General features: G+C 53.4%; 2 protein-coding genes across 3 annotated transcripts; one reads left to right on the plus strand and one right to left on the minus strand.

The window, feature by feature from the left end:
* Positions 1-18944: 18944 nt before the first annotated feature.
* ADCK5 (aarF domain containing kinase 5) lies at positions 18945-30133 on the plus strand. 2 transcript variants are annotated; one of them, XM_058276190.2, is made up of 15 exons: positions 18945-19068; positions 22480-22583; positions 23459-23605; positions 27520-27595; positions 27742-27942; positions 28017-28157; positions 28241-28354; positions 28437-28568; positions 28640-28723; positions 28795-28876; positions 28941-29019; positions 29136-29227; positions 29318-29570; positions 29637-29753; positions 29821-30133. In XM_058276190.2, the coding sequence occupies exons 1-15, from the start codon at positions 19057-19059 to the stop codon at positions 29924-29926; spliced, it is 1740 nt and encodes a 579-aa protein (XP_058132173.1). In that variant the 5' UTR covers positions 18945-19056; the 3' UTR covers positions 29927-30133. The 2 variants fall into 2 exon arrangements, with proteins under 2 accessions (XP_058132173.1, XP_058132174.1); XM_058276191.1 differs by having other exon boundaries at positions 18952-19068; positions 29384-29570.
* Positions 30119-58653, minus strand: CPSF1 (cleavage and polyadenylation specific factor 1). Its single transcript, XM_058276189.2, has 38 exons — positions 58563-58653; positions 58289-58447; positions 38125-38152; positions 37905-38047; positions 37730-37810; positions 37493-37644; positions 37005-37151; positions 36631-36770; positions 36441-36551; positions 36207-36300; positions 36026-36113; positions 35834-35956; positions 35700-35751; positions 35471-35565; positions 35310-35384; positions 35162-35242; positions 34957-35043; positions 34632-34742; positions 34422-34563; positions 34166-34344; positions 33957-34093; positions 33702-33876; positions 33422-33628; positions 33250-33339; positions 33026-33169; positions 32801-32953; positions 32535-32651; positions 32376-32466; positions 32222-32306; positions 32010-32151; positions 31787-31939; positions 31228-31404; positions 31087-31153; positions 30954-31001; positions 30728-30883; positions 30532-30661; positions 30330-30468; positions 30119-30239 (listed from the first exon to the last, which is right to left on the minus strand). The coding sequence occupies exons 2-38, from the start codon at positions 58430-58432 to the stop codon at positions 30192-30194; spliced, it is 4332 nt and encodes a 1443-aa protein (XP_058132172.1). The 5' UTR covers positions 58433-58447; positions 58563-58653; the 3' UTR covers positions 30119-30191.
* Between the last annotated feature and the right edge of the window lie 2295 nt (positions 58654-60948).

The raw sequence follows: 60948 nt of genomic DNA on the forward strand, positions 1-60948 counted from the left end.
TTTTTTGTTGTTGTTGTTGTTGTAGTTGGTGTTGCAATTGTGGTTCACATATATCTGTTTTTTTCTTACCCTTACCTGTTCCCCACCCTTTGCCCACCCCCCTTTTTCTTTTTTCCTTCCTTCTTTCTTTTTTTTTTCATTTTTATTTTTTCTTTTTCTGGTTTTGCTCTCCCTCTTGTCCCTCATTTTCTACTTATTTTATTTTAACTCAATTATACAATAGGTGCTGCTGGGAACACCTCACATTTGCTGGGTTCTCTCATCCTCCACTGCCTCATTTCTAAGTGAACTGATTTAGGCTACCTACACTATCCCCTTTCGCCTACATCTTGATATCCACCATCATCTACTGTCTCTCCTATATTCCACCTCCCATCTCCCTTTCTTTGATCCACAAAGTATCTAACTCTTAATTCCTAATACCCTTGTTTTGTTTTCTGTCTGTTATCCACTCTTGAAACTATTACCTTTCTTTTCTCTTTCCCTCTCTCATGAAAACAATAGCTTTTTAGCTCATACCATATTCCTCCCATATTCAGTCAGCTACCTCATAATAGGTACTCTACCTACTGCTATAATTCTACACAATTTTACATGAATCTAACCTCCATCCTCCCAGATCTCATATTCTTGCTTTGTTAACATATATCACCAACACTACCTTACACTTTTTCCTTGCCTACACAATTACCTTTCCCCGGCACTAATACTTTCCTTTAAAGTAAATGTAACCAGCAACAAGAAATTAGAATAAGAAGAACAAAGTGACAAAGAGAAGATATAACACTTACGCAAAAACAACAGCTAATTAATCTCCAAGAGTAGACAAAGAAGCTAAGGAACTAATTAAACCCGTCAAGATAAAATGATGACCAGACAGCAACAAAAACCTACAAACCAAACCAGTAATCAGGAAAACATGGCTGAATCCAATCAACAAACTAAAAATCAGGAAGGGGAACAGAACTTCGCTCAAGCAATGAAAGATTTCAGAACATTTATCACCGACAAATTTGATGAAGTAATGAAAGAGGTTAACAACATGAAGACAACACTCGGAGGGGAAATTGCAGACATACGCAAAAAGATAACAGATATGATGGGAATGAACACCACAGTTCAAGAAATCAAAAATACACTTGCAGCAAATATCAGCAGACTAGAAGAGGCAGAGCAGAGAATTAGTGATGTGGAAGTCAGTACATCGGAAAGCAAACAGATAGTAGAAGGGGTCGATAAAAAGATAGAAAAAATCCAGCTAGGACTCAGGGACCTGAATGACAATGCAAAACGCTCAAACATACGTATTATAGGCATTCCAGAAGGAGAAGAGAAGGGAAAGGGGTCAGAAGGAGTGTTGCAGGAAATAATGGCTGAAAACTTCCCAAATCTACTGAAAGAGACAGATGTACATATCCAAGAAGCACAGTGCACTCCACTAGTCATAAACCCCAACAGGCCCACCCCAAGGCACATACTTGTCAAATTATCCAATGCTCAAGACAAAGAGAAAATCCTAAAAGCAGCAAGAGAAAAGAAAACCATCACATACAAGGGAAGCTCCGTAAGATTAAGTGCTGACTTCTCATCTGAAACCATGGAGGCAAGAAGGCAGTGGTATGATATAATCAAAGTACTAAAGGGAAAAAATTTCCAACCAAGAATACTCTATCCAGCTAAACTAGCATTCAAACATGATGGAGAGTTCAAAATATTCACAGATAAACAGAAACTGAAAGAGTATACCAAAAAGAAACCTCCCCTTCAAGAAATTCTAAAGGGAGTTCTGCAGGAAGAAAGGAAAAAACAGGACAGGCAGAGTTGGAGGAGCGTATAAGAGCAACAAAAAAAGACAAAAATAGAAGGGGAAAAAAAATACAAACAAAATATGACAAACACAAATCCAATCAAAATATGGCTAACACAAATAATTCCTTGAAAGTAATAACACTGAATGTCAATGGATTAAACTCACCTATCAAAAGATTCAGACTGGGACATTGGATAAGGAAATATGACCCATCCATATGCTGTCTACAAGAGACACATCTTAGACCCAGAGACGCAAGGAGATTGAAAGTGAATGGCTGGAAAACAATCATACAAGCAAACAATAACCAAAAAAAGGCAGAAGTAGCTATATTAATATCAGACAAAATAGACTTTAAAGGTGAAACAATTGTGAGAGACAAAGAAGGAAACTACATTTTAGTGAAAGGGAAAATCTGTCAAGAAGATCGAACAATCATAAATATTTATGCTCCTAACAAGGGTGCCTCTAAATATGTGAGGCAAACACTGGAAAAACTAAGTGAAACAATAGATGCATCTACAATTATAGTGGGGGATTTTAATACACCACTATCTACCTTGGACAGAACATCTTAAAAGAGAATCACTGAAGAAACAAAACACTTGAACAGTATATTAGAGGAGCTGGATCTAATAGACATATATAGATCATTATACCCAAACACAGCAGGATATACATTTTTCTCAAGCGCACATGGATCATTCTCCAAGATAGACCATATGCTAGGCCACAAAGAAAAGCTTAATGACTTCAGAAAGATTGAAATCATACAAAACAATATCTCTGATCACAGTGGAGTCAAGCTGGAAATTTGCAAGGGACAGATGCCCAGGTTTCACACCATGATTTGGAAATTAAACAGCACAATCTTAGAAAAACAGTGGGTCAAAGAGGAAATATCAAAAGAAATCAATGACTACCTTGAAACAAATGATAATGATAACACAACATACCAAAATTTATGGGATGCAGCAAAAGCAGTACTGAGAGGGAAATTTATAGCCATAAATTCATATATCAAAAAAGAAGAAAGAGCAAAAATTGAAGAACTAACTGCACATTTGAAGGAATTAGAAAAACAACAACAAAGTAACCCAACAGGAAGAAGAAGGAAGGAAATAACAAAGATAAGAGCAGAACTAAATGAAATGGAAAATAAGAAAGCACTTGAAAAGATAAACAAGACCAAGAGCTGGTTTTTTAAGAAGATCAACAAAATTGACAAACCTTTAGTGAGACTAACAAAGGAAAAAAGAGAGAAGATGCAAATACACAAAATAAGAAATGAGAAAGGCAATATCATCACTGACCCCACAGAAATAAAGACTATCATAAGAGGATACTTTGAAAAACTATATTCCAACAAAAATGACAACTTAGAGGAAATGGACAAATTCCTAGAAACAAGCAACCCATATTGATGAAAGAAGAAATTGATGATCTTAACAAACCAATCACAAGCAGAAAGATAGAATCAGTCATTAAAAATCTCCCAACTAAGAAGAGCCCAGGGCCAGACGGCTTCACAGGTGAATTCTACAAAACATTCTGGAAAGAACTAACACCAATCCTGCTGAAACTATTCCAAAAAATCAAAACAGAAGGAGCATTGCCGAACTCCTTCTATGATGCCAACATTACCCTAGTACCAAAGCCAAACAAAGATTCCACAAGAAAGGAAAATTACAGACCAATTTCTCTAATGAACCTAGACGCAAAAATACTTAACAAAATACTTGCTAATCGTATCCAACAACACATTAAATGAATTATACACCATGACCAAGTGGGATTTATTCCAGGTATGCAAGGATGGTTCAACATAAGAAAATCAATCAACGTAATACACCATATAAACAGATTGAAGGAAAAAAATCACATGATTATATCTATAGATGCAGAAAAAGCATTTGACAAAATACAGCACCCTTTCTTGATAAAAACACTCCAAAAGATTGGAATACAAGGAAATTTTTGAACATGATAAAGAGTATATACGAAAAACCTAAAGCCAACATTGTTTACAATGGAGAAATCCTAAAATCCTTCCCTCTAAACTCAGGAACAAGACAAGGATGCCCATTGTCTCCGCTCCTATTTAACATTGTCTTGGAAGTACTTGCTCGAGCACTGAGGCAAGAACCAGATATAAAAGGCATTCAAATTGGAAAGGAAGAAGTCAAAATTTCACTATTTGCCGATGACATGATCCTATACATAGAAAACCCTGAGAGATCTATAACAAAGCTTCTAGAACTCATAAATGAGTTTAGTAAAGTCGCAGGTTATAAGATCAATGCGCAAAAATCAGTAGCATTTCTGTACACCAATAATGAGCAAGATCAGGAGGAAATCAAGAAACAAATACTATTCACAATAGTAAATTAAAAAATCAAATACTTAGGAATAAATTTAACTAAAGAGGTAAAAAACTTATACACCAAGAACTATACAAGACTGTTCAAGGAAATCAAAGAAGACCTAAATAAATGGAAGAATATTCCTTGTTCATGGATAGGAAGACTGAATATTATTAAGATGTCTATCCTACCAAAACTGATCTACACATTCAATGCAATCCCAATAAAAATCAACACAGCCTTCTTTAAGGAACTAGAAAAACTAACTATGAAATTTATTTGGAAAGGAAAGAGACCCCGAATAGCCAAAGACATACTGAAAAAGAAAAACAAAATTGGAGGAATCACACTACCTGACTTCAAAACATACTACAAAGCTACAGTAGTGAAAACAGCATGGTATTGGCATAAGGAGAGACACACAGACCAATGGAATCGAATTGAAAGCTCAGATATAGAACCTCACATATATAGCCATATAGTATTCGATAAAGCCATCAAACCCTCTCAACTGGGAGAGAGTGGCCTATTCAACAAATGGTGCCTGGAGAACTGGATAGCCATATGTAGAAGAATGAAAGAGGATTACCATCTCACACCTTATACAAAGATCAACTCAAGATGGATCAAAGACCTAAATATAAGAGCCAAGACCATAAAAACCTTGGAAAGCAGTGTAGGGAAACATCTACAGGACCTTGTAATAGGAAATGGATTCATGAATATCACACCAAAATCATGAGCAGCAAAAGAACTAATAGATAAATGGGACTTCCTCAAAATTAAATCCTTCTGCACCTCAAAGGAGTTTGTCAAGAAAGTAAAAAGGGAGCCAACACAATGGGAGAAAATATTTGGCAACCATATATCTGATAAGAAACTTATAACTTGCATATATAAAGAACTCCTATACCTTGAAAATAAAAAGATAAACAACCCATTTAAAAAAATGGGAAAAAGATTTAAACAGACACTTCTCCAAAGAAGAAATACAAATGGCTAAAAAGCACATGAAAAAATGCTCCAAATCTCTAGCTATCAGGGAAATGCAAATCAAAACTACAATGAGATACCATCTTACTCCCATAAGATTGGCAGCTTTGAAAAAACAGAAGAATACAAATGCTGGAGAGGATGTGAAGAAAGGGGAACACTCACCCACTGCTGGTGGGAATGCAGGATCCAACCATTCTGGAGGACAGTTTGGCGGTTTCTCAAAAAACTAACCATAGATTTGCCATATGACCCAGCAATACCACTGCTGGGTATATACCCAGCAGAACTGAAAATAAGGACACAAACCGATATATGTACACCAATGTTCATAGCAGCATTGTTCACTATCGCCAAAGTTGGAATCAACCCAAATGCCCATCAACAGATGAGTGGATCAATAAAATGTGGTATATACACACAATGGAATACTACTCGGCTGTAAGAACAAATACACTATAAACACACGTGATAACATGGATGAATCTTGAGAACCTTATGTTGAGTGAAGCAACCCAGGCATTGAAGGACAAATACTACATAAACTCAATGATATGAAATAAGAAAACTGCCTCAGAGAGCTAGAGACTGAACGATAGGCTTACAAGAAATCAGGGGGTGGAGGAAGGATGTGAGCCGACGTCTACAGGGGTGGAATTTATGATGAGCTGGCGGTAAGTATGAACACAAAGAAGAGATAAAATGGGGGCAAGGGGTTGCTTTTGGGTGGGGCTTTGCGGGTTTGAGGGGGGCTGGGGATGGGCGGAGGGGTAATATTGCCCAAAAGTGGGGGGAGGGAGGGGTAGCATACGAACATAGGAGAGTGTCAGGTGTTGGTGGAGAGTAAAATGCTGAGAAAATCGTATCAAAATATAATTAAGAGGGTTGCCTGTTTAGGATGCTCAGAGGGGAAGGTCGGATGCGAGACGGGCTCCTGGGGAATGTCTGAATGCTCATTTTGCCAGAGTGAGTGGTACCATTAGGTAGAGACCCAAGTAATGAGAGTGGGGGTGGACCCACATCCTGGGGAGGACTAATGCCATCAGATAGAGGGAACTGTATCTCTCGAGAGAAAGGGTGGCTCCCAGGGCATTGGGGTAATTGAGCAAGTTAGGCCCTGAACACTGTTGCAAGTATCTCTGGACGTGGCTCCTCGGGAAATGGAGATTGGCTGTCGCTGTGGGCCCCAAGGGGAGGGGAAAATGGATGTTAAATGTGTGGAACCAAAGTAAATGTGGGGTAAGGGAGGAGTTTCACGAGAGTACACAAGGATGGATATAAAACATGTAATATTACACCATAAACATATAGGGGACGACAGACTAATAAAGTAAACCACAATGTAAAACACAGGATAACTAAAAATTTAGAAAACTGCATATCCTAAAGTATGGAACACAATGTAAGCACGGATGTCACCTTGTTTGAAAGCTATTGTCTCAGAGTCTGTACATCACTTTAAGTAAATATGATATGAATAAGTTATAAGAATATTGCTGTGGAAGGGAAAAGGTTTAATGGTAGATGTGGGGGAGTACTGTATATTGTATATATGAATTACTGTGGACTAGGGCTATTGTGAAGAGAAGTTCAATAATTAGGGGAAAAAAAAAAGAAAAAGATAGGATGTAGAATTTTTCCAAGTCAACACGTATTCAATATCTAACCTTTAAACCCATCGCTATATGCCATTTTACTAGTAAGGGAACCTGACATTATATTGGGCTTCACTGTTCAGGAAGTTTTGGATCACAGAGTGGTTCAACAATGGCAGCGGAGGAATACTGGTATAGGATACTATCGACAGGTGATATATGGCTGACAGGGAGCTGTACAGGGCATATGTCCAGGGTGCATGGTAATGTTTGGATATACTCATAGTGGCAACAATTAAAAACTACAGCTGGGGGGGTACTGAGTTCCTGGCTGGAGGTGCTCTGTCGTGGTCCCTAGGGGAACAGCGGCAATCCCCCAGGTGCAACAGTAAGGACCAGGAAGGAATGAGGGTCCAACAGGGAGAGCATGATACTAATGACTATGCTTGTGAGCCTATATGCCTGAAATAAGAACAAGGCATAGAGCAGCACTGTGCCTGGGAATTTCCTCCTGACAGCCTTCATGTTACTCAAATGTGGCCAGTCTCGAAGCCAAACTCAGCATGTAGATGCAGTGCATTCCCCCCAGCCTGGGACATGACACCCGGGGATGAGCCTCCCTGGCACTGAGGGACCACTACCAAATACCAGCTGAAGATGGAACTAGAAAATGACCTTGAATTAAAGATTCAATGCGGATCAGCAGAATATCCCTGTCTGCATATAATAACATGACCTTAAAATGCTGTTTGACCTAATGTAAGGGGGAAATGGAAAGCAGAAATGAGTTTATATGGCTACGAGTCTCTAAAAAAGAGTCTGGAGGCTGTCAGAAGGATTGCCCCTGTGCACAGCTGAGCAGAGTCTGAGAGACAGATGGAGTGGATGCAATCCCCAGGTGTTGGTTCCTTTGAGGGCTAAAGAGACCCACGGGTTCTATGGTTATGGCAGACGGGGTTCACTGCCATGTCAGATGGCCCTTCTTTGGAGCTGGTGTTTCTGCGTGATGGAACTGGACTCAGATGGGATCTCTTTTCATAAGACTTTCATCCTACTTTACTGGAATTGTAGTTGGTGTCGGGGTTTAAGATATATTTAGGGGATTTGAATCTCTGGACTGACAATAGGATAGCCAGGCCCTGAGTGCCAACAGACTCCAGCTCCTACAATCTGATTTATTGGACTCACCTCACTCAGCTAAGATGGAGTTGAAGAAGGACAACCACCACACCATGGAGCCTAAAGTGCCTACAACTCAAAGCAGGAGGATTGCATCCAGTATCCATGTGGAATCTGAGCCTCCTCCTGACATAGAGGTGCAACAGACACAACCAATCCAAGGCCCACAGAGAAAAGGTGGCATTGGAATGGGAAAAGTGGATATGGTGGCTGATGGATATGGGGAATGGCAGGAAGAGATGAGCTGTGGAGGCGCCTTTGGGACTTGGAGTTGCCCTAGATGGTGCTTCAGGGGCAATCACCGGACATTGTAAATCCTCCCAGGGACCACTGGATGGAATGTGGGAGAGTAAGGGCCATGATGTGTACCATTGACCATGAGGTGCAGAGATGTCCAGAGATGTACTTACCAAATGCAATGGATGTGTCATGATGAAGGGAGTGAGTGTTGCTGGGGGGGGAGTGGAGGGGTGGGGGTGGTGGGGTTGAATGAGACCTCATATAATTTTTTTTAATGTAATATTTTTACAAAATTGTGGGAGGAAGGGCACCCGGCTTGCCACAGTAGCAAACGGTGCGGCAAGAAGTGACACCGCCTCTGCCCACTGGGCCTAGATAAGGTGACCATGCCTGACTAGGCCTTTGCTGCTAGCGGCTGGCCGGCGCTGCCCTCCCCCTTTCTATCTCCCGCCTAGCCCAACATCCGGCCAGCTCTCACTCCCCCTTTCCCCTCCCCTATTCCAAACCTCTCAGCTAGCCCTCCCTGTATCTTACTCCTCCCTCTACCCAACCCTATATAACCAAGTGTACTTCCGTAATAAAGCAGACCTGTTCTTGCGCTCAAGCGGTCTCCGTGGTTTTTCCCCAACCACGTGTCCCCCACGCCTGGAGAACCGGTGCTCCCTCTTGGGGCACCCCCCGCCGGTGGTTTGGCAGGAGCAAGCCCCCCCGACTCTTGGGCCCGAGCGAGGACGAGACCCTCACGCTCAGCCACACAAAATCAATAAAAAATTTAAATAAATAAATAAATAAAAATAAAAAAATAATCAAGTGGGTAAGACCCACTCTGTGGCTAATGCTCAGCCTCTTTCCCCAAACACTCCTGTCATTGCCCAATGGGCTCATGAACAAAGTGGCCATGGAGTTAGGGATGGAGGTCATGCATGAACTCAGCAACATGGACTTCCCCAAGCTGACTTGGCTACAGCCACTGCTGAGTGCCCAATCTGCCAGCAGGAGAGACCCACACTCAGTCTGATATGGCACCATTCCTCGAGGTGACCAGCCTGCTACCTGGTGGCAGGCTGACTACATTGGACCACTTCCACCATGGAAGGGCAGCAATTTATTTTGACCAGAATAGACTCATACTCTGGACATGGGTTTGCATTTCCTGCATGAAATGCTTCTTCCAAAACTACCATCCGTGGACTTACTGAATGTCTTATCTACCACCATGGCATTCCACACAGCTTTGCTTCCAATCAAGGAACAACCCATTTCACAGCAAATGATGTGTGGGAAGGGGCACATGCCCATGGAATTCACTGGTCTTACCATGTTCCCCTTCACCCTGAAGCAGCTGGATTGGTAGAATGGTGGAGTGGCCTTTTGAAGACTCAATTCCCATACCAGCTAGGTGGCAATACCTTGCAGGGCTGGGGCATTGTTCTCCAGGAGGCTGTGTATACTCTAAATCAGCATCCACTCTATGGTGCTATTTCTCCCATAACCAGGATCCATGGGTCCAGGAATCAAGGGGTGGAAATGGGAGTGGCATCACCACTATTACCCCTAGTGACCCACTAGGAAAATTTTTGCTTCCTGTCCCTGCAACCTCAAACTCTGCTGGTCTACAGGTTTTAGTCCCAAAAGGAGGAGTGCTGTCACCAGGGAACACAACCATGATTCCATTGAACTGGAGGTTAAAATTGCCACCTGGCTACTTTGGGCTCCTCTTACTTCTGAATCAACAGTCAAAGAAGGTAATTACTGTACTGGCTGGGGTGATTATCCTGACTCTCAAGGGGAAATAGGACAGTATCTACATAAGGGAGGTAAAGAAGAGTTTGCCTGGAATACAGGAGATCCTTTGGGGCATCTCCTAGTACTGCCATGTCCTATGATTAAAATTGGAAAATTGCAACAATCCAATCCAAGCAGGACTAACAATGGCCCATAATTTTCAGGAATGAAAGTTTGGGTCACCCCACCAGGCAAAGAACCACGGCCAGCTGAAGTGCTTGCTGAGGGTAATGGAAACATGGAATGGGGAGTGGGAGAAGGTAGAGATAAACATGAACTTTGACCATGCGACCAGTTACAGAAACAAGGACGATAATGCTCATGAATCTTCTTCCTTGTTTCATTATGATGATGATCGTATATGTACACAACACGAATTTCTTTGTCTTCTTCCCCAAATCTTTCCCCTTATCATATAACAAGTTGTATCTGTTTCATGTCATAATATTTGAGGGTGTCAAGTTTGAGAGTGAATATTACCCCAGAACTTGCGCCCTATTCTGTATGGAATTAATGCGTTTCCGGTTGTACACAGGAGAGTTGAACATTGTTAGGCATAAATACATATATATGCATGTCTGTTATTGTTTTACACAGAGACTAAGTATGGTTTAAGATAACGTGTATGGTTGCCAAGTTGACAAGGGGTGGACTGTGATGGTTAGGCTATTGTGTCAACTCAGTCAGTTGTTCAGTCCCAGTTGTTCAGTCAAGCACGCACTGGGCTAACTGTAATACAAGGGCATTTATGGACTTTAGTCACCATTGACTTTACTGCAGTGGTAAATCATAGACAGCTGATTACAATTATATCAGTCAGGGAGATTGCCATCAGCAATGAGTGACGCTTTATGCAATCAGTTGAATGCCTTAAAAGGGGAAGTGATTCCAGCATTGAGTGAGAATTTCCCAGCTCATCTTTGGACAGGCAAAGCCTCCCAGAATTCAAGAACCTTCACTGGACTTTCATTGCAGCCCCTGGTTGCACCTGCCTGCGGAACCTGGACTTGTGCATCCCCACAGCTGTGTGGGAGACTCTTACAAAATCACATATTATCGACAGATATCTCTTGTTAATTCTGTTTCCCTAGAGAACACTGACTAATACAGATGTTAAGCATCATTAACTGGAAAACAGTCTGGCAGTTCTTAAAAATGTTAAACATAGGGCTACCTATGATCTAGCAATTCCTCTCCTAGGCACAATTCAGCAGTTTTTAGTATAGCAGAGGAATTGTGCAACCGTCACTACTATCTAATTGTAGAGGCGCATCCATCACCTTGGAGCAGTTTGGTATTGTTTATGAATTCCAAAAATAGATATTGGATTGTGTTTATAAACTGGTCTGTTCCTCTGGGCCTATTGTTTTGTATTAAAATCAGAGGTTTCACTTTTACTTGATTAAATTATGATTAGGGCTTTGATTCGACCACGTCAGTAGGACGTTGAGTCCCTGCCCCCTTTCTCACAGAGAAAATGACACAGCAAAGGAGTAGTTTAGTTGTGGGCGCTGGACCCCGTGGGAGAGAGCCAAGCTATTCGCCTGATAGTTTGTAGCTGAAGAGGCCAGAGCCCTGAACAGCTGAGAAAGCCCAGAAAGAGACGAGTCCTGGGGAGAGAGATGAGGCTTATGCTACACTACAGCTGAGAAAGGAAGGAGCTGGGACCACGGAGCCACCGGAGGAAGAGGAAGGCTGAGCCATGCGGACGTCGGCAGCCATCTTGCCCCAACACGTGGCCTCAGACTTTGGGGAGGGAAGTAATTCACGCTTTATGGCCTTGTGACTGTAAGCTTCTACCCCAAATAAATATCCTTTACAAAAGCCAACTGAGTGCTGGCATTTTGCACCAGCACCCCTTTGGCTGACTAATACAACCCCCAAAAGAAACCTACACTTTTCAGCCATCACCTCCCCATCATACCCACCCCTGCCCTAGGCAACCACTTACCTATTTTCTGTCTATAGAGTCGTCTGTTTTGTACATTTTATGTGAATGGACTCACACACTGTGTGGTCTTCCATGGCACAGTGTTTCTAAGGCTCACCGCACTGCAGTGTGGACCAGCTCATCCCTCCTTTCCGGGGCTGAAGAACGGTCATTGCCTGGAGAGGCCACGTTTTATTTATCCATTATTCAACTGTCGGACATTTGGGCTGTCTCTGCTTTTTGGCTATCATGAATAATGCTGCTATGAACAAGTAGTATTACTTGTTACTTGTTACTGGGGCATGTAATAACTCTACTTTTAACATTTTGAGTAAGAATCAGGCAATTTTCCAAAGTGGCTGCACTGGTTTTCAGTCCCACCAACAACAAACAGGAGTTCCAATTCCTCCCAGGCTATCTTCTCTACCTAAACGATCTTTGGCACTTCCCAGAGATTTGTTCTTTCAACTTATGAAAAGAGAGGCAGGAGAAGTAATTCCTTTTTCTTTTTTTTTTTCAGGAGGCACCAGGGATTGAACCCAGGACCTTGTTCATGGGACGCCGACGCTCAACCACTTGAGCTCCATCCACTCCCAGTAATTACTTCTGTTTTTGCTTTGCAAAGTTTCATGGGAAGAGTTGTCCCATTGGAAGAAGTGCTCAGGTTACATTTCTATCGGTAAAATGTTATTAATATAAACATTGTAGAAACTCAGTTTCACGGTCAGTCCGTGGGGATTTTTTCTTCATATTCTCATGTCCTTGATGTGTTCCAACCTCAAGGGAAGCACTGATCAAAACTCACAAAGTCATTTTGTAGAGTTTTTCTTTATTTATCAGAGTCCTGCTGGTGCTTTGCCCAAGGACCTTTGGCAACAACAGTAAAGTGTTATCAGCCATCAGTTTGTTATTACTTAAAATGTTAACTTGGCCTCAGCATTGCTTCCTTAACTGGAGTCCAGCACCTGCTAGGCTGGTGGCTCCACTGCAGGCAGGGCAGCCTCTCCCAGGGAGCTTTATCAAGATAGAAATATCAATACCCGCTGCAGACGGCATCACTTCATTGGTGTTCCCGGCATATTCTTGGCATTTGATGTATATTTTGCCTCAAGATTATTAATTATCACAAATTTTTCCTCTATAAGAATTATTCATCCATATTTATAAATATCATGTAATCTTTATTGTCTTCTTTGAAGGCAGGTTTAGCTATTGTCTGTAAAGACATTTGTCTGATTTTGGTAGAATGGCTTTCTTGTCTTCTTTGACCTGACACACAAACAACCAAATTCTTTGTTAGGGGAAGCAGATTTGGCTCAACTGATAGAGTGTCCACCTAACATTTGGGAGGTCCAGGGTTCAAACCTCGGGCCTCCTTGACCCGTGTGGAGCTGGCCCACGCACAGTGCTGGTGTGTGCAAGGAGTGCTGTGCCACACAGGGGTGTCCCCCGCATAGGGGAGCCCCACATGCAAGGAGTATGCCCTGCAAGGAGAGCCGCCCCGCACAAAAAAAGCGCAGCCTGCCCAAGAGTGGTGCTGCACACATAGAGAGCTGACGCAGCAAGATGAGGCAACAAAAAGAGACACAGATTCCTGGTGCTGCTGACAAGAATGTAAGTGGACACAGAGGAACACACAGCAAATAGACACAGAGAGCAGACAACCGGGGGGGGGTAGGGGAGAGAAAAAAAATTTAGTTGTGGTATTCTCAGTAGGAACCCTTGCCAGACCTTTCACATTCGAAAACTTTAGGGGTCAAGAAAACATGCCCTTTACAGCCCTGCCACCACAGCGAGACTCGATTTACTCGGACGGTTGCCTGAAGGTTCCGCGCTTGGCTTAGAGGCTGTGTCTTCAACCAAGGACGGTGCCAGAGGCCTTTGGAGAAGGGCAGCGCCAAATACTTTGAACCCCTGGCCCATCGAAGGACAGACTCTGGGCACAGGCTTTGCCTGGCATCGCTCAGCCGACTCCTGACTGTTCTGGGGATGGGCGCAGCTCTCCAGGCTCCTTAGTGGAAAGGCAGATGGCTCTGGGGCGAGCAGACCAGGAATTACCAGCGCAGGGCTGAGCCAGCCCACGAGGAAAGCATTGACGTGGTCTCCTCTCTGGACACTGTCGAGGTTCAGTGTCTCTTTCTGGGCGCACAGGAAGGCCTTCCTCTTCACTCTCAAGCGCGCTGCAGCCCACGTCCGTTGAGAGCACTCTGTTTCTGTGAACTGAATTGCAACCATTCTAAATGGCACCCGATGCTCACCCACATATTCAGAAACTCTTCCTGAGCATACTGCTTTTTTTTTTTTCAAATAAGGCTTTTCCTCCCACCTCGAAGATGGCTTCTTTGTCTGCTTATTGCTTCCACTCATTGTCTGCTCATTGTGTCTGCTCATCTTCTTTAGAAGGCACCTAGTACCTTCCTTGTGGAAGGCGGGCACCCAACCGCTTGAGCCACATCTGCTCCCTGCTATGTGTACTGCTTTGAACAATGTCCCCGCCCCAAATTCATGGAACCTCAGAATGCAGCCTTATTTGGAAGTAGGGTCTCTGCAGAGCACTCGGTTAAGGTGAGGCCATATGGGACCAGGTGGGCCCTAAACCAGACGCCATATCCTCACAAGGCGATGCACAGGGAGAACCCTGGACACAGAAGTCAGAGTGCTGCGCTGATGAGCCAAGGAACCAAGGATGGCCAGCCCCCTGCAGAGCCCAGGAAGAGCCCAGGGGCCTTCGGGGGGGTGCAGGGCCTAGCCAGGAATCCAGACTTCCAGTCCCCTGAGCTGTGAAAGAATGCATTTCTGTTGAGTTAAGCCACTGAGTTACTTTCCATGGCAATCTACATGCTTGCAGCCGTTTGTTAAGAATCAACCTTCCTTTTTTCCAGGATCTAATGGGAAAACTGGCCGCGCAGCTGAGGGCTCGCCTGGCACGTCCTGTTGAGAGCTCCTCCAGAACTGGGGCTCGGTGTCACTTGCAAGGAAGTAGGGTGACTCCACGGGCCCCAGGACAAAAGCCCCCAACGTTGTGGGTTCCCAGCCCTGTGGGTACTCCGGAGGGCCACTTCCTAGTACATCCAGGACCCAGAGAAATTCACCCAAATCACAGGTGTTGTGTTTCCCACTTGGGGATAGCAAACAATTAGAGGCATTTGAACGTCTGCTCAGATTTCTCCTGGAAACTTGGCAAAGCAAACTTTAGGTGGCCTATTCGGTGTCAACAGCTCTTGTGACGGGAGTAAATAATTAGACCTCATTTATGAGCCAACCTCATTTTATGTTCTGCGGTGATTTTTTAAAAGTTATTTTTTATCAAAAGGAGGGAAACTATGCCAATTTGGAATAAGCAAAAACTATTACCGGTGCTTCCAGTGGAAAACCACACAGCCCCGGGGACCAGGAACCCTGGCCCACCCTCTACCCCTGCTTATCCTCTGTTTGTACAACAGCCATGGCTTTGTCTACTTACACTTTTTTTTCTTTAATAGCAATTTTGGAGACCAAAGGGACTGGGAAGGTGAGGTTTTAGAAAAATGGGAGAGCTGGGAGATCAGGGATGTAAAAGAAAACAAAACAGAGTTCCTCTGACTCAGAGATTTAAAACGCAGCCAGGGGAAGCGGACTTGGCCCAGTGGTTAGGGCGTCCATCTACCACATGGGAGGACCGCGGTTGAAATCCCCGGCCTCCTTGACCCGTGTGGAGCTGGCCCATGCGCAGTGCTGGTGCGCGCAAGGAGTGCCGTGCCCCGCAGGGGTGTCCCCCACGTAGGGGAGCCCCACGCGCAAGGAGTGCACCCCGTAAGGAGAGCCGCCCAGCGCAAAAGAAAGTGCAGCCTGCCGAGAATGGCACCACACACATGGAGAGCTGACACAACAAGATGATGCAACAAAAAGAAACACAGATTCCCAGTGCCGCTGATAAGGATAGAAGCGGTCACAGAAGAACACACAGTGAATGGACACAGAGAGCAGACAATGGGGGGGGGGGGGAAGGGGAGAGAAATAAAAAATAAATCTTTAAAAGGCAGCCGGGTGGCCACTCTGGGAGTCTCAGCAGATGCACAAACTGCAGCAGTAGGCACAACCTCAAGCAGCCGCATTCCCCAAAACCTCAAGGACATCGGACACTAGAATCCAACCCCAAGGTACAGAACGCAGCGAACTGTTAGCCTGAAGGACATCACGGTGCCCCCAAACACCCTAAACATCTAGTCCAATCTTCTTCTCTTCCTGTAAAAGCCTTCGCCTGGAAGCACCACGGGTCAGTACGTGGGCTGCTCCCAGAATCCGAGCTCGCCAAATTGCAGTTCCCAGAGCCCAAGTAAACACCGCTGTGGCTTCGCAGCTCAGCTCCTTGTTCCTTCGTGACAGGAAGGTGGGCTTGGGGCGGGGGCCGGTGGGGACAGGATGGGCAGTTACCTGGGATATTGGTGCTCCCAGTTTGGGGAATCCGACTCCCCACAGCCACCCAGGAAGCGGGCGTCCGGCTCCCAGTCCATCCAGAGCGAAGCCCCGGTGTGGGACGGGGTCCCAGACCAGACTCAAGGCCCTGGGTGTGGAAACAGGTGAGATTCAATCGTGTGCTCCGGTGGTGGGAACCGTGGACCTGGCCTCCCAGCTCCCAAGAGGAAAGCGTGCCCACCCACCCCCTGCCCTTTGCCCGGCCCCCGGGGGGCACTGTCCGTCCAGCAGCGCCTTTCCACCGTGTGGCCCAGCCTGGAGCTTTCTGTGCCAGTCCAAGCACCGTCTCCTGGGAACAGCGGCCAAATGGGGCTATGGGAGAGGAAGAGCATTTGCAACTCAGAACCTTCCAGATAGCCTGGGCCTGGGACGGCAGGGCGGGAGGGGAGGGCAGCCTGCAGCTCTCCTTAAGGGGAGCCCATTCTCAGGGGGACAGGCCGTGGTGGACGCCAGGGATGTGGCCAGGAAACGAGGGCAGGAGCCCTGCCTTCCAGCCCAGTAGCAGCTCCGGCCTTGGGGGGAGATGGGCAGAGACACGTGGCCTTACCCCGTCCACCTGCGGGAGAAGCGGGAGTGAGGGCGGTGCAGGAGCTCTGACGCCGCACCCGGCCTGACCAAGCAGTGAGTGGGCGAGGGCGGCTGCAGCAGGGGTGGCAGGACCCTCGTGGCAGTGCGAGGGTCCCCTGGCTGGTGCCGGCCGGGGTGGGGTGACCAGGCCTCGCCGCCGAGGGCACATGGCAGCCACGACTTCCTGGTGTGGGACGTCGCTAGCTCCCCGAGAGCAAGGAGGGTGGCGCCTCGTGCCGGCCCCCCGGGGTCGTGGGGGGAGCGTGGAGAGGCCTTTTGCGTGGAAGGGGGCACCGGGAGGAAGCGCGGCGTGCAGGCTGCGGGGGCGCCCGTGGCCCCCACCTTCCCCGCGTGGGCACCGCCGTGGCCTCGAGACCAGGGCTCCGGGAGTGCCCAGTGGGGCGGGGGGACAGTGTGTCTGGAAGGGGAGGCCCACAGCCCAGAGGAGCCAGGTCGAGGAGTGCGGGCCCCGCCTGCGTGTCTCTAAGGAGGACCCCGCGGGCGCTGCGGGCGTGGGAGGGGCCGAGGTCTCCCTCCACGGGGTGGGGACACGGGGTGCGTTTGCCAGCGGGGTAGGAATGAGCCAGCACCGCCTGAGGGCGCGGGCAGCTGGTGAGGAGCCGAGCAGGGCGCCCACCGGCCGGAGCCGCTGCGGGCCTGGAGGGGCAGGGCGGCGCGCGGGCGGCCTGGCGCTGCGGGCCTCGGGGCTTGGGGACCCGAGCTCAAGTGGCCGCGCGGCCCACAGCGCGGTGTCTCCCCAGCCCGTCCCTCCAGACCCCCCTCCTCCCCCTCCCCCTCCGGTTCCCGCCCTCCTCTCCCCTCGCCCCCTCCTCGTGCTCCTCCACGCACTCTCTCCACGGGGCTGACGCTCTCCCGATGTCGCTTCCATCACCACTGCCGGCACCAGACCCTCCCCAGCACCGCGCACAGACCGCCCTGTAAGCGTTGACCCCGCGTTCCCCCTCGCCCGCCCTGGATAACCGGGTTTTGTCCAGGTTCTCGGCTGTGCTGCAGAAATGGACTGCAGGAGCCGCCGGCTGAGTCAGGCCACGGTTTATTCAGCCAGAAGGGAAGAGAAATGGGGAGAATAACAGAGCAGGGGTCCCGGGTAGAGGAGGGGGCGGGAGAGTGACAGGGCCGGCTCGCAGGCCGCGCTTCCCCACCGCAGATGATAAAGGCCCGGGTTTTGCGGCGTGTGGATCCACGCGGGGACACGCGAGCGCGGGCGCGGGGCGCGGGAGCGGAGCGGGACGGGCAGCGGGACGGGCAGGGGAAGGAAGAGCCGGGAGCGCGGCGCCTGCTTTTTAAGCCGTTGCTTATGCGCCTTTGCTAAGGGCAGGGGAGGGTCCCGGCCGCCCGCTGCGGTGACTGACCGCCCCCCTCGGCCCCCCAGGGAGGAAGTCCTGGGGAACGTCCCGGGCTCCGCCTGGCCCGGGAGGGAGTCTTGCTCTGAGCTGGACTTCTGCGGGCTCCAGCAGCCGCCTGGGCGCCGACGCCACGTGGGCTTCCTGCCGCCTCCGGGTGGGTCCCCTGCGCCCGCCTTCCCTCGGCGTCCCTGGTGGCCTCTGATGGACTTCCCGTCGCTATGAATTTGCTGCTTCTAGTTATTTCATGTCAGTGGCATCACACAGTACTGTCCTCCTGTGCGCATCCAGAGGGACGCGAGGGCCGGGCGTGCAGGCTTGCGGCCCCAGGCTGTGCGGTGGGCCTCCTTGGCTCCAGGCAGGGCCTTCCAGCCTCATCCCGTCCACTTCTTACTGCCGCCCTTACTGAGGCGACACAGCCGGCGAAGTTAGCAGTGCCACCGCGAAGAGTCGCCAGGGTCGACCTTGGGCGGCTCGGGACTCGAACCCGTGGCTCTCCACCGGGCCGTGTTCCAGCGCCTGGACCTAGACCGCCGGGGAGCGCCAGGGGGCGCCGCACGCCGCGGAGGCGGGCGCTGCTTGGGGCGAGGCCTCCGGCCCCGCCCACCGCCTTCGGGGCGGGGCGCGATTTGAGGCGCGCGTGCGCACTGCGCCCTGCGAGCCCCCTCTTGACGCGCTCCTGCGCAGGGGATGCTGGTCCCGGCGACACAGCGCCGGACGCGCGCGGGAGCCGGAGGGCGCGGGAGCCGCAGCGAGCGGGAGCCGGAGCGGGAGCATGTGGCGACCGGTGAGCACGGCGGGGCGGCCGGCTGACAGCGACGGTCCAGGCCGGGAGACTTCGCTGCCGCCGGCCCCGTGCCCGGCCGGGGTCCCCGGAGCCCCGCGTCCCCGTCAGGGACCCTCAGGGCTCTTGTCAGAGCCCGCCGCAGCTCTCGGAGAGACCCTCCCCCTTAGACTCCCTTAGGACCTTAGCCCCCGCCCTCCTCCCAGCCCACCAGAGATCACTTCCCAAGCCCACACCCCAAAGTCCCGGTTTCCCAGAGGCTCTCACGGCGCAAACCTGCTCGTAGACGCCTCCGGAGGTGCCCGCTCCTCGGCCCTCCCGTGCGCCCCCTTTCCAGGGCAGCCGCTTCGTCTTTCCTGGCCTCCTGGACACGGACACTCCTTTGCCCCTTCTGCTGTCCCCCATCTCGGCGTTCAGCCCCTCTCACTGCTTGAGACTCTGCCAGAACCCTGCAGTCCCTCCCCTTTTCTGGGAAGCACCCCATCTTGCCTTTCTCCCTTGAGAACCCAGAGCATTTCCTAGACACCCCCTTTTCCACCTGTCAGTTCAGATCACCCTGTGCTGGCACCTCTCCCCCTTGTTCAGAGACTCTTTCCCCCACCCCCTTCTCAGAAAGCCCCTCTGCCCTCTGCCCTTCTGCCTCGCGCTGTCGTCCTGCCCTCACCCGCACTCCTGCTTCTGGCCCTGAAATGACAGCAGCCTCCCAGTGCCACCTCTTGGTCTGTCCCTTGTCTTGCTGCATCTCTGAAGTTCAGCCTGGCTCCGCTCCACTGACCTAATTCTCACTACCCACCCAGGAATGTAGCTCTTTCCCCGTATGATTTAGACCCCAAGAGAGCACTGTTCCTTCTTAACCTGGAGTTTCCTGTAAGACTTGTATCTTCTAGTAAGTCTCTCCTTGTAAGTTGAGGTATTAAGAGTACAAATGAATTTCATTACTTTTTTTGTGACTTGCAGTGAAATACGGTTTTGGTTGTGTGATACGGTGGAAACTGCCATGAGCCGGGTTCCAGGCTCGGCCCACCATTTATAGCCACACGATCCTCCTGGGCTTCAGAGATTTCCCCTGTGGAATGTGGAATTTCAGAGACGAAAGCTGAGAAACACTGGGAAGACGAGGCACCTGGAAGCCTTGGGACCCCAGCAGGGGCTCTGGGGTTGTTGGCTTGAGGCTTAGTCCACTTGGTGTCCTGTCAAGGCCAGAGTGCTCAAGGGACCATTGCTGCCGGGGTAGGGGTCCGGGCGGGCCCACGTGGGGATTCCCGTAGTCCTGTGCTTAGCCAGTTTATTTCCATTCAGCAAGCGTTCACTGAGTGCCCGCTCTACTCCAGGCACTGTGCTAGGTCCTAGGAATACAAAAATGATTGAGATGGGCCCTTGATCACCACCTCGAGGGGAGACAGGTGTGGACAAGGTTTGTGGGGGGCTGCAGGTGAAGCAGGCATCAAGCATGAGCAGGAGCCGTGAGTGAACCGGGCCAGGGCGTCCCGGTGCCAGTGAAGGCCCGAGCGGGTTCTTTGTCCCATGAGCGTGGGATAAGGGTCCGTGGTAGGAAGCGAGGCTGCGGGGTGTGGCTGGAGCCCCAGCTGCGGCCCCAGCTCTTAGGGGTGTGTTGGGGCCACTTAAGCCGCCCGTTTTCTATCGGTTTTGACCGTTTCCACCCCTGTAGTAGTGCACCATCAGACGAACATTCTTTGAAACTCTGCAGCAAACTTTACTGCCCTTTCACTCTGCCTCTGCCTTCCTGCTCCTTGAACCAAAGCCCCTCTGTGTTTTCTACGTATAACCCGTCTCCATGCTCTGGCATATGTTGGGAATATTTCCTTACTCTTTTGAACTAAACAAACCCTTTCTCTCCCCTGCTAGATAATTTAATTCAACCCAGCAAGTACATACAAAATTGCCTCTGTGTGTGGTGGGGCAGGGTCAGTGAGAGGGCGGGAAGGGCTGGGGATCGCCGGGCAGCTCGTGGGAGGCCCATGGGAAGCCCGCGGCTCCGCGGCTGTGCTGCCCTGGGCCCTGACCTCAGCGTGCTCGGGGTCCTGAGCCACACACCCTGGAACTGTCGGAGGGCTTTGCAAGTGGCAGCTTGCTCGACGCCCGCTTCAGTCATGCAGTAGTCCCCCCTTATAGAGAGGGAAACCGAGGCACAGGGCCAGTGGTTTACCGAAGGCCACACAGCTGGTGAGTGGTAGGGCTGGAATTCCAGCCGGAAAAGCCTGGGCCCAGAGTCTGCCCCCGGATTCCTTAGCCACAGCTCTCCTGACGTTTGGGGCCCGATGGTTCTCTGCTCGGCCCCCAGCTTCCCTGGCCTCCATCACTCGGTGTCCCCCGTCCCCCTAGTTGTGACAACTGGAAATGTCTCCACACAGCGCCAGAGTCCCTGTGGGGCAGGACTGCTCTGGTGAGGCCCCAGCCCTGCCCAGCTGCCTCCTCCCTGCCTCGGACTTTCATGACGGGAGCAGGCGTTTTGCAGTTCTTGAGGGCCAGCGCTGTGGCCTTGCCGAGCAGAGATCTGTCAGCACTGCTCCTCTCTTGGGACACAGGTCACGGTCCTCCCTCCTCCACCGTGTTCACAGTCCTTGAAGTTGTCTGGTACGTTCTTGGCCTGGCGCTGCAGCGCCGATGACACTTGATTACTAAGCCCAGGCTTTTTTCCCTAAAAGCTGACGTTTTGGAAGGACTTAGGGTTTTATGGATGAGTAACTTTTAAGTCCTCGTAGTTAAACATGATTGGGCGTGCCGGTGGCACATGCCGAGGCCGCTTGCCCTGGAGGCAAGGGTCGTCCCCTCAGCTCCTTGGGCTCCTGCAGGGGCTGCTCGGCTCTCCCCCTCCGAGGTCCGACGGGTTCTAAGTCACTGACTCTCATCTGCTCTCAGAATAAGACCATTTCCTCTGTGTCTGATCTGCTGGGACGTCAGGGCCATTTTCTCTTCTCATGATTAAGCTTTCCTGACACTGCCCAGGAATGTGGATGGCCGCCCCCGGGGTCAGTGGTCAGTGAAATAGTCCAGAAGCTGCATCGTGGCACCCCGAGGCTTCGGGGGACGATTCCCGTGGTGGGTGAGGCTTCAAAGACCCGCGTCCTCGAGCCCTGTCGTGACCGTGGCCGATGCACCCAGGGCTGGGGACACTGGTGTCAGTGCAGTTACCGCCCCCGTCCCTCTCAGAGCACTCTCATCCCTGCTGGCAGGAAGGATTGTCTTCTCCCTCCCGCGCCCGACAGGCCGACGGGAGCCTGGCCTGCGCTGCGAGCCCCGGGAGCCCCGGGAGCGCCGCCGGGAGTGCTGGTGCTCTGAGGGAGGCCTCGGCAGGGCCGCGCTCCCGCTCTGGGCCAGTGCAGCGGCAGCTGTGGAGGAGGCTGGAGGCGCGCTCCTGCACGGCCGACCCCGCGCTGCTCGCTCTCTTTGCAGTTGCAGCTTTGCCGCTTCCACACTGCTCTGCTGCGGAGCCGGCGGAAGCCCTGGCAGCCCCCTGCGTCGTTCCTCAGGAGGAGCTCCAGGGTCTGGCCGGCAAGGTGCGCTCTCCACCAGCCCCGGGCCCTCGGGATGGGCGGCCCCTGTGGGCTATGCCCCACACACCTCCCCCCTCTAGGACAGGGTGCGTTCATCCACAGTCTAGGCCCTGAATGTGCTTAGCACGTATTGAGTGCTGTATTCAGCACATATCAGGCTCCAGCTGTGTTGACAGTTGAGCACGGTCTGTATCCAGCGCATGGTCTATATCCAGCGCATATCAAGCTCCTGCTGTATTCAGCATGTATCGAGAGCTCCAGCTGTGTTCAGTGCGTGTTGAGTACTAGCTGTATCCAGCACATATCAGGCTCCGGCTGTATTCTTTGTGTATCGAGAGCTCCAGCTGTGTTCAGCATGTGTTGGGTGACCGCTGTATTCAGCGTGGATTGGGCTCGGGCTGTGTTCAGCGTGTGTCAAGCACCGCCCGTACTCAGTGCCTGCTGAGCGCCTCCTGGAGGCGGCGTGTACGGAGAGCTCCCCTACTGAGCGTGGGTCGAGCTCCGTGCTCTCCTGCTTGGGACTCTTGCTTCCTGTGGGGTTACGGGGCTCAGCTTCTCACAGCCTGCCCAGGGCAGCCCAGCCCCCGAGGCGCCCCCAGCTCGGGGCCGTGTCCCCAGGTGGAGGCTGCCTGACGCCTGGGCAGCTGGAGTCTCGGGGAAAGGCGCTCGAGGACGGCATGAGCTCTCTGCGGTCTGGGCCCCAGGGTGCCAGGAGGCCAGGAGCGCGGGCGGCCGCCGCCTTGTCAGCGGAGGGGAGCGGGGTGGGCAGCGAGGCCGGAAGCCCCCTGGCCACGCCCGTGTTCTCGGCCGCTCCTGGGGGCAGGGGGAGGGGAGGAGAGAGTGACGCAGTTGCCCAGGTGGTGACCCTGCCTCCCCAGCTCGAGGCCCAGGCCCCTGTGGAGGACGGTGCTCTCAGCCACCGCGGTGGGGGTGCCCCTGCTCCTCGGGGCCCGCTACCTCACCGCAGAGGCGCCAGAGAAGCGGAGGATGCGGCTCGTGGTGGACGGCGTCGGGCGCGTCGGCAGGTCGGTGAGCTTTTCCTTCCGTGACACTTGCCCCCCAAGACCTCAGGTCGGCCCCAGCGTGACCTGGCCCACCCGTGGTCCCAGCTGGGCTGAGGCCCCTGCCCACTGGTCACTGAGGCCTCCCGGGAGGCTCGGAGGGTTTTTGCTGGGAGCTTTGATTCCGCGTCCGGTGGACCTTGGCTGCACTGGAGCGTGCTCCCTGGTGAGCTGGGCCCTGCCAGGCCCGGGGATGGCGAGGGGCTCGTTCAGCCCAGAGGGCTCAGCCCCTGGGCCTGTCCTCAGGGTAGCCGCGGCCCGCGTGTGCCGCCCTGGCCGGGAGGCCGGGTGCTCCCGCCCGCCGCTTCCTGGCCGTCCTTCGCCAGTAAAGGCCCAGAGGAGCCAGAGCCGTCTGAGCTCGGACTTCCCCTTGTGGGCTGGCCAGAGGCTAAGGGGCTTCTGTTGGCTCATCTCAAGGCGACCTGGAAGGAACCCCTTTCCATGCTCCCCCGTCTCTCCTTGCAAGACCGGTGGGGCGGAGCTGATACTCTGTCAGAGGCCTGGGGGAGCGTTTGCGCTTGGTCAGATTCCAGAAATTCTTGCAGCACAGAAGACTGTGTAGCCTGAGCCTCCTGAGAGCCAGCTCTTGGCTCTGAAACGTCAGCCAGCCAGACCCGCTAACCAGAGACCCCGAGAGACAGGGCGCACAGGTGCTCCAGCGGGGACCTGAGGGGCGAGGCGCCCGCGCCCGGGGCGATTCCCGAGGGCCTCTGCTGAGGCTTCACAAGGTCTGCAGGCATGCGAGCACGAGATTCATCCCGAGGCATCCGACCTGGGCTGCGGGCAGGTGGACAGTCGAAGGCTTCCAGCTGCCCAGTGCGAAACCCGGTCACGTGCTCCACTCCCCAGAGCCGTTCGCCCTGGTCCCCGAGCCCGGGAGGCCCTCGAGCTGCCCTGTTAGCAGGTTTGGGAGGTGTCCGCTGCGCCCGGAGTGTCGGTCCAGACTTTCCTGGCCAGCCATGGGGCCCCTGAGGGTGGAGCCTGGAGCCGCTGTGCTGGCCTCTGCCCCTCCACGGCCCTCTACGGGTGCGGGACGCACGGCCAGGGGGCGTGGGACCGTGGCGCTGCCAGACGCCGCCTACTTCTGATGAAAGCTGCAGGTCTTGTCTGCCTGGCTGCGTGCTCCGCCCCGGGCAGGCACAGCTGCTGTCAGAGGCGCAGCCGGGCGGGGCGGAAGGAGCTCGAGCCAGGCTTCCTAACAGGCTGCAGCTTGCCCTCGGCGGAGCCCTCAGTGACCAGGGAGGCTGGAGGGGCCCCTGCTGAGGCCTGGGTGCCCGTGCAAGGAGCGCACGTGCAGAGTGAAGCAGAGCCAGCTCAACCCCAGGGGGCGGCTGCTGTTCTGGTCGGGCCTGCCCGGAGGCCTGGACCCTGGCCCTCGGCCCCTCGCTCTCCAAACCCAGAACCTGGGCTGTAGTGAGGGTCTCCCAGCCTCGGACGGGTGCCTGGGCTGCCCAGGCCAGGTCAGGCTCTGCCAGGAACGTGTCCCCAGATCCCGCAGCTCCGCATGCAGGCCGTGCGCAGAGACTGCGTCTGGCTCTGAGCCTCCCTTTGGTGGCTTCTGTGCACAGGTGCGTGGTGAGCTGGTAGAGCGCAGGGGCTACCTGCGCAGGTGGAGGAGCTGGTGTGGGGAGCAGCAGGGCGGGGCAAGCACGTGGGCGTGGGCGGGCCTGCGCAGGTGGCTGCCCCCACCCCCACCCCGCTGCGGCTGTGGCAGCGCCTGGGCGGGTTTTCTCTTGCCTCAGGCACGGCCAGACCTGAGAGCCCCCCAGGGCAGGCCACACGCCCCTGCTTTAAAGATGAAGGCCTCCTGCCCCTCAAGCAGATGTCTGTGGTATTTTTTTCGCATCTTGTATTAGCCAAAAGGGGTGCTGATGCAAAGTACCAGGACTCTGCTGGCTTTTATAAAGAGTATTTATTTGAGGTAGGCGCTTGCAGTTACCAGGCCCTAAAGAGCACGTTACTTCCCTCACCAAAGTCATTTGCCACGTGTTGGAGCAAGATGGCTGGTGACATCTGCACAGTTCAGGCTTCCTTCTCTTCAGGCTCCGTCCCAGCTTCTTCTAATACCAGCTATGGGCCGGCATAGGGCTTCTCAGCTGCTCTGTTCTCCTCATCCCTCTTTTAAATGTAGTTTTTAATTTTTTTAGGAGGTACCAGGGGTTGAACCCTGGACCTCATACATGGGAAGCAGGAGCTCAACCACTTGCATTGCACCCACTCCCTGCTGTCCCTCTCAGGCACCCCCTCTCCCGGCCCAGCTTCTCCCATCTCAGCTGTGGGCCCGAGGACTCGTCTTTCCGGCCCAGCTGCTCTGGCCTCTTCACAAGGCCAGCTGTGGCCTCTCAGGCCCCCTCTCTCCAGGCCCAGGATCACGTTCTCTCCCCTGCCTGGCTGTGGAGCTCTCTAGACCCCTGCATCTTCTTCTGTTTTCTCGAGTGACCATCCCCTTATAGTCCATGAAGGGGGCAGGGATTCAAACTAGTCACCCTAGTGATGTGAAATCAAAGCCCTAATCTCGATTTAATAGAGTGAAAGCGAAACCTCTGAATTTAAGTCAATCCAAGGGCTATCACACCCAGAGGAACCAGACCAGTTGACAAGCATAATATCTCTTCTCGGAATTCATAAATATCAGACTGCCACACATCTTGAATTCTTATTACAAAAGTATTTAGATTACTATAAATAAATAAAAGGTCATAATAGAGAAGTGAAAAATGTAAAAGCTCACTGAAATCTTAAACCAAAAATGAAAATTCAGGAAGCTTTTGCCACGGTCATGGGTGGAGCATCGTGGTGCTTTCAACGAAACCTGATGCAGGGGCGCCTTGGGATCGCCTGCCCTGCACCCCCCCCCGCACCCCTCCCCCGCCCTGCACCCCCTCCCCCACCGTCCCTTCACCCCGCCTGGGGGAGGCAGGCATTCCCCGTCCCAGTGCCCACCCTTCTAGGAACCTGAGCCCACTGGGGCTGGAGCGCAGGCTCCGCTGCCTCTGTTTGGTGCTGGCGGCCTCGGGGCTTGCACAGGGCACGCATGTCCGTGGGCGCCTGCCCGGGCCTCGGGAGCGTGTCGTGGGGCCGTGGCAGCTTCTTGAAGGAAGGGGCGGCCTCAGGTCCCCTTGAGGTGCCCACGCCAAGCGTGTCCTGCGCGTGGCTCCCCGCAGTGGAGCGTTTCCCTCGAGGTGGCTTCAAGCGCGTGGGCTGGGGGCGGCTGCGCCCTGCCCGTGGAAGACAAGGCGCACCGCGGCCCAGCGGGCCTGAGCCGGGGAGGCGGGAGAGCGCTGTGCTCTGCGGACACCCGCCCTCCCCCGGGCCCTGCCGCTTCCTAAGACTCGAGCCTCGGCCTGTGGGGCCTGCGAGTGTGTGCGTCGCCCGCCCCCGCCGCGCTCGGCCCTGGCCGGGCAGACAGGCCGACACTGCACCTTAGGAGCCTGCCCTGCTGCATCCTGATCCCGGCGCCCTCCCCGGACTTTGACCTCCTCCCCCCTCTGCCTCTGGTCCCTCGGCCCTGCCTGTGACCACGCAGCAGCCCGGGGCGCCGGCCTCCCCTTGCTCTTCCCCTGCCCCCGCCGTGGGTTCCCCACTGCCCGTGGGTCTCACCATCTCCGCCCGTTCTGCCGCTCGTGGCTCCCTCCCACCCAGTGGCACCGGCAGTGGCATGACCAGGGGGTGCAGCCCCCAGGGCCCAGCCCTCAATCCCCCCAGGGCCCAGGACCCTTGGCTGCCCTAGGGAGACTTCTCACCCAAGTGGGGCCAGGGCCAGCTCTGCGACCGTGTACACCGAGGGCGTGGGGGGGAGGACGGGGGGCGAGGTACCAGCCCTGAGCGGCAGGGGCCAGGCGGTGCCTGCTGCCAGGGCCTAAGCAGCCTCTCCCCAGGTCCCTGGGCATTGGCCTGCTGATCTCCCTGGACTACTGGTGGTGCAGCCACATCGTCTTGCGTGGAGAGGACGAGGTTTGTCCTCCAGCCCTGGGCACAAGCTCGGGCTGCCAGGGTCTGCCCCTCCGCGGGGAGGACGCCTCCTGGAGGCGGGCCAGGTAGGGTGGGAGGGAGGCGGTCAGCCTGGCCACCCCAATGCCTTCCCTCCATGCTGCGGCCAGAACAGCCTGCGGTACTCGGAGGTGATGTCTGCGTGTCACCAGCGCGCGGCCGACGCCCTGGTGGCTGGGGCCATCAGCAACGGGGGCCTCTACATCAAGCTGGGCCAGGGGCTGTGCTCCTTCAACCACCTGCTGCCCCCCGAGTATATCAGCACGCTGCGCGTGCTGGAGGACAGGGCCCTCACACGCGGCTCCCAGGAGGTGAGGCGGGGTGGGGGGGCGTGGCCCCCGCTGGGGGGCGTGGCCAGGCGGCTGGACCTGAGCCTCCTGCACAGGTGGATGAGCTGTTCCTCGAGGACTTCCAGACCCCGGCCCACCAGCTCTTCCAGGAGTTTGACTACGAGCCGATGGCTGCTGCCAGCCTGGCGCAGGTGCACAAGGCACGGCTGCACGATGGCACCCAGGTGGCCGTGAAGGTGAGAGGGCCCCTGGGCGCGTTGCGGGGCCGCTGTGGGCCGGGCGGGCGCCCCAGCCCTCGCTGCCCACTCGCCTGGTCCAGGTCCAGTACATCGACCTGAGGGACAGGTTTGATGGGGACATCCGCACCCTGGAGTTCCTGCTGCGCATCGTCGAGCTCATGCACCCCAGCTTCGGCTTCAGCTGGGTCCTCCAGGTAGCCGGCGCCGGTCCCAGGGCCCCCGACTGCGCACGTGCGCTGTGGCCGGCCCTGAGCCCGACTGCCCCCGTGGACCCAGGACCTGAAGGGCACCCTGGTGCAAGAGCTGGACTTCGAGAACGAGGGCCGCAACGCCGAGCGCTGCGCTCGGGAGCTGAGGCACTTCCGCCACGTCGTGGTCCCCCGCGTGCACTGGGACAAGTGCAGCAAGGTGGGCGGGGCCAGGCCCCGGGGAGGGCGGCAGCTCGGGCCTGCTGAGCCAGCCCCTGCTCTCTTCCCCAGCGCGTGCTCACCGCCGACTTCTGCGACGGCTGCAAGGTCAACGACGCAGAGGGCATCCGGAGCCGGGGGCTGGCGCTGCAGGACGTGAGCGAGACGGGCCGGGTGGGGTGGCGTGGGGGCCAGCTCTGCCCACCCACAGCCTGTCACCCCCCCAGGTGGCAAAGAAGCTGATCCAGGCCTTCGCCGAGCAGATATTTTACACGGGCTTCATCCACTCCGACCCCCACCCGGGCAACGGTAGGCAAAGCCTCCGGGAGGGGGGGGCCCGGCGGGGCCGGTGCTGACGTGCCGCCACCCCCAGTGCTGGTGCGGAAAGGCCCGGACGGGAGGGCAGAGCTGGTGCTGCTGGACCACGGGCTCTACCAGTTCCTGGAGGAGACGTGAGCGCGGGCCGGGGGCGCGGGCACGGGTGGGCAGGGGCGGGCACAGGGGGGCCCCGCCCCAGCGGCCCCTCCTGCCCCAGGTGCTTGGCACTCACGCTGGCCGCTGCCCACAGGGACCGGGCCGCCCTGTGCCAGCTGTGGCGAGCGGTCATCCTGAGGGATGACGCGGCCATGAAGGCGCATGCGGCCACGCTCGGCGTGCAAGGTGAGGGACGCTGGGGAGCAGCGAGGGGCGGCGGGCGGTGGCAGCCGTGGGGCCGCGGTCTGCAGAGCTGCTGCCCACCGCCCGCCGCAGACCACCTCCTGTTCTGCGAGATGCTCATGCAGCGGCCCGTGCACCTGCGGCGGCTGTGGCACTCAGGCCTGCCGAGCCGCAAGGAGGCGGCCTACATGCAGGACATGGCACGCTCGCGCTTCGACGACGTCATGGCCGTGCTCAAGGCGCTGCCGCGGTCCATGCTGCTCGTGCTGCGCAACGTCAACACCGTGCGTGCCATCAACACCACCCTCGGCACCCCCGTCGACCGCTACTTCCTCATGGCCAAGAGGTGGGTGCCAGGGCCTGGGCGCGCGGGCTGGGGGCCGCCAGGGGCTGACCCCTGCATTCTGTGCAGCGCGGTCAGGGCCTGGAGCCGCCTGGCGGGCGCGGTGTACCGGGGTGTCTACGGCACCAGCTTCCTGCGCAAAGTCAAGGTCGTCTGGGAGATGCTCAAGTTTGAAGTGGCCCTGAGGTGAGCAGGGTTCGGGGGCCGGGGGCCTCCTGGCCGGCTCCTGCCAACCCTGACTCCCCCGCCCCAGGACGCAGACGGCCTCCATGTGGCTCATGGCCCACCTGGTGCGCGTCCTGGCTCACCTGGGCATCCTGGCCCCCACTGAGGAGCTCTACCAGTACCTGGAGACCTAGCTGCTCCCACGCCACAGCCCAGAGGTCCGCGAGAGCACCGCCAGGCGCAGCAGCTGCCCCCACGAGCCACACACGGGGCCGGCGAGCAGCCCCACAACTGGGCACCGGGGGTGCCAGTGCAAGAGTAACGGGAGGGGGCGCATGGAGGGGCTTGACCACAGCCTGGACAGACAGCCCTGCAATGACCACACATTTTTCACAAACAAATGTTTTTCTTTGTGTTTTGTACAAAAGGGGACGGGGGTGGGGGGCGGCAGCTGTGGGGCTAGAAGTGGGCAGTGACGCGGTCTGTCTCCAGCAGGTCGTCCAGGATCTGTGGGGACAGAGGGAAGAGGGGCGGACAGTGGTGGGCGGCAGCGGGGGCAGCAGAGGGGGTGGGAGGGGATGGTGCGGCCGCACTCACGATGTCCGGCGTGGTGCCGATCTTCTTGGCCAGCTCGCTGCGCTCCATGGCACTCAGGTACAGGTAGCGGTTGAGCAGCTCCCCGTCGAGCACGTTGCGCACAGCGTTCTGCAGGATGCGCCGGTCCACATGCAGCATCCTGGGGGTGGGCTGTGGTCAGGGCAGGCCAGGGCAGCGGGGGACCGGGGTGGGCAGCACTCACCGGAAGGCACGGGGGTTGAGGCCGGCGTGGTGGGGCAGCATGGTGGTCAGCGCGTTCTGCAGCATCAGCAGCCGCCGGTACGTCTTCTCCTGCATGGGCAGCAGCAGCCCGATGCCGCCGTCCAGGGTGGCTGGGGGTGTGGGCACGTGAGCTGGGCCAGGTCCACCCCACGCCCCCCGCCCTGCCCGGAACTCACCGAACCACGTGATGTGCTTGTTCTCCCAAACCACCGACTTCTTGCTGGGCCCCTCGGTGGCCCCCCGGCACGGCGTCCTCCAGAACGTGTTCACGTGGGCGCCCACGTGGAAGTCTGCCCGGCGCAGCAGGCGCATGCCCCCGAAGCTCTCCTTGGCTGTGTCGGGGGACACAGGTCAGAGCCGGTGCGTGCCCGCCCGGACAGAGGCAGGTTGGAGGCCACTCACCTTCCGGCAGGTACATGTACACCATGAGGTTGCGGTCTCGGTCGGACACTGCGGGCGAGAGGCCCAGGGGAGGGTCAGCTGCAGCCCCAGCAGTCCTGGGGCGGCCGGCCCCCGCCCCGGCGCCAGCGCTCACCCAGGAAGCCCAGCTGGGCGTTGTCCACCATGAAGTCCACGCTGTACACCTCGAGGGGCTTGGCGTCCTAGGGAGGGGCGGCAGAGGCGTCAGGGGGGCCTCGGCGGGCACAGGCCCCAGGGCGCGGGCCAGGGCGCGTACCCGGGACACGAGGCTCAGCGTCTTGCTCTCCTCCTGGTACCGCAGCAGCGAGATGCTCTTCATGACATCCGCCGCCAGGATGAAGTTCTTGACGCTGATCATCTGGTGGATGTAGAGCTGCGTGTCGATGAAGGCCATGCCCGTCAGCTCGCTGGCGCGCAGGCTCCACAGGAAGATCTGCGGGAGGCGGGCGTGAGGGCGGGGGCGGGGCGTGAGGACGGGGCGGGGCCTGTGCGGGGGCGGGGCGAGGCCGGGGCGGAGGCGGGGCGCAGGGGCGGGCGGGGGCGGGGCGCAAGGGGGCGGGGCGGGCGGGGCTGAGGTGGGCTGGGCGCAGGGGCGGGCGGGGGCTGAGGCGGGCAGGGCGCGGGGCGCGGGGGCGGGGCGCAAGGGGGCGGGGCAGGCGGGGCTGAGGTGGGCTGGGCGCAGGGGCGGGGCCTGAGGTGGGCGGGGGCGAAGCCGGTGCGGAGGCGGGGCGCAGGGGCGGGCGGGGCCTGAGGTGGGCGGGGCGGGGGCGGGGCGAAGCCGGTGCGGAGGCGGGCGGGGCCGGGGGCGTGCCCACCTTCTGGCCGATGGCCGACACCAGGTGGCCGTTGCAGTGGCACAGGGCGGTGACCGGCCCCTTCTGCTCCTTCTCGTACAGGACCTTGAACTTGTTCTTGGTCAGGGGCTGGCCGGGCTCGGGCACCACCTCAATCACGTCCATGATGAGGATCTGGGGGCCGCGGGGCGGTGACGCGGGTGCACGCACAGGGGGCCGCCCCCGCCCGCCGGCCCGGCCTTACCCGCCCCCGGCACGTGACCTCCTCCCCCTGCATGAGGCAGGTCCCCGCCGCCACGTAGCCCTTGAGGCCCGACACCGTCTCCTCGCTGCGCAGGGACACGGTCTTCATGCAGGTCACGTGCTCCCACTCCTCCAGCTCGATCCTGCGGGGCGCGGCGTCAGCACACGCAGCGGCGGCCCGCCCCCGGCCCCCGCCCCCGGCCCCTGCCGCACCTGGCGTTGGGAATGGCCTCCCAGCTGACGGGCGAGATGAGCTGGATGGAGAAGGCCTCCTGCTGCGGGTGGATGTAGCGCTCGTCTGCGGGCAGAGGGCGGCGGGGTCAGGGCCGCTCCACAGCGCCCGGCCGGGGGCGGGGCGCGCACCCACCTCTCTCGATGGTCTCGAACTCCTTCTCCTCGCCGGTCATGCGCGGGATGCGCGTGCACGGCGCGTTGGTGCTGGTGGCGACGGCGTACACCTGGGGAGGGGCTGCGTGTCACGCAGGCCGCAGGCCGGGCGCGGCCCCCACGCGTGGGCGCGGCCTACCTTGGACTCCACGTGGTAGGCCACGTAGTGCGCCGTGCAGCGCAGCGGGATCTTCCTGACGGGCCAGGGGGCGTCGTAGGACAGGTACGCGGGCAGCACGCTGATGCGCAGCTCGCCCTGCGGGGCCACGGGCGCCGTCCACGCCGCCGTCACACCCGGGCTCGCGCTCTCCTCGGCCCCCCTTCCCGGCGCTGCGCCCCGAGCGCCCCGCCCCTCCCACCTGCGGGGCTCCTCGCTGACCCTCGCGCGCTGGCCCGCGGCCCCACCTGTCTGTTGAAGTACAGAAAGCCGCGGGGGCAGTTGACGTTGTGGAAGGGGGCGAAGGAGTCGATGGGGCCGTCGATGCCCATTGGGTGCAGCCGCAGGGCCCCCCGGCCGGTCACCAGGAGCCAGTGGGGCGAGGGGCCGCAGATGAAGACCTGGGGGCCGCCCGCGTGAGCGCGCAGGCCTCAGACCCACGGCCGGCCCTGCCCGCCCGCCGGCCCACCTACCCCCGAGTAGCCGTAAATGTCCTCGAAGTAGCGGAAGCGCGCCACGCGGCCCCGCACCCCGGGCCCCTCCTCCGCGCTGCCACCCTCGGCCTTCTTCTTGGACGGCTTCGGCTTCTTCTCACGGAAGTTGATGTTGTGGGGGACCTGGGGGGGCTCCTGTGAGGGCCGGTCCTCCCGCACAGGCCCCGCCCCCGCAGCTCCCGAGCCCCGGAGGCCACCCGCACCTTCTTGAAGCGGACTTTGAGGTTGCCCTGCCCGAGCTGCGAGTCGTGGGGGAAGGCCTCGTAGAGCAGCAGCTCCTGGTCCACGTGCACCTGCGGGCGGGGCGGTCAGCGCAGGGCAGGGCGGTCAGCGCGGCGCGGGTCAGCGCGGGGCAGCCGCCGGGCGGGCGCTCACCAGCAGGTACGGCCGGCTCTGGCGGCTCCCCAGCGCCACCAGCAGCACCTCCTTGACGAGGGGCAGCTCGCCCTGGCGCGTGACCTCCTCCTTGCGCGCCTCGCCTTGCGTGGAGGGCTGCCCGAAGGAGCTGTCCACCAGCACGCGCTGCCCCACGGGGAAGTTCTTCACCAGGAACACCAGCCGCCAGTCGGGGAGCTGGTAGATCTGGGGGCGGGGACGCGGGTCAGCAGAGCCCGGGGCGGCGTGGGGGGCCCGGGGGAGGGGGCGGGGCGCGCACCTCCATGGCTCCGCTCTCCCGCACCAGCAGGCACCAGTGGGTGGGCTCAGCCCGGAAGGCGGCGGGCTCGCGGTCGGCGGGGGGCTGGCTGCTCCGCCGGGGCTCCTCCTTGCTGGGGCTGAAGAGGGAGCCCGAGTCCCCGTAGAGCATCTCCTCCTCGTCATCCACCGTGGGGCTGGTGGCGGCAGACGTGTCAGCGCCGCATGCCCGCGGCCCAGGCCCCAGCCCCCGCCCACCGGACCGACCCCTGCCCACCTGGTCTCGGAGCCCAGGCCCTCCACCTCCACGCCGCTGCGGCCCCCCAGCTCGTCGCGCGCCCCGCCCAGGCGGCTCTCGGTGGTGAACATGCCGCTGACGTCGCGGTACAGGCAGAGCGTGATGACCTTGGACTGCTGTTGGGGGAGGGGCAGGTCAGTGGGTGGGCTGGGGCCGCAAGAGGGCGGGTGGCGGTCAGAGGGGCTTACATGGTGCAGCGGGGGCTTGTGCAGCGCCAGGCGGTGGTGGCGGCCCCCGTACGAGTCACTCTTGAGCAGGAAGGTCGTGACGTGGCCCTCGGCGCTCATGACGACCACGTAGGGGTCGGCCACGGCGCAGTGTGCAATAGGGGAACCCAGGTCCACGGGAATGAAGTGCAGCTGGCTCACTGCGGGCAGGCGGGCGGGTCAGGACGGGTGTGGCGGGTGTGGGGGCGCGCGGCCCCCCCAAGCCCGGCTGGCGCACCTCCTTCCAGCAGGCGGATGCCGAGCGGTGACACTTGCACGATGTAGCGGTTGTCACCGATGTTGCCGGCAAAGACCGTGGGGCCCTGCGTGGCGAAGCCGCTGGTGTCCAGCTCCATGATCTCCTGCCCGGTCTGCAGGATCTGTGGGGGCAATGGGGTGAGGCCGCACACCCCGCACAGCCCTGCCTGGCCGCGGCGCCCGCCCTCACCATGGTGGAGTCCTCGCGGCTCAGGATCAGGAAGCCGTGCCTGCGCCCGTCCTCGTCCGCCTCGGGCACGCTGGGCTCCTGCTCGGGCCCCTCCCCCTTGGGGGTCTCCTCCTGGGAGGGCGGGAGAGATGCTAGCAGGGTGGCCTGTCCCCACAGAGGCCAAGCAGGGGCCGGGCCTCAGCCGGGGAGCCCCTTGACCTTGGCCAGGGGCGTTACTGGCCAGGCCACAGCAGGCCTGGCTGGTCACTATGAGGCAACCGTGGGTCTGCCCCAACACGGGGCGGCGACACAGGCCCCGGCCCCCACGCCAGCACCCAGGGCCCACCTCCTTGCGCACGGGCGCAATGACGGTCCACATGTCGTAGCAGCCCGGCAGCTCGAAGGTCGTCACCACCTGGGGCCGGATGCTCTTCTGCAGAGGTCGGCAGCATCACCCACCTGCCCCAGGCCACCCGCAGGCCACCCACACGCCTGCGGCCCCACAGCGCTCCTGGGGGGCGTCGGCTCCCCAGCCCCCCCACTCCACACACCTGCAGCACCGACAGGGCCCCGTTTTTCCCATAGCCAGAGCAAACCACGATCTCCAGGTCCGGCTCAGGGCTGTTCTGGAACTGCACGGGAAGGAGTGAGGGCCAGCCCTCGCCACCCCCCACCCCTGCCCGCCCCTCCCCGCAGCACCTCTTCGGAGAGGAAGGCGGGCTCGCCCATGGCCGCGTTGGCACAAGGTCCGATATTGAGGATGCTGTCGCACACCTGCAGGCAGCACAACCAGCAGGTGGGGGGGTGCCCAGCCTCACCTGGAGGGAGCAAGAGGGCAGGAAGGGGGGACCCAACCTCACCTCAAAGGAGTAGGTGGCCAGCTGCGTGCCTGACTGGGCCTCGCTTCCGTACACTTCGATCTCGTCCACCTCGTCCTGGGGCACCGTCTTACCCCCTGCAGCACACCCAGAGCCCAGCTGAGCCCAGACTGCAGCCCCAGACCACGGCCCTGCCCCTCCGCTGACCAACCCTGCCACACCCCCACCCCCTCATCTGACCAGCCCCCGATCCCCAGCCCCGGCCCCTCACCTGACCAGCCCACTGCACCGTCCACTCGCTTCTTCTTTGTGGGTGGCTCCTCCTGGGGGCAGGACGACAGTGAGCAGCTGGGCTGCCCCTGGAGAGGCTCTCACTTGGCCCTCAGCCCCAGGGGGTGTACCCACCTTGTCGGCCGCCTCACGGACAGCACTGGCCAGAGGCTCCTGGAGCTTCTCCGTGTACTTGAGCAGGAGGGAGTTGCCCAGGCGGGAGCCCAGGAACAGATACCCTGGCTCCATAGTGACCATCTGGGGGTGGGGCCAGGTCAGCACTGCAGGCCCAGAGCCAAGCCCCCCACCCACCGCACCCCCACTCACGCTGGTGGTGAGGACACTGGCAGCTGCCTTGTCGAAGTGGAAGGAGCGGACACTGCGCATGCCGTCGGTGATGAGGGTCAGCACGTAGCTGGGGGAGAGGGGACAGAGCATGGGAAAGAGTGGGGGAGGGGAGGGACCCCGGCTGGGGGAGACCGCGCGGGGTGGACCGGCGGAGGCTCACATCTCGCCGCCCTTGAGGGAGATGACCATCTTGTCATAGGAGATGAAGGCCGCCTGGGCACAGTCAAGGGTGATCTTCACGCCCTCCTGCGTGCCTGGACGGACGCACGGGAGGGGGGGGGGGCCTCAGGCCTCGCCCCACCCCCGCCTTCGGCCCCCGGCCGCTGGCCCCGCCCCTACCCCGCCCCTACCGGCCCAGGCCGCTGGCCCCGCCCCCAGCCCCCCCCCAGCTCACGGAGGGGGAAGGCGGTGGTGCCACAGGTGAGGCTGTTGAGGGCGACTCCGTACGGGGGGACGCTCTGGTTCAGGTAGAGCAGTGAGTTGACAGCAAAGATCACCACCCCACCTGGAAGGCACAGAGGGGCATGGGCGGGAGGGCCCCTCCAGCCCCTCCCCATGCCGCACACCTCCGGACCAGCCCTCACCTATGGGCTTGGGCACGGCCAGGGCCTGCGTGCAGTCGAAGGGCAGGCTAGTGAGTGACCAGATGACCGGGTGCACCTTCTGGGTGATGTTCAAGGAGATGGCCACGATGGAGCACGTGTCCTGCCGCACGGCCACCCGCCTAAGCCACACAGGGAGGGTCAGCCGGGACCCCTCCCGGCTCCAACAGCCCCCTCAGCCTCTGCGCAGGCCTGCCGCCAGGTCCTGCAGCAGGAAGGGGCGCGGGAGGGGAGAGGGCGCCGGAAGGGCGGGGCGGGGCGGGGCCAGCAGGTGGGGGCGGGGCGGGGCCGGGGCGGGGCCTGGGCCGGGGGCGGGGCCGGGGCGGGGCCGGGGGCGGGGCGGCGCGCAGGCGCACCCGGGCCAGGTCTGGTTGGGCTCGAAGAGGATGAGCAGCGTGGGCTCGTAGTAGCCGTGCAGGAACTGCAGGTCGACGATGTTGAGCAGCTTCTCGTCCAGGGCGCGCACGTCGATGATGTAGCTGGGCAGGAAGCTGGACCGCTGCCTGCGGGGGCAGTCGGTGGGGAGGGCCGGGGTGTGGCGGCGGCCCTGCGGGCGGGCGCCCGAGCAGGCCCTCCGGCAGGTGTGCTCCTGGGCCCAGGTGCGGGCAGCCGAGGGCGGAGCTTGAACTGCAGAGGCCTCAAGGCGGCAGGCAGGGACACAAGCCGAGACCCCCAGGACGGGTGGGGGGGAGGGGGCAGCAGAAGCCCGACTGGAGGACGCCAGCCTTCCAGCTGGACTGACGCTGGCACGGCCACAGCCGCTCGGGCAAACCAGGCGGGGGCGGGGGGCTCTGGGGTGAGGGGTGAGGGGGCGGGGCCTGGGCAGCACAAGCTACCCACTCACCCCTCGCCCACGAGCCCCTCGTGCTCCTCGGCCAGGCTCTCCCTGCGGAACGGCAGGACCACCAGCCGCGTGCCGTAGATGAGCATGACGGCGCAGCGCCCGTCGGGGTCCACCCGCACCCGCGGCGTGTGCACGTTCTGCACGAACCCGTCCTGCGGGGAGGCGGGCGTGAGCAGAGACCACCAGGGATACACTCAGGGACCCCCCAGGGACCCCCGGGGAGAGCCGAGGCCCTACCCGCAGCTCCGGCTCCTCGAAGTAGTGCAGGGACAGGGTCTTCAGGTCGTGGGTGCCTGGGTCGTACTCCACCACCGACAGCTGGGGCAGCCAAGACTACGGTCAGCCTGCCCGCGGCCACCGCGGCCACTGCCCCCCACAGTGCACCCACGGGCCCAGCCTGCGCCCGGCCCACCTTGGCGTCCTTGAAGCTCAGCAGCAGGGCGTCCCGCTTGGCCCCCGCCAGCTGCACGCTGGCCATGGACATGACGTTCCCGAAGAAGGAGAAGGAGGCCGCCAGCTCCAGCTTCTCCCTGTGCTCGCGGTGGGCCTGCCCCTCTGGGACAGAGGCAGTGGGTCCAGACGCTGGCCCACAGACCCCCGCCCGCCCGCCCCACCGCACGCCCCACACTCACCTGTGCTCCGGTCATTCTTGGCCACAGCCTGAGAAGAAGAACAAGAGGTGTCGTGAGGCGCCCCAGCGTGGGCTCCCCAGCAGCCCCACATCCCAGGGACACGGTCCTCACAGACAGTGGGAGAGGGCGGCCCGGCTTGCGCGCACGCCTCCCCCAGGACGTAGCCACGCTCCGGGCTCTGTCCACATCCCTTCCCGTGCCGCTGGCCCCCAGGGCAGCGCTCTCTGCACACCCCAGACCTGGCTGTGCACTCTGCTGCTCACAGCCCGGACCCTGCAGGCCACGCCGCCCTCAGCTCGGCCACAGCAGAGACCAATCGGGCAAGATGGGCTCCCAGCACAAGCCGAGGTCGGGAGAAACTGTCAGACACCAGGAACCAGCTGTTTCCGCAAAGAAGGGAGACTAAGCTCCCCGACTGCAAAAGCAGAGGCTGCCCACGCCTCGGGTGAGTGGGCAAGAGGGAGACCAGAAGCCCGGGATGGCCCCTCGCCTGTCACGGCACCGAGGCCCCTGCACTAGGTTAGGAAAACGTGTTAACCTATATGGCAGAAACTCAGGAATCTTCTGTGATGAGATAGGAAGTAAACAAGGCAATCATTTGTACTAGATTTTTAAACATGTTTAAGTGCTTAAAAATAACTGTCCGGCTCCATCAAAATTAAAAACTTTTGAGCAACAAAAGACACTATAAAGAGGGTTAAAGACACCCAGAGAATGGGAAAAATATTTGCAAAATGATATATCCAGTAAGGGTTTAATACCCAGAATATAAAGAGCTCCTACAATTCAACAATTCAAAGGCAAATAACCTGATTTTTAAAAATGGGCAGAAGATGTGACTAGACGTTTCTCCAAAGATGATATGCAGATGGCCAATAAGGACAATGACAGACGCTCAACAGCAGCAGCCCTCAGGGAAGCGCAAACGAAACCATAGCGAGGCGCTTCACACCACTAGGATACGTATGGCAGTTTGAAATTATTTTATGAATCCCAAAAAGAGAAAGACGATGTTTGGGGGCTGGTCCACTCCTGTGAGCACGAGACCTTCTTCAACTGGACCGCTTCAGTGAGACTCAGGTTGAGTCTTTGCTCTCTTGCTGGGTCTGATAAAACACGGAGTCACAGGAAGAAAGAGCTCTGCCATTTTGGACCCTGCCATGTGACAGAAAGGAGAGGCTCAACAGCTGAGGCCCGGGGAGAGCCGAGCCATACGCCTGACGCTTCCAGCTGAACCTGGGAAGAGAGTGAGTTCACGGATAAGTCGCACTGGCAGCAGGAAACCAGAGCTCATGAAAACACGCTGATCCGTTAACACTGAGCTCGCGGTGACGCACCATCACTCATGCACGTTTTCTCCACCAGGCACAGCCTTCCTGCACTGAGGACACCAGGCGGCGCTGCACACTGTGCCCAGCGACCATTTTAAAAGCAAAACCCCCCAGATAAGTGCGACGAATGTGGCACTTAATATGCTCTGAAAGGGCAACTGTTTACAGCGTGAGGGCGATGTTGCCTTCTTCCACCTCAACGGGGCACACCTATCAGGTTTTTCATCGCTGTGTACATATCAGCAAATGGTTACAAAAACACCAAAAATACTCATATGGAGGTTAAAATACATTTTAGCAAGTAGACAAATCTGCAATTACACAATCTGCATATAATGAGGATCGACTCTCTGCAAACTGAACTCAGGGATATGAAAAAGAATGCTGTCAATTTTAAAATAAATTATTAGAGGGAGCAGATGTGGCTCAAGTGGTTGAGCATCCGCCTCCCACATGGGAGGTCCCAGGTTTGATTCCCTGTGCCTCCTGAAAAAAAACAAAAAGCAAACAAGCAAAACAAATGAAAAAACTAACTCAGGGGAGTGGATATGGCTCAGTGGTTGAGTCCCAGCTTCCCATATAGGAGGTCCTGGGTTCAATCTCTGGTACCTCAAAAAATAATAAATATAATTAGAATGAATTACTGATTTTTGCAAGGTAATTGGATACATGGTCAATATACAGCAATCAATTGCTTTTTTCGAAACAGAAAATTTTAAGAGAATTTTAAGACAAGATGAGTAAAGTTAAAGGACAATCAGTAGAATATCCATATGCAATGGAAAGAACAGAAGCACATCGAAGACAAGGGAGCTCTGTCAAACGGCATCACCACCACTATGATCCCAAAAGAAGACCTCAAGATGGCATGGGGTAGGGCAGGAGGAATAAGAGCCAAAGATTTTGCAAAACTGAAGAGAAGCATCAATGCAGATTCAAGAAGGGCAGCCGTTCCCGAGCAGGATGAAAGCAAAGAAAACCACCTCTGAGCACATTAGAGTCAAACTACCAACATCGAAAGTGAAAAATCTTAAAAGCAGCCAGAGGAGAAAAGAGATACTTTCATAAAACCACAATAGCAGTGCTCCATAAATCTTGTAACATATTAATACCTAAAAGTAAAATGAATGACAACAATATAACAAAGGGCAAGAGGGGATTACTAGAGTTACACTGTTGTAAGGATTTTGCATTTTGTGGGAAGTGGCAAAAGTACTTACCAACTAGACTGTAATAAATCAAAGATTCAAACTGTAAGAAAACTAACTAGAAAACACATCAAATGTATAACTGAAAAGCTAATTGAGAAGATAAAATGAAATAATTAACCCAAAACAAAGCAGAAGAAAAAGGGAAGAATAAAGGGACAATAAACATGTCAATTTAAACCCACACCATAAACAAATAAATATAAATGGACTAAATACTGCAATTGGAAGACCAAAAATCAGGCTAATCAAAAAACAAGACCCAACTCCATGCCATTAGATCACTTTAAATATAAGGACAAGCCATATTAATTACTCAGTGTTAAATTTATATTTATAATGTTATTATTTATTTTGATTATCATTATTAAAATTAAAGGTCATCTGGCTCTAAATAAATAAATGTAAGTTTTGAAAAAGGTACCTTGTTTAAGGACTTAAAAAAAAAAAAACAACTAAGGTTAGGTTTGGGTAACTGGTAAGTTCTATTGTGTTCCAACTATGTCATGATCAGCCAAAGCAGATCTTAAGGCAAGAAGTATTAGAAATAAAAAGGAACATTTCATGGTAGAAAGGTCAATTCAACAGTAAAACCTTATTCTGAATGTCTTAACATAGCTTTGTTATCACTGACTGTGAATGGGTTAAACTCCCCAATCAAAAGATACAGGCTGACACAACTCAACAATAAAAGAGCAAGCAATCCAATTAAAAAATGGGCAAAAGATTTCAATAGAATTTCTCCGAAGAGAAAATATAAATGCCCATAAAGCACATGAGAAAATGTTCCATATCACTAGCTATTAGGAAAATGCAAATCAAAACAACAATGACATGCAATGCATAGAATGGTCATTATTTAAAACAAAACAAAACAAAACAAACAAAAAACAGTAAGTGCTGGAGAGGACACAGAAATAGGAACACTCTCACTGTTGGTAGGATTGTCAAATGGTGCAGCCTCTGTGGAAGACAGTTTGGCAGTACCTCAGGAAGATAAATATAGAACTGACAATCCCTCTACTAGGAATATATCCAGAAGAACTGAAAACTGTGACACAAACAGATTTCTGCACGTGGATGTTCATAGCGGCATTATTCAGTTGCCGAAAGGTGGAACAACCCAAGTGTCTATCAACCAATGAATGGATAAACAAAACGTGATGTACATATGATGAAATACTATGCTGCAGTAAGAAGAAATGAAATTGAGACACATATGATAACGTGGATGAATCTTAAAAGATATTATGCTGAATGAGGTAAGCCAGATAAAAAAGGACAGAAATTGCATGGTTTCATTAATATGAACTAAATACGAAGAATAAACAACTGGAGTTGAAACCTAGAGTGTAGGTTAAAGAGGTAAGAGGAGGGCTGAGGACTACTGATGCTTAGTATATGTTAAAGTTTTATTTAACTTGACTGTAAAAGTGTGGAAATGGATGGAGATGCTGTTTATACATTAGAGTGAGTAGCAGCTGGTTTATAAATAGGAATGTGGCAGGAAAGGGTAGTCTAGGGGTATAAATGTCAATTGAAAGAAAGCTGGAGAATAATCCAGGGACTGAATAACACAGTGAACCCAGAGGTGGATGAGAGTTGTGGTTGATGGTACAGATGCAAGGGTGTCCTGTGAGCTAAAGCAGACGTACATCGCTACTGCAGGGTGGTGGAAATGTGGAAAAGCATGGGAAAAATACAATTGGTGTGACCTATGGACTGTGGTTAACAGCAGTATTGTTATATTCATGCATCTATGTGAGATATATTGGCATAAAGACAGACACATCGATCAGTGGAATAGAACCAAGAGTCCGGAAATAAACCCTCATCTCTATATCCAACTGATTTTTGACAAAGCTACCAAATCTATATTACTGGAACAAAATGGACTCCTCCACAAACGGTGGTGGGACAACCGGGTATCTATAACCAAAAGATTAAAAGACGACCCCTATCTCACTCCCTATACAAGAATCAACTCAAAATGAATCAAAGACCGAAATATGAGAGTCAGGACCAGACGAGATTGGGCGCGGTCGGGGTGGTAGTGTCGACAACTCCAAGCAGGAGAATCACATCCATCAACCATGTGGGATCTAAGCCCCCTCTCGACCCAGGACCCACAGCATGGAGGAATAAAATATGGATTAGAGTGAACTTACTGGTATAAAACTATTGTGACGAGTAATGGAAGAAACTGTAGCAGTGATATGGTAGTTGCTGAGGGCAGGGAGAGGGAAGTAGAGATGAGATGTGGGGGCTTGGAGTTGTCCTAAATGATGCTGCAGGGACAGATGCTGGACATTATATATCCTGCCATAACCCACTGACTGTTGGGGGAAAGTGTAAACTACAAGGTAAACTATAATCCATGTGGTTCAGCAGTGCTCTAAAATGTATTCACCAAATGCAACGAAAGTGCCAAAATGATGAGGGAGGTTGCTGATGTGGGAGGAGTGGGGGGATGAGGTATGGGGTATGTAGGAACCTCTTATATTTTTTAATGTAACATTTTTTGTGATTTACATATCTTTAAAAAGAAGACAATTTAATAAAAATTTTTCAAAAATTTAAAAAAAGAGCCAGGACCATAAAACTACTAGAAGAAAACATAGGGAAACCTCTTAAATACCTTGTGGTGGGTGATGGTTTCTTGGCCCTTATACCCAAAGCACAAGCAACAAAAGGAAAAATAGATAAGTGGGACCTCCTCAAAATTAAACACTTTTGTACCTCACAGGGCTTTGTCAAAAGGGTGAAAAGGCAGCCAACCATTTAAATGGGAAAAAATATTTGGAGATCACATATCCAATAATGTTTTAATATCCATGATATATAAAGAAATGTTACAACTCAACAATAAAGAGACAAATGACCCGATTAAAAAATGGACAAAAGACTTGAGTAGACCCTGGTCCAAAGAAGAAATACAAATAGCAAAAAAACTACATGAAAAAATGTTCAGTGTCACTAGGGAGTAGGGAAATGCACATCAAAACTACAATGACGGGAAGCGAACTTGGCCCAATGGATAGGGCATCCACCAATCACATGGGAGGTCCGTGGTTCAAACCCTGGGCCTCCTTGTCCCATGTGGAGCTGGCCCATGCACAGTGCTGATGCGTGCAAGGAGTGCTGTGCCATGCAGGGGTGTCCCCGCGTAGGGGAGCCCCACGCGCAAGGAGTGCACCCGTAAGGAGAGGCGCCCAGCGCGAAAGAAAGTGCACCCTGCCTAAGAATGGCGCCACACACACACATAGAGCTGACACAGCAAGATGACGCAACAAAAAGAAACACAGATTCCCAGTTCCGCTGATAAGGATAGAAGCGGTCACAGAAGAACACACAGCAAATGAATGGACCCAGAGAGCAGACAACTGGGGGGCGGGGGAAGAGGAGAGAAATAAATTCTAAAAATAAATAAATCTTTTAAAAAAACTACAATGAAATATCATTTCACACCTATCAGAATGGCCACTATTAAAAAGGCAGAACTACAAGTGCTGGAGAAGCTGTGGAGAGACAGGAATGTTTATTCCCTAATGGTGGTGATGCAGGATGGTACAGCCACTGTGGAGAACTCTTTGGCAGTTCCTAAAGAAGTTGAATATAGACTTGCCACATGACCCTGCAATACCACTACTGAGTATCTACCCAGAAGAGCTGAGAGCAGGGACATGAACAGACATCTGCACACTGATGTTCACAGCAACGTAATCGCCAAAAGTTGGAAACAACCCAGGTGTCCATCAACCGATGAATGGATAAAAAAACTGGTATATACACATGATGAAATATTACTCAGCTGTAAGAAGAAATGAAGTCATTAAGCACATGACAACATGGATGAAACTTGAACCTGGGGGACATTATGTTGAGTGAAGGAAGCCAGACACAAAAGGACAAATTCTGTATTCTATTGTGAACTAAATACATTGTATAAACTCATGTGTTGATAACTAGAATACAAGGCACCAGAAGAAAGAATGAAGTTAGCGAATGGAAAGCTGAGGGTTAATCTGTGCAGAATTGGTAAAAAGGTTGTTCGTAAATCTTTGGAAATGAATACAAATGGGGAAAGCACATCATGGTGTTTGTAAACTAGCAGAGTTATTATATGGGTATGACAGTGGTTGAAAGGGAACGTCTAAGGTCATGTATATTAGTCAAAGGAAAGCTAAACAATGTAACATGGGACAGTACAGCATAATGAAACCTTGTGTGAAATATGAACATGGGTAATACAGCTTATATAAGACTGGTTTCCTCTGAAACCGAACAAATGTACATTAATGTTGCAAGATGTTAGTATCAGGCAAAAATACAACCAAAGCAAATTATGGACAATATTACATAATAATATATTAATAATCTTCCATAAGAGTGAAAAAAAAGGGGGGGGAGGAATATACTAAGTGAAAAAAACTAGACAAACGGAACTACATATTGTTAGACTCCATCATACAAAATATAAATATAAATAAATTAGAGACACAGAAACAGAATAGCAGCATGTATGGCAGGGGAGGCATAAAGAAATTGTGAGGTGTTTATTAAAGGATTGAGTTTTTTTGTTTGTCTGTTTTTTTCAGGAGGTAACAGGGATTGAACCCGGGACCTTGTACATGGGAAGCAGATGCTCAACCACTGAGCTACACCCACACCCATGTTTTCTGTTTTTAATTATTATTATTATTGGAATAATGAAAATGCTATAACAGTGACTGAAAGGATGACTGCAACTATGTGATTATACCAAATACCAGTGATTGCACACTTTGGATGGACTGTAAGCTTTGTTACTATGTATCAATAAAATTTATTTTTAAAAATTGGCAAAAGTAAAAAACAGGGAAGCAGATATGGTTCAAGCGATTGAGCTCTTGGCTACCACATGGGGGGTGTCCGTGGTTCAGTTCCCAGTGCCTCCTAAAGAAGATAAGCAGGAAAGCAAGCTGGTGTGACGGGCTGATGCAACAAGATGACACAGAGACGCACGGAGAACACAATGAGTGACACAACAAAGCAGGGAGCGGAGGTGGCTCAGGCAATTAGGCGCCTCCCTCCCACATCGGAGGTCCCAGTTCAGTTCCCGTGCCTCCTGGAAAGACCAGCACACAACAAACAGACACAGCACATGCAAACAACGAGGGGGTGGGGAGAAATAAGTAAAATAAATCTTAAAAAAACAGAATTTTTGAAGATTTAGCACACCTCCCCTGGTAACTGATGGGACACACAGGGACACATTACAGAGAGAAATTAAAGACCTCCAGGACAAGGGGGAAATACCATTCTTTTGAATGGTGTTGAACAAAATGGCAAAAGGACACATTCCTCGCCCCATACATGAAACTAAAGGCCACCTGGATGGTGAAAGGCAAAACAAAGCTTCTGAAAGACCATCTAAGCAAGTTCAGTACAGCAGTCGGTTAAATATGATCAAAAGTAACAACCCACATCAAACAGTTAAATGTCATCTGAAAAGAGAGACTGAGTCTGTGTGTTAATGGAGTTTTTAGAGAAATCCCACTGACACTGCTCTTAATCGACCGTGATGTGTAAGACCTTCATCAAGAAATAGAACACTACTGAAATTAATAAAAGACCCAAAGAAAAAATCAGACCATGTTTCTGGAGGGGAAGTCTCAATAGTAAATAGTATAAAGATGTTAACCCTCCCCAAATTAAGCTGTACACTCAGTGTGCTTCCAATCCAAGCTGCAATAGGTTTCCATCCCATTTACTAATCTTCTGAAACATACATGGGAGAGCCAGACACCAAGGACACCCACAAACAATTCTGAAGATGATCAAGATACGGGGGAGGGCTCACCCTACAAGATTATCAAGAATGATAACAAGCCTGAAGAATTTAAAACAACATGAAAGAAAGGGCATTATAAATCATGAGCCCACCAAGAACTAGTGTTGAGATGAAGTGGGCATCTCAGGGAAGAAAATAAAATTGGGTGCTCATGCACTGCTCAGGGGGTGCAGGGGCTCAGCGTCTGGGGGCTCCGTCCCGTTCCTTCCCCCACAGCCAGCCCTACCCTGTTAGGGCTGACGTGCCCCAGAAAACCTCTCATCCACACACAAGAGACACACAGTCATGTGAAATAATAAAACATCGGATAGAACAAGTAATAAAAAAGCAGAAAACTCTAAGTGCTGGAGAGGATGTGGAGAAACAGGCACACTCTTCACACTGGAGGGGGTAGAATGGGGTGCCACTGTGGAGGATAGTGTGGCAGTTCCTGGGGAAGCTAAGAACTGAACTGCCACATGACCTGGCAATCCCTCTACTCGGTTCACACCCAGAAGAGCTGAGAGCAGCGACATGAACAGACAAATGCACACCAACATTCATAGCGGCATTATTCACAATTACCAAAAGCTGGAAGCAACCCAAGTGCCCATCAACTGATGAACGGATAAACAAAAGGTGATGCATACATACGACTGAATATTATTCAGCCATAAGAAGGAATGAAGTACTGATGCATGCAACAACATGGATGAACTCTGTGATATTATGCTGAGTGAAATAAGCCAGATACAAAAGGACAAATATTGTTTGATCTCCCTAATGTGAGCAAAGTATAAAAGGAAACTCATAGAGCTAGAATCCAGAATATAGGTTACCAGGAGATATAATGTGGGTAGATAGTGGGGAGATAATGCTTAATTTGTGCAGAAATTCTATTCAGCAGCTCAGGCAACTGGGCCCCACCTACCACATGGGATGTCACTAGTTCAGATCCCAGCGCCTCCTAAAGAAGGCAGAGAGCTGGTGCAAATGGAAGGCAGGACAAGCCGATGCAACAAGAGACACAAGAAGAAGAAACACAGGGAAACGGACTTGGCCCAGTAGTTAGGGCATCTGTCTACCACATGGGAGGTCCGCGGTTCAAACCCCGGGCCTCCTTGACCCATGTGGAGCTGGCCCATGTGCAGTGCTGATGCGCGCAAGGAGTGCCGCACCACGCAGGGGTGTCCCCCGCGTAGGGGAGCCCCACGCGCAAGGAGTGCACCCGTAAGGAGAGCTGCCCAGTGCGAAAGAAAGTGCAGCCTGCCCAGGAATGGCGCCACCCACACTTCCCGTGCCGCTGACGACAACAGAAGCAGACAAAGAAACAAGACGCAGCAAATAGACACAGAGAACAGACAACCGGGGGGGGGGGGGGAATTATATAAATAAATAAATCTTTGGGGAAAAAAAGAAGAAGAAGAAACATGAGAGACACAAAAAAGCAGGGAGTGGAGGTTCCCAGTGCCTCCTAAAAAAGACAGTGAGCTGACACAATGGGCAGGCAGGCAAACTGATGCAAGGAGACACAGGGAGTAAAAAACATAATGAGACACACAACAAAGCATGGACCAGAGGTTGCTCAAGCAATTAGGCACCTGCCTTCCATATCAGAGGTCCCAGATTCGGCAACTGGTGCCTCCTAAAGAAACAAGGAAGACGAACAGACACAGCAAGTGAAAAACAAGGGGGTGGGGAAAGATGAATAAATAAATCTTTGAAAAAAAAATTTCTATTTAGGTTGATTATAAATGTTTGGAAGTAGATGGAGGTGATGACAACGTATACTGTGAGTACAATTAATAGCGCTGAACTATGTATGTGAATGTGGTTGAAAGGGGACGTTTTCGGTAAATTATGTCACTAGAAGGAAAGTCAGAAGATGAAACATGGGGCTGTACCACACAGGGAGCCCTGTGGTGGACGATGACTCTGGGCAACAGGGCAGGTGAAAGAACATTCTTGCATGACCTAGAACAAAAGTATATCACTATTACAAGGTGTGAATAACAGGGTGTATTAGTCAGCCAAAGGGGTGCTGATGCAAAATACCAGAAACTGGTTGGTTTTTATAAAGGGTATTTATTTGAGGTAGGAGCTTACAGATACCAGGTCATAAAGCGTAAGTTACTTCCCTCACCAAAGTCTATTTTCACATGTTGAAACAAGATGGCTGCCGACAGCTGCAAGGGTTCAGGCTTCCTGGGTTCCTCCTTTCCAGGGTCTTTGCTTCTCTCTGGGTTGAGGGTTCCTTTCTTCCCAGGGCTTGCTTCTTCCTGGGCTCAGGGTTCCTCTCTTCCTGGGGCTGGCTTCGCTTTCCTCTGTGAGCTTACTTGCCGGGGCTCCAGCTTAAGGCTTCAGCATCAAACCCCAACATCCAACATCCAAGGCCCTGAGCCTCAGCAGACTTGCAACTCCTACCCTCTGGTTTCTTGGACTTACCCTGCCCAGCTAACAGGAAGGTGAAGAAGGTCAACCACCACACCAGGGAGTCAAGAGTGCCTACAACTGCAAGCAGGAGAATTGCATCCATCATCCATGTAGAATCTAAGCCCCCTTTTGATGTAGAGGGGGACTGGACATAACCATCCCAGAGTACACAGGATGGATGAATAGAGTATGGATTAGAATAGACTTACTGGTGTTCTCTATGGAACTACTGTGATTAGTAATGGAAAAAATTGTAGCATTGAGGTGGAAAAAGTGGCCACGGTAGCTGCTGATGGTAGGGAGAGGGAAGAAGAGATATGACGTGGGGTCATTTTCAGGATTTGGAGTTGTCCTGGGTGGTGCTGCAGGGACAGATGCTGGACATTGTGTGTCCTGCCATGGCCCACTGGATGGACTGGGGACAGTGCAGACTATAATGCAAACCACTGTCCATGTGGTGCAGCAGTGCGCCAAAATATATTCACCAGGTGCAGTGAATGTGCCACGATGATGGAAGAGGTTGTTGATGTGGGAGGAGTGGGGTAGGGGGTGTGGGGGGTATATGCGGACCTCATATTTTTTTAATGTAACATTAAAAGAAAATAAAGGAGAAGAAAAACAAACTAATAAATAAATAAAACCCCTCTAACTCTGTCCTTCACCATGCCTTTTATCTGTGAGTCCCCACCCACTGAGGGGCGGGGATTCAACGCCCTCATGACATGGCCCAAGTAAAGCCCTCATCATAACTTCATCACACCAGGTACAGCCCAGATCACAAACATAATCCAACAGCTATTCATGGAACTCATAACTATATAAAACTGCTATACTGGAGCAATGAGGGCAGCTTGAGCCTCCACAACTTAGGGTACCAACTACATCCTTGGCTCCTACTGCACAACCAGCAAGGGAGAAAGGGCAGGAAGCCCTAAACTAAACAGAAACACTGCACCCAGAATAAATAATCTAGTAAGCCAGATGCCACACACCAACAAAATTTTTATAGTCCACACCAAGAAACAGGAAGATATGGCCCAGTTAAAGGAACAGGATAAGCCTCTAGGGCGGCGGACTTGGCCCAGTGTTTAGGGCGTCCGTCTACCCCATGGGAGGTCCACGGTTCAAACCCCGGGCCTCCTGACCTGTGTGGAGCTGGCCCATGCGCAGTGCTGATGTGCGCAAAGAGTGCCATTCCACGCAGGGGTGTCCCCCACATAGGGGAGCCCCACACGCAAGGAGTGCGCCCCATAAGGAGAGCTGCCCAGCGCGAAAGAAAGTTCAGCCTGCCCAGGACCGGTGCCGCACACACGGAGAGCTGACACAACAAGATGACGCAACAAAAAGAGACACAGATTCCCGTGCCACTGACAACAGAAGCGGACAAGAAGAAGATACAGCAAACAGACACAGAGAACAGATATCTGGGGTGGGGTGGGGGAAGGGGAGAGAAATAAATAAAATCTTAAAAAAAAAAAAAAAAGATAAGCCTCCAGATGACATAAAGGAGTTGAGACAATTAATCATAGATGTCCAAATAAATCTCTTTAATAAATTCAGTGAGGTGGCTAAGGAGATTAAGGATATAAGAAGACACGGGATGAACACAAAGAAGAATTTGAAAGCAGACACAGAAAAACAGCAGCTCTTATGGCAATGAAAGGTGCAATAAATGAAATTAAAAATATACTGGAATCATATAACAGCAGATTTGAGGAGGCAGAAGAAAGGACTAGCGTGAAGAAATGGCCTCCAAAAGTGAACATACAAAAGAACACATGGAAAAAAGATTGGAAAAAATTGAACAAGGTTTCAGGGCACTGAACGATAGCAAGCAATGTGCAAACATATATGTCATGGGTGTCCCAGAAGGAGAAAAGAAGGGAAAAGAGGGAGAAGGAATATTTGAAGAATGGTAGAAAATTTCCCAACCCTAGTGAAGGACATGGATATCCATGTCCAAGAACCACAACATACTGCCATCTAAAAAAATTCTAACAGACCACCTCCAAGACACATACTCATCAGAATGTCAAATGCCCAAGACAAAGAAGAATTCTGAGAGCAGCCAGAGAAAAGCAATGAATAACATATAAGAGATACCTAGAAAGATTAAGTGCTGATTTCTTATCAGAAACCATGGAGGCAAGAAGACAGTGGTATGATATATTTAAGATACTTCAAGAGAATAACTTCTAGCCAAGAATCTTATACCTGGCAAGACTGTCTTTCAAAAATGAGGGTGAGTTAGAATATTCACAAATAAACAGAAATAGAGAGTTTGTAACCAAGAGACTGACTTTGCAGGAAATACTAAAGGGCATGCTAGAGCCTGAAAAGAAAAGACAGGAGAGGCCTAGAAGAGAATCTACAAATGAAGATTATATCAATAAAAGTAACTAAAAGTGTCCAAAGAGTGGTGTAAATAAAATATGACAGATAAAACCCAAATATTCAGGAATAAACTTAAGCAATGATGTAAAGCACTTCTATTCAGAAAACTACAAATCACTTTTAAAAGAAATCAAGAGAGGCCTAAATAATTGGAAGAACATTCCATACTCACAGATTGGAAGACTAAGCATTATTAAAACGTCAGTTCTACTCAAATTGATACACAGATTCAATGCAATCCCAATAAAAATTCCACCAGCATTTTAAAAATAGATGGAAAACATGATTATCAAATTTATTTGGAATGGTAAGGGGTCCTGAATAGCCAGAAACATCTTAGAAAGGAAAAGCAAATTAGAGGACTCTCATTTCCAGACTTTAAATCATATTACCTAGCTACAGTGGTAAAAACAGCACGGTAGGGGAAACGGACTTTGGCCCAGTGGTTAGGGCGTCCGTCTACCACATGGGAGGTCCGCGGTTCAAACCCCAGGCCTCCTTGACCCGTGTGGAGCTGGCCCATGTGCAGTGCTGATGCGCGCAAGAAGTGCCCGTCCACGCAGGGGTGTCCCCCGCTTAGGGGAGCCCCACGCGCAAGGAGTGCACCCGCAAGGAGAGCCGCCCAGCATGAAAGAAAGTGCAGCCTGCCTAGGAATGGCACTGCCCACACTTCCCGTGCCGCTGACAACAGAAGCGGACAAAGAAACAAGACGCAGCAAACAGACACAGAGAACAGACAGCCGGGGTGGGGGGGGATTAAATAAGTAAATAAATCTTAAAAAACAAAAAACAAAAAAAACCAGCATGGTACTGGCATACAGACAGACACGTACACTAATGGAACAGAAATGATGGTTCAGAAATAGATCCTTACATGTATGGTCAAATGATCTTTTACTAGGCTGTCAAACCTACCCAGCTCGGGCAGAACTGTCCATTCAACAAATGGTGCTGAAAGAAGTGTATATCCATAGCCAAAAGAAGGTAAGAGGACCCCTACACCTCACACCTTATAGAAAAGTTAACTCAAAATGAACCAAAAACCTAAATATAAAAGAAGAACCATAAGCTTCTAGAAGAAAATGTAGGAAAGTATCTTCAATACCTGGTGATAGGTGGTGGATTCTTTAAAAGGAGATAAGAGGAGACTGAGATGGACTACTGATGTTTTAATTTTTTTTTAAAGAATTATTTTTATTTATTTCTCTCCCCTTCCCCTGCCCCAGTTGTCTGCTCTCTGTGTCCATTTGCTGTGTGTTCTTCTGTGTCCACTTCTATTCTTGTCAGTGGCACCAGGAACCTGTATCTCTTTTTGTTGCGTCATCTTGCTGCATCAGGTCTCCAGGTGTGCGGCGCCACTCCTGGCCAGGCTGAACTTTCTTTCGCGCTGAGCAGCTCTCCTAACAGGGCACACTCCTTGCGCGTGGGGCTCCTCTACACAGGGGACACCCCTGCGTGGCAGGGCACTCCTTGAATGCCCCAGCACTGCACACGGACCAGCTCCACACAGGACAAGGAGGCCCTGGGTTTGAAGCGTGGACCGCCCATGTGGTAGGTGGACGCTCTATCCATTGAGCCAAATCCACTTCCCACTGATGTTTTATGTATGTAGAAGTTAAATTAACTTTATTGTAAGTGTGAAAATGTATACAGTTGATGGTAAAACATTATAGTGCGTAACAGCTGGTTTATAAAAATGGGAATGTGGTTGAAAAGGTAGTCTCTTTATGTAAATGCCAAGTGACAGAATACTAGAGAATAATGTAAAGACTGAAAAGCACAGTCAACCCAGAAGTGGATGAGAATTGTGGTTGATGATACAGATGCAAGAGTGTCCTTCATAAGCTAGAGCAAATGTACATCACTACTGCAGGGTGGTGGGAATGTGGAGAAGCATGGGAAAAACACAACTAAAGTAAACTATGGACTGTGGTTAACAATAATAATGCAATATTCTTGCATCTACACCAAAGACACACTGCGTTAATAATGGGGAATATGGAAAATACGTGCCAAATGTACGCCATGGATCTGGTAAAAATCAGAGAATCTTATTTCATAATCTGTAACAAAGGTTCTACCATGAAGTGGTGTGTTGCTAGAGGGGTGTTGTTTGGGAATTCTGAACATGTGATGACTGTTCTCTAAGTTTACAACTACTGTCATGAAAGTATATTTTAAAAAATAATAATAGGGTGTGTCGGGGGGAAAATACACCAAATGTAATATACAGACTATAATTAGTAGTAAGATTTTCATAATATTCTTTCATAATTTGTAACAAATGTCTCACAACAATGCAAGGTGTTGGTGGTGGGTCCATATACATATGACCCCTATATGACATTATGCATGTTTGCTTTGTAAGTTCACAACTTTTACTATATACTTAGTTTATATATGTTCATGTATAAATGATATAAAAATAACAATAGGGTGGGCTAGGGGAAAATACTTTGTTTAGTAGTAATATTTTGAGGATGCTCTTTAACCATTAGTTAAAAATATTTAACAATGCAAGCTATTGGTGGTAGGGTGAGGTATGAGGGCCCTATATGATGTTATGTATGTTTGTTTTACAAGTTCACAACTATTACTATACACTTATTGTTTATGTATGTTCATGTATGAGTGATATACTTCAGTAAGTTTCAGTCTTGAGGGTCAGGCTTTCTCATCACTCACTCGGGGGGAAGCCATGTAGTGAGCAGCCCAGAGAGAGGACCGCATGGGGAGGAGCAGGAAGAGCTGAGGGCTCCGGCCCACAGCCATGTGAGGTGCCATCTTGGAAATGGGTTCTCCAGTCCGTCAAGCCTTTAGGCAACGTGGCCACATCCTGCTGCTTGCCTGCAACCTCGCAAGGGACCCTGGGCTGGAACCACCCCACCGAGCCGCTCCTGGACTCCTGACCCTCAGGAACTGAGAGATAATGTCTGTTCATGACTGCAAGCACTGGGGCAATATATTAGGCAGCAATAGGTACTAACGCGAGGGGCAAAGTGAGCTTTGGACCCCCTCCCTCCCTTCCCACCCATGGCCTTCTCCACCTCAGTAACAGCAACTCCACCCTCCAGGTGCTTTTTAGACCAAAACTGTGGTGTCACCCTTGACCCCTCTCTTTCACACTCCACATCTTGTCAGCAAATCCTGTGGGCTCTGCCCAGAACCCAAATGCTGCTCGCTACCTCCTCTGCCACCAGCCAGTCCAAGCTACCATCGCCTATCAGCCCTCACTGGTCCCCTACATCCACCCCTCCTCCCCAGTCTACTCTCAGCGCAGATGCCATGTGACTCTCCAAACTTACATCAGCTCATGTCATTCCTGATGAAAACTCTGCCTCCCCACTGGACTCAGAGGCGGAGCTCAAGTCCTCACAGTGGCCTAAAAGGGACCATGAGCTGAGGCCCCCCAAGGCCCTGCTACCTCTCGCACCCTCTCTCCTCTCTTCCTCACTCTCTGCTCCAGTCACACTGGCCTCCGTTTGTTCCTTGAGCCAAACTTGCTCCTGCCCTAGAACCTTTGCTCTAGCCACTGCCTCTGCCTGGCCCAGACCTTGCCAGGCTCTCTCCAACACCCCCTCCTCGCCCGCTCAGACCTCACATTCTCAAGGAAGCCCATTCTCCTACAACCTGGCTCCCTGCTTCTCTTATCCTACTCTATGCATTTTTCCATAGCAGCTGCCATCTTTAACATGCCATTTATCGACTGTTTACTGTCTCCTGTCTTTCCAGGTAAGAAGCTCCATGAGGACAGGCATCTTTGATGGTACTGCTCACCGACAACTCCCAAGATGCCTGGTACACCAGAGTTTAATAAGTATCTCCTGAAAAGATGCATGAATGAATTTCAACAGGTGGGCTCTGAACCATGTTGAACCCATTTGTTAAAATTATAACAAGGGTAGCCATTTGGCATTCTTGATGAATTCCAAAAAGAAATATTGGACTATGTTTGTAAACTGGTCTTTTCCTTTGGGCATATTAGAGTGTATTGGATTTGGAAGTTTTACTTTTACTTGATTAAATAATGATTTAGGCTTTGATTAGGCCACGTCAGTAGGTCATTTGAGTCCCAGTCCCCTTGGTGGGCAGGGACTCACAAAGGAACTGCACCACAGAGAAGGAAAGTTGGAGTTTTGAGCTGGAGCCCAGGAAGTGAATACACAGGAGAAGAACACAGAGGAACAGAGACAGTGCCTTAGATACAGCAGAAGCCCTGGGAAGAGAGACAGAGCTGGTCGCCTAACAGCCTACAGCTGACCTTGTGGAAAAACAGAGGCACTGAGGCCAAAGAGAAATGAAGCCTGGGAAGGGAGGAACCCAGGGAGCCTGAGCCCTGGCAGACGTCAGCAGCCATCGTGCTACAACACGTGGCAACAGACTTTGGTGAGGGAAGTAACTTATGCTTTACGTCCTGGTAACTGTAAGCTTCTACCCCAAATAAACACCCTTTATAAAAACCAACCAATCTTTAAAAAAAAAAAAAAAAAAATAGGGAAACGGACTTTAGCCCAGTGGTTAGGGCGTCCGTCTACCACATGGGAGGTCCGCGGTTCAAGCCCCGGGCCTCCTTGACCCGTGTGGAGCTGGCCCATGCTCAGTGCTGATGCGTGCAAGGAGTGCCGAGCCACACAGGGGTGCCCCCGCGCAGGGGAGCCCCACGCGCAAGGAGTGCGCCCGTGAGGAAAGCCGCCCAGCGTGAAAAGAAAGAGCAGCCTGCCCAGGAATGGCGCCGCCCACACTTCCCGTGCCGCTAACGACAACAGAAGCGGACAAAGAAACAAGACGCAGCAAATAGACACCAAGAACAGACAACGGGGGGGGGGGGGGGGGGGGGGGGAATTAAATAAATAAATAAATCTTTAAAAAAAAAACAAACAACCAATTTCTGGTATTTCACCTCAGCACCCCTTTGCTGACTAATACAAGTTAGCAACTTCCAGTTTGTTAGAGTTGAATGGCATGAGGAAAGAGGTACTTTACTGGTTAAAGTTTAAAAATTGTTTGAATGTTTGGAAGATGGGACTAAAAAATCAGTTTTAGTAAATATAACTAAAGATATTCTAGCTCAATATGGAGCTACATATATTTATTTACAGTATCTTTTTCAGCTTTGACTTCCATTAAAATCAAGTAACTTCAAAACTGCTTAAACCAATTAAACCAGCATATGAGTTTTTTACACTACATATACTGTCACAAAGCCTTCACTATAATATTCCATCCTTTCCTACTGTCCACTTTATCATGTATACAGTAGTACATGCATTTAATGCAAAATCAAATACATGTCCCAGGGCAAGTGCCCAGGAAGGCCTCCTTTTAGCTGCTCCTCTTCCCATCTGACCCATCTGCCTGCTGCATCAGCCCCTACTCAAAACCGTTAGGGACACATACATGTTCACAGCAGCGTTATTCACAATGCCAAAAGACGGAAACAACCCAGGTGTCGATCAACTGGTGAATAGATTGAAAAAACTGTGGTGTATACACACAATGGAATATTATGCAGCTATAAGAAAACATGAAGTCATTAAGCACATGACAACATGGATGAAGACATTATGTTGAGTGAAGCAAGCCAGAAAACAGAATGAGGGTAGAGAGGGTTAATCGGTGCAGAAGTGATAAAAAATGTTGTTCATAAATCTTTGGAAATGAACAGAAATGGTGAGAGCACATCATGGTGTTTGTGACTAGCAGAGCTATTATTACATGGGTATAACAGTGGTTGAAAGGGAAAGTCTAAAGACATGTATATTACTAGAAGGAAAGCTAAGAAATGTAACATGGGCATGTTACAAAGTGAAATTGCAAGGGAAACATGAATATGGATAATATTGCATACATAAAACTTTTTACAAAATATAAATCCAAATAAACTGGAGAGATAAAAACAGAATAGCAGCTATGTACGGCAGGAGAAGAACAGAGAGATTGAGAGGTGGTGAGTTTTTTTGTTTGTTTTTAGTTTATTATTATTATTAGAATAATGAAAACCCTCTAATAATGACTGAAGTGATGAAAGCACAACAATGTGAATATACCAAATACCACTGACTGTACACTTTGGATGAAATGTATGCTTTATTAATATATAGCAGTAAAATTGATTTGTTAAAAACAAACAAACCACAACAAAAAGTCAGGGACTCTTTGTAGGTCCGCAAACAGTCCTAAGCGCCATCTGCCCTTTATCCCCAGCCCCTTCCACTCTACACTCCAGCCACGCTGTGCATGCCCTCCCCACTCCACCCTCAGCTGCCCCTTGCCTATGGACCAACTGCTACTTCTGTCTGGAACACTTTCCCTCCCAGGCCTACTCCTCGTTCAAGAATAAGAATAGGTAAGACCTAGCCTCTGGCCAGAAGCCTTCCCAAACCAACTCTCATCCTCCTGGCAACCAAAGCACCCCGGTATTTCTTCTACGGATGCCATCGTCACACTTTAATGTAACTCTTGCCACCTCTGTTCCCACATTAGACCCAGCTTCATCCCTTTTGCTGGAAATGTTCTTCCCCTGACAAACTCCAAACTCCTACTCGGCCTCCGAGTGGTCTTCCTGATCAGGCAACTAGAAATACACGAATTCCTTTACTCCCCGCTCTAGGCCCTCAGCAGCACTTGTTGCAGTTTGAAAGTATGTCTAGATGTGTGTTTTCGTTTAATGAATATTCCCCTCCCCCACGTTTCGGCAGGTTCTGTTCGTAACCCTATCTCCCACTGCCTAGCACACTGTAGGTGCTTTTACATATTTGGTGAAAAAAAAACAAGAGCAAATAGGATGCTCTAAGAAAGGAAGGTAAATATCGTAGCAGACTCAGGAGGCAAAGCAGGATCAAAGCCTGGCTCCTCCGGCTGTGGAACCTTAAGCAAACCGCTCGGCTTCTCTGGGTTTGGGCTTCTCCACCTGTGACTGGGGGTGATTATAAATGGCGCCTAGCTCACAGAGGCCTGCCCCCCACCCGAGCGCGGGCCCGGCCTACCTCGGCGTCGCGGTTGAGCCGGTACACGTAGAGCTGCGACGACCCGGCCACCACGAGGTTGCGCTCGCTGTTGCTGAAGAAGTTGCAGTACATCGAGAACTCGAGGCCGGTGGGCGGGTGCGCCTGTTTGTACACGGCGTACATGGTGCTGAGCCCGGGCTGTGCGGGACCGAAGCGGACAGCGTGAGCAGGGCGGACCGCGCAGGAACCCCCGCCCCCGGCCGGCGCCCCCTCCCCGAACGCGCTCCGCCGCCTCCCCTTCGCCGCCGCCCACCTGGCGGTTGGCGCCGGCTCGAAGGGGGACCCGGGACGGCAGCGAACACGGCCCGGCCGGGCCCGAACGCCGAGCACCGAGGTTCCGGGCCTTTGCGCCTGCGCAGTCCCGCCGCGCCGCGCCGGCAGCGGCCCCTGGTGGCCGGGACCCGACTTCCCGAGCCGTCGGGGCCAGGTCGGTGCACCGGGGAGTCCCGCGGAGAAACGGAAGCGGGGAAGGGAGTGTGGACGGCCGACGCCCGGCCCGGCCGGGCGAGGGGGCAAGCCGGCTCTTCCCTCCACAAGCCCCCGGAGGTGCTGGCCAGGGGCGCCCCCCGCCGCAGGGCGCGTGGACAGAGGAGCGCGGGGTCGCGCCGGGCGCGGAGGGGCTGCCGAGCCCGAAGACGCGTGTCTGTCCGCGCTGTCCGCGTGTCTGTCCGCGCTGCCCGCTTCTCACGGCCTTGCCCGCTGCTGCATCCCCGCGCTGGCCCAGGGCCGGCTGCCAGGACCCCTTCCCAAGCGCCCGCCCCCGGCCACCTGCTTGTGGGACTTAAAAACAGAATCATAGAAATAAAGCAAGGGAAAACAGTCTGGCAGCTCCCCAAAAGTTAACCATAGATTTAGCAAATGACTCCTGGGTGTGTATCCAAAAGGAACTGAAGATAGGGACCTGAACAGGTCCCTGAGACGCGGCCCAGCGCGACGCCACTCACAACCGCCGAGGCGGCAGCCCGGGGCCGGTCGGGGGACGAACGGAGAAGCACTGCGGCCCGTCCGAGCGGAGCGGGCGGCCTGAGGCAGGGCCCAGCGCGGACGAACCTTGCGCGCGTGTTGCCGAGTGAAATAAGCCAGCACAAAAGGTCACGTATAGTTCCGTGCAGAGAAAACACCCCACAGCGTCACCAGGAAGCCGGCAGGCCTGGCTGCCGCTGGCCAGACCACGGCTGGGACCCTGTCCACCGGCCAGGCAGGAGGCCCTCTCCAGGTATTTCCCTCCGGGCGCTGCGTTTGGCAGCCAGCAGCGGGTCCTTCTAGACAGCGCGGCCCGCAGGGGGCGAGGGCCCGGCAGGGGGCGAGGGCCCGCAGGGGGCGAGGGCTGGGCCACGTCCCCTAAGCAGGGCAACCTGGACATCCCATCACCCACATGTCCCCCAGAGCTGGCGGGGCAAAGTCACCCAACCCACTCCTCCAGAGGCCTGGGGGTGTCACAAGGGACGCAGGGCAAGGGGTCTGGAGGCTGGGAAAGAAGGGCTCCCCCAGAGTGTGTCCTGGAAAAGGGCAGGGAGAGGGCAACCTTGGGCTGAGGGGCAGGAGGGTCCTGAAGCATGTTCTGGAACCTGCTGCAAAGTGGATGAGACTTGAAACATGCTCAGCGAGAGACATCAGACAGGAAAGGACACACATTGTGTGAGTACACTGATAGGAAATACCGAGAATATGGAAATCAACAGGGAGGCAAAGCAGGGGGTGGTTGCCAGGACTGGGTGGGGGGAGGGGGAATGGGGTTTGGGAACCGGATAGTGCTGGCAAATATACTAAATGCCCAACCAAACTCTGTGAATGGGAAAACAGATGGGGCTCAAGCCGTTGGGCACCTGCCTACCACACGGGAGGTCTCCATTCGGTTCCTGGTGCCTCCACAAAAAAAAAAAAGACGACGATGAGCAGACAGCCAACTCAAACAAAGGGGGTGGAGGGAGGAATTAATAAAAATAAATCTTTTCAAAAATTGTGAACGTTCTCAATACTTCAGAGAGGTTTATTTTATGTCATGTCAATTTCCAACATGAAAATAACAAGCCCATAAACTTCTGACTTTTGCTCTTGCTCTGGGAACGGCTCAGCATTGTGTAGGAAATCTGACTGGCCGAAGAGCGTGCTGGAGAGGGAAGGGGCAGTCCATGCTGGGGGCACACCGTCTGAGCCAGCCGGCGACAGTCAGCACCAACCTGCCCCCCCTTGATCCTGCTGATTGTCCAGCCCAGGCTCATCTTCAGGCGACTGCAGCCCTAGCGGGTCTGAAAGCAGCTGCAGGGGGCCCCAAGCAAGAACTGCCTACCAAGCCCTTCCCAGAGGCCCATGGAACTCACGACTAAAGAAAATGTTGGCTGTATTTTCACCCCTGAGAAAATGGAAGGGACACGTGTTTCTGCTGCATGCCCCTCTGCCCACTCGCTGCTGTCGATACCACGGCTCCAAGTTTGGACTCGTGGGCGGCGAACGAAGGATGAGCAGGCAGCTGTGTGACCCAGGGCCCCACCCAGGTCCCTGGAAAACTGCTAGAGTCCCAGGGCAAGGAGATTGTGGCTGAGCGTACGCCAGGCGCGGGGAGGGGGCGGGGCATGGCGCGGGGACGGGGCGGGGCATGGCGCGGGGGCGGGGCGGGGGCCGGGGCGCGGGGAGGGGGC

This window comes from Dasypus novemcinctus, chromosome 14, assembly GCF_030445035.2.
Source record: "Dasypus novemcinctus isolate mDasNov1 chromosome 14, mDasNov1.1.hap2, whole genome shotgun sequence".
NCBI classification, from domain to species: Eukaryota; Metazoa; Chordata; class Mammalia; order Cingulata; family Dasypodidae; genus Dasypus; species Dasypus novemcinctus.

Coding starts and splice junctions, on each gene's coding strand:
- ADCK5 (XM_058276190.2), top strand. Junction 27,596..27,741: donor TCTTGCGTGGAGAGGACGAG/GTTTGTCCTCCA, acceptor TGCTGCGGCCAG/AACAGCCTGCGGTACTCGGA. Junction 28,569..28,639: donor ACTGGGACAAGTGCAGCAAG/GTGGGCGGGGCC, acceptor TCTCTTCCCCAG/CGCGTGCTCACCGCCGACTT.
- CPSF1 (XM_058276189.2), bottom strand. CDS start 58,432: ATGTACGCCGTGTACAAACAGGCGCACCCGCCCACCGGCCTCGAGTTC. Junction 34,345..34,421: donor CATCCGCCTGCTGGAAGGAG/GTGCGCCAGCCG, acceptor GCCTGCCCGCAG/TGAGCCAGCTGCACTTCATT. Junction 31,940..32,009: donor AGGTCACGTGCCGGGGGCGG/GTAAGGCCGGGC, acceptor CGCGGCCCCCAG/ATCCTCATCATGGACGTGAT.